Source organism: Patagioenas fasciata, unplaced genomic scaffold (genome assembly GCF_037038585.1).
Source record: "Patagioenas fasciata isolate bPatFas1 unplaced genomic scaffold, bPatFas1.hap1 Unplaced_44, whole genome shotgun sequence".
Lineage (NCBI taxonomy): Eukaryota > Metazoa > Chordata > Aves > Columbiformes > Columbidae > Patagioenas > Patagioenas fasciata.
In genome coordinates, this window is record NW_027288761.1 from 132,579 (window position 1) to 204,078 (window position 71,500).

At 50.8% G+C, this 71,500-nt stretch overlaps 1 protein-coding gene across 1 annotated transcript; it reads right to left on the reverse strand.

Moving 5' to 3' along the window:
* Window positions 1-29,993: 29,993 nt before the first annotated feature.
* LOC139826865 (olfactory receptor 14J1-like) lies at window positions 29,994-30,953 on the reverse strand. The gene has a single exon (XM_071803257.1). The coding sequence runs from the start codon at window positions 30,951-30,953 to the stop codon at window positions 29,994-29,996; it is 960 nt and encodes a 319-aa protein (XP_071659358.1).
* Between the last annotated feature and the right edge of the window lie 40,547 nt (window positions 30,954-71,500).

Here is a 71,500-nt window from a genome sequence, read left to right on the forward strand (position 1 = left end):
GCAGGTGCCAATTGCTACCACGACGGTGCATCGCCGGCAATATCGCACCAATCGAGACTCTTTGATTCCTATCCAGAAGCTGATCCGTCAATTGGAAAGCCAGGGTGTGATCAGTAAGACTCGCTCACCTTTTAACAGCCCAATCTGGCCAGTACGTAAGTCTAGTGACGAGTGGAGACTAACTGTAGACTATCGTGGCCTGAATGAAGTTACACCACCACTGAGTGCTGCTGTGCCTGACATGCTAGAACTGCAATTCGAACTGGAGCCAAAGGCAGCCAAGTGGTATGCTACAATTGACATTGCTAATGCATTTTTCTCTATTCCTGCAGCAGCAGAGTGCAGGCCGCAGTTTGCTTTCACCTGGAGGGGCATCCAGTTCACATGGAATCGCTTGCCCCAGGGGTGGAAACACAGTCCTACCATCTGCCATGGACTGATCCAGACCACGCTGGAGCAAGGTGAAGCTCCAGAACACTTGCAGTATATTGATGACATCATCGTATGGGGCGACACAGCAAAAGAAGTCTTCGAGAAAGGTGAGAGAATAATTCATATTCTTTTGGATGCTGGTTTTGCCATAAAACGAAGCAAGGTCAAGGGACCTGCACGAGAGATCCAGTTTTTAGGAATAAAATGGCAAGATGGCCGTCGTCAGATCCCAATGGATGTGATCAACAAAATTGCAGCAATGTCTCCACCTACTAATAAAAAGGAGACACAGACTTTCTTGGGCGTTGTAGGTTTTTGGAGAATGCATATTCCTGACTACAGCCACATTGTGAGCCCTCTCTATCGAGTGACTCGTAAAAAGAACCAATTTGAGTGGGGCCCTGAACAACGACAAGCCTTTGAACAAATTAAGCGTGAGATAACTCATGCGGTGGCCCTTGGACCAGTCCGAACTGGACTAGATGTTAAAAATGTGCTCTACACCGCAGCCGGAGATAATGGACTTACCTGGAGCCTCTGGCAGAAAGCACCAGGAGAAACCCGAGGTCGACCCTTAGGTTTTTGGAGTCGAGGATACAAAGGATCTGAGGCCAACTATACTCCAACTGAAAAGGAGATACTAGCAGCATATGAAGGAGTTCGAGCTGCTTCAGAAGTGATCGGCACTGAAGCACAGCTCCTCCTGGCACCTCGACTGCCGGTGCTGAACTGGATGTTCAAAGGGACGGTTCCCTCTCCACATCATGCAACCGAAGTTACATGGAGTAAATGGATTGCACTGATCACGCAACGAGCTCGAATTGGAAGTCCCAACCGTCCAGGGATATTAGAAGTTATTACAGACTGGCCAGAAAGCAAAGACTTTGGGATGTCTGCAGATGAGGAGGAAGTAAAACGTGCCGAAGAAGCACCACCATATAATACGCTTTCAGAGACTGATAAGCAGTATGCACTGTTCACAGATGGATCCTGTCGTCTTGTAGGAAAACATCGAAGGTGGAAAGCTGCTGTGTGGAGTCCCACACGACAAGTTACAGAAGCCACTGAAGGACAAGGTGAATCCAGTCAGTTTGCAGAAGTGAAAGCCATCCAGCTGGCTTTGGACATTGCTGAACGAGAGAAGTGGCCAATACTTTATCTCTATACTGACTCATGGATGGTAGCAAATGCCTTGTGGGGGCGGCTACAGCAATGGAAGAAAAGCAACTGGCAGCGCAGAGGTAAACCCATTTGGGCTGCCACACTGTGGCAAGACATTGCTGCTCGGCTAGAGAGCCTGCCTGTGAAAGTTCGTCATGTAGATGCTCATGTGCCTAAAAGTCGAGCCACCGAGGAACATCTAAACAACCAACAAGCGGATCAAGCTGCTAAGATCAAAGTAGCTGAGGTGGACTTGGACTGGCAACATAAAGGTGAACTTTTCCTAGCTCGGTGGGCCCATGATGCTTCAGGGCATCAAGGCAGAGATGCAACATACAAATGGGCTCGTGATCGAGGGGTGGATTTAACTATGGACACTATTTCACAGGTTATTCATGAATGTGAAACTTGCGCCGAAATCAAACAAGCAAAACGGTTAAAACCTGTATGGTATGGGGGGCGATGGTTAAAGTGTAAGTATGGAGAAGCTTGGCAGATTGATTATATTACACTTCCACAAACACGTCAAGGTAAACGTTATGTACTTACAATGGTGGAAGCAACCACTGGATGGTTGGAAACATATGCCGTACCTCATGCTACAGCCCGAAATACTATCTTGGGCCTTGAGAAGCAAGTCCTTTGGCGGCACGGTACGCCAGAAAGAATTGAATCAGACAATGGTACTCATTTCAAAAACAGTATTATAGACAATTGGGCCAAAGAACATGGTATTGAGTGGGTATATCATATTCCATATCATGCACCAGCCTCTGGGAAAATTGAAAGGTACAATGGTTTGTTAAAAACTACACTAAAGGCACTTGGTGGTGGAACCTTTAAAAACTGGGATTCACATTTAGTAAAAGCCACTTGGTTGGTCAACACTAGGGGATCAACCAATCGAGCCGGGCCTGCCCAATCAGAAATTGTACGTACTGTAGAAGGAGATAAAGTCCCTGTAGTACACATGAAAAATATCTTAGGAAAGGCAGTCTGGGTTACTCCTGCCTCAGGCAAAGGCAAACCTATTCGTGGGATTGTTTTTGCCCAGGGACCTGGCAGCACCTGGTGGGTGATGCTTAAGGATGGAGAAGTTCGGTGTGTACCTCAAGGGGATTTGATTTCAGGTGAAAATATGCAATGCTGAACTGTATGATGTGAATTGCCGTACTAACAGTGTTTAATAAGTGTCTTTCAGATCAAGACAATGGTGATGAAACCAGCGCTGGCTTCTTCGAGTGGCGCCCGACACCTTCTTCGAAGTTGGTGTTCTTAACCCACAAACAGTGGTCATGAGATGCACTTGTACCATTTTTCCTGCCCTGGGAGACTGTTGTGAGAAAATGAACTTAATGAACTTTTCAAAGGATGGTCCACTGATTAGTTACTCCTGTGTATATATGTACATATGTATATATATATATATATAGTAGTAGTGATTAATTAGATTGTATTGATAGATTGTATTGATAAGGTTTAAGTATTCAGTGAATGTCATATTATAAGGGGTGGAATGTCCTGGTTTTGTTAAAAACAAGTTTCTCTTTTAGTGAATTTGCCTGTCAGCTAAAGCCTTCATGTTAGCTGCATTTTCCTGGAGAACCCAACACATGTTTTGGTTAAACCTAGCAATGGAATGCAAACTTACTGATAAGCACGAATGGACATCTCATGAGAGGGGCAACGAGAAACTGGTGACCGAGAGACTGACCAACGGTGTATAACATTCCATTCACGTGAATACTTCATATAAAAGTGGGAGATCACGAGGATCTCGTCCCTTTTGCCTTTTTTTTTTCCCTTTTCTCCTCATGGCTGACATTAGGAGAGGACCTTGCTGGTCGTCCCTGTGAACTGAGGCCTAGTGAGAGACTGAATCCAGCTCCGGTTGGCTACAGAGTCTAAGCCAGGACTTCGGGTGCTGGCTCTGCAGTTGCTGAGACTTACAAGATTGGTTTTGTATATTTTGTATTATTTTCTCTGTTCTTATCAGTAGCGTTAGTAAAACATCTTTAACTTTTCCAACTCTCTTCTCTCTGTCCTTCTTTCCCTCCCGATCGCCTGTCCTGAGTGGGAAGGGGGGAGAGGGAGGGGCAAAAGGGGGAAGTGGGGGAGAGAGGAGGTTAACAATACATCTGCCAGGGTTTGATTGTCACCCCGCAATCTTAACCCTCGACAAGACACCAGGGTCATATCCCATAGGACCCAAGCAGGTCCCTCAGCAGGCCAAAGCTTGCTCTCCTGAAATCCTGCTCTTTGCCTTGTCATCATCTCCCAGGAGCCTCAGCTCCACTTTCCCATCCCTGACTGTTCCATCCTGATCAACTCTTTGTGGTTTGTAAGTGTGAAGTCCCACAGGGCACCTCACCCCACTGACTCCTCAGTCACCCGTGTCAGGAAGATGTTGTCAATGAGCTCCAGCCCCTCCTGGTTGGCTGGTACCGTGCAGATATTGGGATATCTCAGGTCTGCCAGGAGGACACTGCCGTGCAATCATGAGGCTCCTTTCATTTGTCTGAAGGAGGCCTCATCTAATTCCTCTTCCTCATCAGTGAGTCAGTAGCTGATGTCCAGTCACCACAACATTGCCCATGTTGTTCTGCCCTCTCATGCTGACTCCTCAACCTTCAGCTGACATTGTCTGTCCCCAGGCAGAGCTCCACACATTCCTGCTGCTCTCCAACATGAAGGGGATCTATCACTTTGACTCCAGACTTCTGGCATTATGAGTACTGGACCCTCCAGCCCCCACTGTTTCTCCATGAGATGATATTTGTAATGTTCTGTAACTCCTCATGCTGTTATCTTGAGAGAGAAAACCTCATTAGGATAAACCACCTGACTGCAAACACTAACAGATGAGCAAATGGAGCTTCAGTCAAGGGACAATCCAGACCTTGAGAAAATCTGGTGTTCACCCATTCAGAAAGCTCTGAATTTTGACAAGATGAAGTGACCTGTTCTGTATTGGGGCAGGAGAACTACACCATCTGTCAGGACAGACAAGGACGTGACATACTGAGCAGTGACCCTGAGGAGAAGGGCCTGGGCACTCCAAGGTCCCCACACATGCCCGTGGTGCACGCTCACCATGAACAAGGAAGCTGCACACGGGGCTGCATGAGGAGGAGCGTGGGGACCCAGACACCTGGAGTTCTCATCCCATTCGGTTCAGCACTGGTGTGACCCCACACACACGGGGGTGTGCCAGTGTGCGGCTTCCCAGTTTGGAGAAGCAGGGAGGAACTGGAGAGTGCAGGGCTCTGCCAAGGCAGGTTCAGCACCTTGTGCACATGGTGTGGGATGCTGAGGGACCTGGGCTACTTGGGCCCAGCAGCGCTGGGGAGGCTGCAGCAGTGCAGGAGTAGCCTGAGAGTGCTTGAAGGGTGGTTTCAGAGATGGTGGAGGTTTTCTGCATAGTGGGAAAGAGCATGAGAAAGAAATAATGCCCCAAAGTGCAGCTGGGGAGGTCCAGGCTGGACATGAGCAGAAAGGAATGTGACTGGAAGGGCAGTGCTGTGGTGGAGCAGGTCAGCAGAGGGAGTCTGCATCAGCCCAAGGCTTTGTGCTTCAAGGAACAGCTGGGGAGGATGCAGAGATCTCAGCAAAGAAAGGAAGATGCTCAGACAAGAGCAAGGTGGGGCAGCAGGGGGGATGTCTGCAGCCTGCAGGGAAAGAGGTGCAGGGGATGCCACAGCACAGGACAGGCTGTGGTGGAGATGATCAAGGGATGTAAAGAGTCTGAAAGCCCCCACCAGACATGAGCTCCTTCTCCCCTTGGCTATGGCTGTTGTCTGCACCTCTGATGCCTGTGAGGAGACACCTTGTCCTTCCAGCACAGGGGCCTCATGGCCTCCATGTCCCCAGCCAGGAGCCTGGGAGGTGTGGGACCATAGTCTTGCCCTTGGCCTTGCACAGCCCCACATCACACTGTCCAGGAAGGGCCCTGGGCAACGTGGGAGGGAGAGGATCTGACTTCCCATGGTACAAAGTCAGGGCTTGGCCCTTTGATTAATGAAACACATGCAGGTTTACTCAGCATCAGAGCCATCTTTACTTTGCTCTTCCTGATCTGTTATCACTGCCTCCAGCTTTCTTCTGTAACTGACCCTGGGGATGCTTTCTCAGTTGTGTCCCTCAGTGGGACCCATTAACATTAAAAGAAACTTTGAAGCTTAGATATGAGTTTGACTTCTTGAGAGGTTTAATCATCTTCCTCCAGGGCCTGAGGTCCATGGACTCAGCACCAAACCCACTAGAGGGGTCATTAAAGCGCCTTGGGCTGCTCCTGTGCTGCTGAGCTGGGCTGGGCTCCTGGGACAGAGGGAGCTCCTGGCAAGTGGCAGCACTGCAGAGAGACAGCTCTGCCCAGGAGCAGCTCCTCTGCAAGGCGCAGCAGGGCTGAGGGCTCTGCCTGGGGATCTCAGGGAGATGAGCAAGGCAGAGAGAGATTAAAGGTGGTCAGGACTGGGAGGATGACTGAGAGCTCACTGGAGGAGAAACCTTTGCAGCCCTTGCCATGGTAAGTCTCTGGGTGCAGGGCAATGCAGCTGTAGCTCCTCGAGGCATCTCCTAAAACTGACACAGGCACAGCTTGTGGAATCTGTAAGGTGGGGGATCTTGCCCCTCAATTTTGAACAGCTGTGAAGCCGGGTGAGCACCCAGGGGTGCCCAGGGCTGTCCTGCACAGCAGGGTCCCTGCACCCCAGGGCTGTGCCGGGGCAGGGACTCTGCCGCCTGCCAGGGTCAGCGCTCTGCCTGCCCAGGAAGATCCCATTGCAGAAACTGCTGGGGAAATGAGCGTTCGCCCAAAGGTGCTTCTGCTGTGGAGAGGGTGCTGTGTGGGTCAGGGCTGCTCAGAGCTCCAGATCACCCCACAGATATTGCAGAGAGTCCTTCTGAAACACAACATCAAGACAGGAACAGCTGCAAGGGAAGGAGTCTGTGCTTTCAGTTTTCCACTCTTGGTTGTCTGGGTGTGCAGTGGGAGATGGGGATTTATTTCGCTCTTTGGAGAAGACACTGAGACCCCAGTTCTCGTTAGGACTTGTCTGAGCTGCTCCTGAGACCCTGCACGCACAGAGCTGCCCCTGGGCAGTGCCAGGAGGTGTGAGCAGGACAGAGCTGAGCACACAGCGGGTGGGACGGGGTCTGTGACACTGACAGGGAGCAGACCCAGGGACAGAGACACAGCTGCAGGAGCACAGACATGGACAGGGAGAGGGTGATAGACCAGAAATGCCTGGGAGGGGATTCAGGACCCCCCTGCCATCCCCTGCAGTGCAGACACATTTCCCAGTGAAACCCCTGGTCTCCTCTCCTCCCCAGCAGAGCCTCTGCCCCAAAGCCATGGGGTCCAGGTCACGAGTCTCCACCTCAGCAGCTGGACCTCCAGGTGAAGGGTTCCTGGAATGTGGAACACAAAAAGGTGCTAAAAGTACTTGCTCTACAGTGTCATTATGTAAGTGGCAGCAGCACAGCCAGGTAAGGAGAAGGTTCCACAGCATGCCCGTCTGCCTTTCTGTCCTTGCTTTATTTTCTGGTAGCACTGCAGTGTCCTTCCCTGTTTCTCCACCTGTTCCTGGAGCTCTTGCTCTCTGGGTATGGGGTGGGAGTGTGGGTCAGTTTTTGTTCTGCCACCAATTCATTGAATTTTACCTTACAGCTGTGTCCATGGAAACTGCATGCCCAACTGCATTTTAAACTTGGATGAACTGTTTTTCTCAGCTGGTAGAAAGAGAGAATGAGCTGAAACGTCCCTCCATCAGGGAGGGGGTTTACCGTCAGAAATAGCATGTTGGTTTTCCACAGAGAAGTCTCCTCTAACTCATCACTGTCTTTTCCTCCTTGCACAGGTCATCATGCCCACAGGCAGCAAATGTCCAACAGCAGCTCCATCACCCAGTTCCTCCTCCTGCCATTCGCAGACACACGGGAGCTGCAGCTCTTGCACTTCTGGCTCTTCCTGGGCATCTACCTGGCTGCCCTCCTGGGCAACGGCCTCATCATCACCACCATAGCCTGGGACCAGCACCTCCACACCCCCATGTACTTCTTCCTGCTCAACCTCGCCCTCCTTGACCTGGGCTGCATCTCCACCACTCTCCCCAAGTCCATGTCCAGCTCCCCCTGGGACACCAGGGCAATTTCTTATATGGGATGTGCTTCCCAAGTCTTTCTGTTTTCCTTTTTCATTTCAGCAGAGTTGTATCTTCTCACTGTCATGTCCTACGACCGCTACGTTGCCATCTGCAAACCCCTGCACTACGGGACCCTCCTGGGCAGCAGAGCTTGTGTCCACATGGCAGCAGCTGCCTGGGCCACTGGGTTTCTCAATGCTCTGCTGCACACGGCCAATACATTTTCACTGCCACTGTGCAAGGGCAATGCCCTGGACCAGTTCTTCTGTGAAATCCCCCAGATCCTCAAGCTCTCATGTTCCAACACCTACATCAAGGAACTTGGGCTTATTGTGGTTAGTCTTTTAGTAGCATTTGGGTGTTTTGTGTTCATTGTGCTGTCCTATGTGCAGATCTTCAGGGCCGTGCTGAGGATCCCCTCTGAGCAGGGACGGCACAAAGCCTTTTCCACCTGCCTCCCTCACCTGGCCATGGTCTCCCTGTACGTCAGCACTGCCATGTTTGCCTACCTGAAGCCCCCCTCCATCTCCTCCCCATCCCTGGACCTGACGATGGCCGTTCTGTACTCGGTGGTGCCTCCAGCAGTGAACCCCGTCATTTACAGCATGAGGAACCAGGAGCTCAAGGATGCCCTGTGGAAACTGATGACTGGATTATTTTGTGAAACAACAAATTTCCCATCTCCTTCTGCATAGCAGTTTTAATGTAACTAATTTCAGGCCTGGCCTGTCATCTCTATTTTTTGTTGTTGGTGGTGTTTCTATCGTGATAATGTTGTCATCCCCTTTCAAATTCACTCTCTGCTGTTCTTATAACCACTGACTGTGCCCTTTGTGTATTTAAAGAAAATAAAGAGCCCTGTAGTGACTGTTTTTCATGAGATCCTTTCACCAAGGCCTTTTTGAAGCTGCAGGGACAGTTCCTGTGTATCATGGGAGGAGGGGAAATGAGTCCAGCCTGGCAGCCCTGCCAGGGAGCACCAGCGCTTGTTCTTCCAGAGCTGTTCTGGTTCCACTCCCACACTCTCCTTCTCATCCCTTGTGTTGGTGCAAGGCCTGAGTGCTCTGGCAGCTTGGTCCCCGTCCTGCTGTGTGTCAGTGCTGTGAGCGCAGGCAGGGACAGCCAATGGGCACTTGTGTCACAGAGGTGGCCTCAGAACAGCCTTTCCAGGTAGAATGGTGATCTCCTATGGGTAGAGCATGATGGTTTAGGTCTTCCTCCAAAGATTCTCTAAAGAATATGCATATGAAAGTGGCCATGGATGCAAACCCCAGTGTACAGCTGAAGAGTGTGTGTGTGCAGGGCTGGCACACAGCAGTGTCCTCTCACAGCCAGCCCTCCTGCCAGAGACCTGCAGGAGCAGCAGAGCAGGGGCTGCGCTGTGCCCCTGTGCACTGGACACCCCTCAGAAGGAGCCACAGGGCATCATCATGGACTGGCCCCTCACAACCACCATTTCCAGCCCTGCGCTCTCACCAAAAGAGGCTGTTCTTCCCTCCATGGATGGACACTCAATGACTGGTTCAGCAGTCCATGTTTGCTTTGGACAGATGAGATGAGAGCATGCACATCATGTACATGAGGTGACATGAACGTGAGTGAGCACAAACACCATCAACTACTCCTTTCCATTCTGTGAAGGTCTGTGGAACACACGAGGTCTTGAGCTCACTTCATATTGGGAGGAACAACCTATGGGAAATCACCTGAAAGCAGCACTGGGTTGTGCTTCCTTTGACTGAGGTCCCCATGTCCATTCCTCATGATGCAGGACATCTCAGATGAGTCCAGAGCAGGTGACACAGCACAGGGGTGAGGTGTCTCCCATCCTTTGGGAGTGGCAACAGGAAGGACACTCTGACTCCTGCCTCTGTGTGTAAAAGGGAAAGACTCTGTCTCTGAGCATCCCTGGGTGCATAAGGAGCCCAAGAAACCAGTGGACACCTGACAGAACCCTGATATTTATGTCAAAAGTGCCATAGAAACCAGATGGTTCTTGGGTCCTTAGAAAACACAGACCTCAAACCCATCTTCAAGAAGAGTAGGAGTAGGAACTGGGAGAATAACAGGCTGGCCAATCTATCTCCGTCCCTGGGAAGGGGATGGGACGTGTCCTCCTGCAGCCGTTTCCAGGAATGTGAAGGACAAGGAAGGGACTGCTGAACCCAAATGGACAGGGGAAAGAAAGGCATGTTGTGTACAGGGCGTTTGCAAGGCTCAGTCATGGTCTCCTTCCGGCCAGAGTGGTGCTGATGGGGCTCAGGAAGTGGATGCTGGGTGGGAAGTTGGCTGAACCGTCAAGCCCAAATATCATAAGTAGTACAAAGTGCTCCGTGCAGCCAGTTACTGGTGTCATCTCTCAGTGACCAGCACTTGGGGAACACTGTTGAACATCTTTATTCTCCCCTCCTATGATGTAACCGAGTGAACTTTCAGTGCCTTTGAGGATGATGGAGTCCTTGAGCAACCTCACCTGGTTCACCCTGCCCTGAGCAGGAGAGTGGGACAAGATGAGTGAGACAAGATGAGTGAGACAAGGGCTCTCTGCAAACCTGAGTTATTCTGTGATTTCACAGAATTTTTGCCTTGGAGAGGTTTCTGGAGAGGGAATAGGTAGAATAATAATAATAAAAATAAATAAATAAATGAAAAATAAGGCTGTAGAGGAGATCTAGAAGGTGTTAACATAAAAACAGCAGTTCCAGTGAGGAGTGCTTTTCACTCACAGTGTTAGTGGGAAATATATTTGACAAATTTGAACAAGGTGAGGAAGCGAGATGGGTGTCTGCAGCCTGTGGGAAAGAGGGGCAGGTATAGGACTGAGTAGAACACGCTTCAGTCTTGGGAGGTCCTGGGTGCTAAGGAGGAGGATGGATGAGTGTGATATTATGAGTTCAGTTGTGTTTCAGACACTCATAATCCAATCAGAATCCTGTGGCTGTGAAGGGGACAGTGAGGTCAGTTCTGTCTCTGGAGGTGACAGCCCAGCAGCAGGGACATGGCTGGAAAAGAACCTCTGCCTAGGTGCCCACAGGCCCTACCCGGGAGATGGGTAGGAGATGCCTTAGAGATGTGTTATCATGTCCATCCCATCTGAGAACATGACGGGACAGCAGCAGGAACATGGTCGTGTCTGTCAGAGAAGCTGAGCGGCCCGTAGCAGTCATGGGATTTAGAAAATCATGGTGAGGTCAGGTAAAAGACCACAAGAAGCCTAATGGGTTGGGTTCCCTGCATGAAGGGCAGTTTCTGAAGCGGCTGAGCTTTCCATGGTAGTTGGAAAAAGCAGAAGAGAGAAAAAAAAAAAATGCAAAGTGCAATTTGGAAGGTGAGGATTGGATATGAGGAGGAAGAAATGTCAGTGGAAGGGCAGTGCTGTGGTGCAAGAGGTCACCCAGAGGGAGTTGCGTCAGCCCATGGTTTGTGTTCCAAAGAGCAGCCAGAGAGGGTGCAGACACATCAGTGAAGGTGCAGAAATGCTGGGGTGAGAGCAGGTGGGGAAGCGAGATGGGTGTCTGCAGCCTGCAGAGAAAGAGGGGCAGGGGTAGTGTGAAGGGGTTTCGTTAGAAGGAGATATGTTGTTGAATTAGTCAGGCCCAAAGGAATCTCAAGGCCACTTCGCGAAGCTGAGAACAGAATCTGCTGTGAGAACGAGGGGCGTTTCTTCATTAACAGGGCCTCAGCATGGCGTGAGTCGTCGGACCTATCATCGGTGGGGCTCCAGCATGTGGACTGCCCATGATACTCATTTAGCGTATCCATGCTTGGAACGTGGATTTGTGATTAGAGAATAGTTGCGTATATAAGGAGATATGTTTCTGTAATAAATGGCTTTTGCGTGATTCACATTGAATCGGAGTGCTGAGTCCTTTATCGTTCCAACAGGGTAGGATCGTGTAGAACAGCCTGTGGTGGAGATGGAAAAGGGCGCTGGTGAGGCTGGAAGGGACCCACAGAACCCAGGTCTCTGTCCCCTTGGCCATGGCAGTTGTCTCTGCCACTGAGGCCCAGGAGAAGCCATGTTGTCCTCATGGCACTGGGGCCTCGGTGCCTCCTTACAGCCCCTTGGGGAAGCTGGAAGTTGTTGTCCCAGTGTTGTCCTTCCCTGGGCCTTGCACACCCACATCTCACGGTCCCAGGAAGAGCCCTGAGCCGTGTGTGAGGGACAGGATCCCCCTTCCCATTGCCTGCAGGTCATGGCTTCTCCTTTCTGCTTCAGAAAGCAAACCAAGGGGTTTCTCAGCATCAGAGCTGAAGAAAAGACTCAAAGGAGACCTCATGGTGGCTACAGCTTCCTCACAAGGGGAGAAGGAAGGGAAGGTACTGATCTCTTCTCTGTGATGACCAAAGATAGAACCCAAGGGAATGGCAGAAGATGTGCCATGGGAGGTTTAGGTTGGACATGAGGAAAAGGTTCTTCACCCAGAGGTGCTGGACACTGAACAGGCTCCCAGGGAGGTGTCACGGTCCCAACCTGACAGTGTTCAAGAAGAGACTGGACAACGTCCTCAGACACACGGTGTGACCTGTGGGGTGTCCTGTGCAGGGACAGGAGTTGGATTCAATGATCCTTGTGGGTCCCTTCCAACTCAGGACATTCTACAATTCTGTGAAATACTAGGTCAAAAGTCCATATTTTCATGGTACAGATGAGTTGTAACCATACACATCATGTGCATGTCCAATGTGTGCATGTGGTGAGATGAACCCAAGGGAGCACAAATGAACCTTGGGGTGCCATAAAGGTCAGCGGTACAGAGATGATGTTCAGGGGTCTCTTCCAACCTGCGGTATTGTAGGATTCCATGAATCTTTTCCTTGGAGAGCTCTTTCATGTCAGAATAGACAGAGGAAGAAGAAAATAAAAATCAGAGGCGGAAGCAGAGATATAAAATGCCCCAGAGTAAATACAGCAGGTCCTCTGAGGAACGTTTCTGCACTCAAACCCTTGATAGGAAATCTATTGGATACATTTGATGAAAGCAGCTCAGTTTGATCTGCTCACACACTGGAGCACAAGGAGGGTGATGGCTGGGCACGATGCCATGTGGTCACTTGTGTCTCAGGAACTCATAGTCCAGTAGGAAGCCAATGGCTGTGCAGGGCACTGTGAGGTCACTTCTGCCTCTGCAGGGGATAGGCCAACAGCAGGAACATGGCTGGGAAAGGACTGTGAGGTCACACATACGAGACGAGCAATCGGGCCCAATCAGCATGGCTTTGTGAAAGGCAGGTCCTGCTTGACCAACCTGATCTCCTTCTATGACAAGGTGACCGGCTGAGCAGATGAGGGAAAGTCTGTCGTGGGGAGTGAATCCGCCACACAGGCTGTGGGTGTTGTGTCCTTAGACTGCAGTAAAGCCTTTGACACCGTATCCCACAGCATCTCCTGGAGAAGCTGCAGCTCATGGCCTGAATGGTGTATCTGCGATGGGTAAAGAACTGGCTGGAAGGCCTTTTGTCCCCTGGAGCCATTTGTTCCCTTCCTGTTCTCATGGGCATCCCATGAATGCATCACTGCTCTCCTCCACTGTAGACAGGCACAAGGCCTTCTCCACCTGGACCTCAAACCAATGCCACTGGTTTCTCCAGCAACCTCATCCTTGACTGTGGGATGTCCAGAACTCCTGAGAGAGTTTGACAAAGCCTTTTTTCTGCACCATCCCCACATCCCTGCTCAATCTCCTCATGCACAGCTAAAGGACCAGAAAGTTTGGGTGTAAGTGGAGCATTGAGAGAAATGGTCAGGAAAGCTTTGAAGTGCACAGGGAGCCCATCAACATGTTGGCCTGCTGCTCTCTTCTGAACAGGCCCAGAGGACCTGGACAGCATTTGCTGTGTCCCAGAAATTCACCTGGAAGGTTGGGATATGGAGAAAAGGTTTGGTCTGTGAAGGGACAGACAGGTGCTGGTGGAACTGGCTGGTGTGACCGTGAGACATCTCTCCAACACCTCAGAAAAGTCCTGGCTCTCAGGGAGGTTGCATGGTCCTCTGAGAAAGAAAATATCCAAAATGACTTATCATAGAATCAGAGAATAATTGTGGTTGGAAGGGGCCCTTAAGATCATCAAGTCCAACCATAACCTAAATCTGGCACTAAAACATATCCCTAAGTGCATCATCTGTATGTCTTAAACACCTTCAGTGATGGTGACTCCACAACGTCGCTGGGCAGTCTGTTCTGTTGCTTCTAAACCCTTTCCCGAGAGAATTTTTTCCTAATATCCAATCTAAACCTCCCTGTGTACAGCTTGAGGCCATTTCCTCTTGTCCTATCACTTGCTACTTGGGAGAAGAGACCAACACCCACCATGATCAAACCTCCTTTCAGGCAGTGGTGGACAGTGACAAGGTCTCCCCTCAGCCTCCTTTTCTCAAGGCTGAACAGCCCCAGCTCCCTCAACCGCTCCTCATAAGACTGGTGCTCCAGACCCTTCACCAGCCTTGTCACCCTCCTCTGAACTCTCTCCAGCACCTCAATGTCTTCCTTGCCATGAGGGGCCTAAAACTGACCCCAGGATTCAAGGTGCAGCCTCACCAGTGCCCAGTACAAAAGGACGATCGCTTCTCTAGTCCTGCTAAAGCTCGGATTGGATCAAGGCTTGAACACCTTGCTGTGACCCAGTTGGTGACAGGTTGGACTGCAGACTCCTGAGGTCCCTTCAACCTCAGTTCTCTTATGATCCCATGGTGATGTTGGGCTCTGTTTCTAAGTGGAGCAGAGCAGACGATGATGGGGCAGGATCCACCTGTGCTGTAGGTGACCATCTAAACCAACATCTCAGCCACTGAACCAGCCAACACCTCAGTGTGACTCGCTCTGGGCAAAGTGTGAGAAGTCCTGGGCAGGGAAGGTTCAGAGAGCATGGGGTGCTATGCAAGACACAAAATGATCTTGGCTTCTTGCTTGTAAGCTCATTTTATGTTAGTTAATGTCAATGAAAATTAAAATAAGAAGAACTGAAGACAACGATCCAAAGCAAAGGAAGGTGTCAACATACTTCTTATTGGTTTGTTTATTTATCCACTCATTTATTTATTTATTTATTTATTCATTTATTTGCTATTTATTTGTTTGTTTGTTTGTCTTTCTAGGAGGGTTACTTTTCTTTGAAAGAGTTTTCCAGAACTGGGCATGGATTTAGGACACAAATGTCTTCACCTCCAGGGACACACCTGGTGCCATTGTAGGTGCCCAGGGAACCCCTGCCCAGGCTTCACCTGCATTGCAAGGTGCTCTGGTCTCCCCAGGTCCTTTTTTAGTTTTCGATGTTTTTTTGGGGGGTTTGTTTGTTTGCATGGGTTCAGTTTTTGTTTCTGTTTGGTGTTTTTTTTATGTTTTTTGTGGGGTTTTTTTGTGTGTGTGGTTTTTTTTGGTGTGATTTTTGGTTTTGGTTTTGGATTTTTTTACATATTAAAACAAACAAAGAAAAAAAAAGCCAAAAAGTGAATTAATGGGAAGTGTACTAAGAGCAGGAGAAGAAATATCGGTCTTCCCCTGTACTTCTATTACCAACACTCTATTATTTCACCTCCCTCGTCATTCTGGAGTTCCCACCTGTCCTGATTCAATGTCCCTGTCAAAGGACAACTTTCCAGCACTGTCTGGACATTTGCCCTTCCCAGTGCTCTCAGGTTTCTCCTCCACTTGCTCTTTGGTCATTCTGTTCCTCTCAACTGTCTGGTTCCTGCTTTGAGCTTCAGGGAGTTACAAACTTGCCCCAGTCTTCAGAGCTCTAATTAACATGGCAGATAAAATGTTCATTGTGTTTATTTCTATCCTCTCCTATCTCTCTGTCTAAACCAGTTCTTGTGTGGAGGTCCCTTGTGGATGGTGGATCTCATCAGATCCAGCTTACACACACAGCTGAGGAAAGTGTTTTACTGTTTATTAAACTGTGCAGTGTTTACACAGGAGAGCAGGTGGAGCTGGTGCACAGGAGCTGCAGGATCTCCTGCAGAGCTCAGTGGAGAAGTCTGATGTGAGGAAAAGTGATGAAAGTCTCTGGTGGCCAATGAGGGAACCGGCAGACTGGGGGTGGGAGGTGAGGAGCGAGGTTGTCCGTGCAGTGTCCAGCCTCAAGGGACTGTTCTCCTGCCTGTCCAGATGTCTTCAGGAGACCCTCTGGATCAATGTCCATTGTAGAATGCTGCTGTCACTTCTTCTAGACACTGAAAAATGACAGAAAACACTCTTGAAAGGAAACACCCTCCTTTATGAAATCTTATTTGCAATCTTCATCATTGAGTGTCCCACTGAAACCACTCCGATTAGTTCTACAAGTCTTTTGGATTTGAAGAATATTACAGAAAGAAACAGCACTCGTTAGGGCTTTCTGTGTTTTAATGAGCCCTATGGCGTATTTGGTGCTGAGTCCATGAACGTCAGATACCAAGCACAGACTGAAGAATCTGCTCAAGAAGTCCAAGTCAGAAGCAAACTCCAAAGTACCTTGAAGCATTAATGGGCCCCACTGAGGGCTGTTACTGACAAAGCCTCCCCAGGGACTCGTTAGAGCAGAGAATTGGAGGCTGTGATTGCATCAGACAAAGGCAAAGTGCAGCAGGTCTGATGCTGAGAAAACCCTTGGTTTGTTTCATGAAGGACAATGGCCAAGCCTTGAGCCCCTGTCCCTAGGAAGGGAGATCCTGTCCCTCACATGTGTCTCAGGGCTCTTCCTGGGGATGTGGGGAGTGTGATGCCCAGTGCAGGGCAATGGTGTGACACTCCATGGGGGTGCAAGGAGTCGATGATGTGCCATGGCCAAGAAGAGAGTGGACAATCTCCTCACACACACAATGTGAACTGTCATCGTTGTCCTGCGCAGGGACAGGAGTTGGACTATGATCCTGTGGGTCCCTTCCTACTGAAGACATTCTATGATTCTATGAAATACTAGGTCAAAAGTCCATGTTTTCATTGTACAGATGAGATGTAAGCACACACGGCTCAGGACTCTTCCTGGGACCCTGGGTGTGCAAGGCTGAGGAAAGGACAACACTGGTACAACAACTTCCAGCTTCCCCATGGGGCTGCAAGGAGGCAATGAGGTCCCAGTGCCATGAGGACAACATGGCTTCTCCTGGGCCTCCGTGACAGAGACAACTGCCATGGCCAAGTGGACAGAGACCTGGGTTCTTTGAATGCCTTCCAGCCTTGTCAGCCTAGACAACCCAGCTCCAAGCCCTCTGTGGGCATGTTGACAGAGGTTCTTTCCCAGCCATGCCCCTGCTGCTGGCCTGTCCCCTCCAGACACAGAACTGACCCTACTGTCCCCTTCACAGCCGTACCCTTCCAACTCATTTATGAGTTCCTGAGACACAAGTGACCTTCATCATACCATACCCACCCATCACCCTCCTGAACATCTTCATCCTGAACATCTCCATCCCTGAATATCTTCTTGTTTCACTCTTTTTCTCAAAGCATGTTGACCAAGTGAGGTTGTTCAAGATCTCCACTCAGTTTTGTGTCATCTCCATCACATCATAGAAAGGAGAATAAAGACTTCCAGCAGTTTCGGCCCAAATGCTGGTCACTGAGGGATGACACAAGTAACTGCGCAGAGGACACTGCATCACAGATTATATTTGGGCTTGATATTTCAGTGAACTTCCCACCAAGCATCCAGTTCTTCAGCCCAGACAGTATCAATCCAGCTCTAAGGACACCAGGGGGGACCATGTCCAAGGCCTGGCACAATTTCATACACATAACATGTCTTTCTTTCCCCTGCCCATTTTGGTACACAAGTCCCTTTCTTGTCCTTCAAGTGCCTGCAGATGGCTGCAGGAGGACTTGTCCCATCACCTTCCCAGGGACAGAGGCAGGCTGAGCAGCCTGTGATTCTTCCAATTCTCCTTCCTGCCTTTCTTGAAGATGGGTTTGACAGATGCCAGGTCCTCCTCAGTTGCACTGTCATTTTGAAAGCGCAATCCAGAATCACAGGCAAGGGTGGCGTAACAGACAGGAGCACTTGCAATGAGCCTGTCCAGGGCAGTTGAGATGAATCTCACAGGGTCAGTGGGGTTTGTTCCCAGAGTCACACACAGAAATGTCAGGGTTCTGTCAGTGTCCACAACTGAGTTGGCTTTGTGGACTCTCACGTGAGGTAGAATCATGGAATCATAGAATACTTTGATTGGAAGAGACCCTTGGGATCATTGAGTCCAACCATAACCCAGCTGTCACACTAAACCACGTCCCTAAGGACCTCGTTTAAATGTCTTTTACACCCCTCTAGGGTGGGTGACTCCTGCACTGCCCTGGGCAGTCTGTTCTACCACCAGACAACCCTGTCCAGGAAGAATTTTTTCCTAATATCCAATCTAAACCTCCCCTGGTGCAAATTGCAGCCATTTCCTCTTGTCCCATCACTTGCTACTTGGGAGAAGAGACCAACACCCTCCATGCTCCAACCTCCTTTCAGGCAGTTGCAGAGAGTGAGGAGGTCTCCCCTCAGCCTCCTGTTCTCCAGGCTGAACAGCCCCAGCTCCCTCAAATGCTCCTCATCACACTTGTGCTCCAGCCCCTCAGCAGCTTCGTCACCTCCTCTGCATTCTCTCTAGTGCCTCGATGTCCTTCTTATGATGAGGGGCCCAAGACTGAACACAGGATTCAAGCTGCAGCCTCACCAGCACTCAGAACACAAACACTGAGGCACAATCACTTCTCTAGTCCTGCTGGCCACCCTATTCCTTTTACAAGCCAGGATGCTGGTGGCCTTTTTGGCCACCTGGGAACATTCTGGCTTATGTTCAGCAACTGTCAGTCAACACCCACAGATCCCTTTCCTCCAGGCACTTCCCAGCCACTCATATCTTATCTGTACAATGGAAACATTGACTTCTGACCTACTCATTCAGTGTCCTTGTGTTGAGAGATGAACAACCTCTCTCAGCTGGGGAGAAGAGCCAGTGAAGGAAATGGTGGTTTTGAGGGGCTGGTCTGTGATGACTGTCCTGGGGACACTTCCCCAGTTTGTCCCATGAACATGGGCATACACCAGACCCTGCTCTGCTGGTCCTTCAGGGCTCTCCCAGGAGGCCTGGCTGGCAGAGGACACTGCTGTGTGCCAGCCCTGCACACTCACACACTTCAGCTGTTCACTGGTATTTTCTTCTCTGGGGCATTTGCAAGTTCAGCCCTCCCACCTCCTCCTCAATTGTGCCCCCCCCTGCCCTCTTGCCAGTTGAGCCCAGCAGAGCAGCCATGCTGGAACTGGTGCCACAGCAGTGGGGACCAGTGAGAATGAAGGACACCGAGAATGTTCATCCAGTCGGCATGCTGAGCAGATCTTCAGCCCAGGCAGCTTGCAGACCCAGGTCCAGACTTGCTCCCCAGGACAGCATGAGACATTTGGCCTAGGGGATCCTCAGGAAGGTCCTGGTGCCACAGTGCCAGGGCCACCTGCCCCAGGCTGCCACCTGCAGCAAAGGGTTTCTCTTTCCACCTCTTTTCTGCACACATTCCGTGCCACATGCTTCTCCTGGAACATCCCATCTCCCCACAGAGCCCTTTCCCAAGAGAGCTGAGCTATGCTGACTTTTCTGGTTGTTCCTGCACCCTCTTTCCATGCTCCATACAGCCCCAACCTGACAGTGCTGCACTGCAGAGCAAGTGGGCTGTTGTGTCCAGGGCCATGGGGTGAGTCCGCAGATTCATGTTGGTCAGGATGGGAGGAAGACCCAGCTCAGGGCGGCTCCTACTCACTCCCCCTCAGCACAGAGACATGGCTTCTGCAGCTCCAGAGATCTCAGAGAGAGGATTCTGGGCAAACAAGTCAGTGTGGGGTCCTTTATTTCATTTTATACACATAGAGAGTACGGGTCCTTATTTACATAAAGACAACGGGACACACCAGACAGGTAGACATGGACACAGCCATAAGAAGACAAATAATTTTTCTTGTGGATAGCATTAATACAACCAAGAAAAGCAAACACCAAAGACAACAAACAAACAAACAAGCAAACAAAAACAAAAACAAAACAAAACAAAACAAAACAAAACAAAACAAAACAAAACAAAAAACAAACAACGTACAGAACTCAGGCTGAACAAGTAATACATTATTGCAAGAGACATGCAGAAGAAGGAGGTCAGTTCGTTACTGCTTTTGAAAAGCAAACAATCAACAGTTTCCTTATAGACTCCTTGAGTTCCTTGTTCCTCATGCTGTAGATGAGGGGGTTCACTGCTGGAGGCACCACTGAGTACAAAACAGAAACCACCAGATCCAGGGATGGGGAGGAGATGGAGGGGGGCTTCAGGTAGGCAAACATGGCAGTGCTGACAAACAGGGAGAGCACAGCCAGGTGAGGGAGGCAGGTAGAAAAGGCTTTGTACTGTCCCTGTCCAGAGGGGATCCTCAGCACGACCCTGAAGATCTGCACATAGGACACGATGATGAACACAAAACACCCAAATCCTAAACAGACACTAACCACAAGAAGCCCAGCTTCCCTGAAGTAGGTGTCTGAGCAGGAGAGTTTGAGGATCAGGGGGATTTCACAGAAGAACTGGTCCACAGCATTGCCCTTGCACAGTGGCAGTGAAAATGTATTGGCCGTGTGTAGCAGAGCATTGAGAAACCCAGTGGCCCAGGCAGCTGCTGCCATGTGGACACAAGCTCTGCTGCCCAGGAGGGTCCCATAGTGCAGGGGTTTGCAGATGGCAATGTAGTGGTCGTAGGACATGACTGTGAGGAGACAATACTCTGCACCAAGCAAGAAAAATACGAAGAAGACCTGGGCAGCACATCCTGCAAAGGAGATGACCCTGGAATCCCACAGAGAGTTGGTCATGGATTTGGGGATAGTGGTGGAGATGCAGCCTAGGTCGAGGAGGGAGAGGTTGAGCAGGAAGAAGTACATGGGGGTGTGGAGGTGCTGGTCCCAGGCTATGGTGGTGATGATGAGGCCGTTGCCCAGGAGGGCAGCCAAGTAGATGCCCACGAAGAGCCAGACATGCAAGACCTGCAGCTCCCGTGTGTCTGCGAATGGCAGGAGGAGGAACTGGGTGATGGAGCTGCTATTGGACATTTGCTCTTTGTTGGCATGTGGGCTCTGTTCAAAAAAGAAAAAGCAACTTTAAATTAGGATAGACTCCTCTTAACAAAGCCACACCATTTTTGGTAAAATCACTGCAACTGAAATGCATTTCATTATTCTGTTCTGTGCTGGCTGAATGTGCTGTGAGCAGCAGGACCTCTGCCCGTATGTTCCCAAGCAGCCATCTTTGCTCTGCTGCAGTGGGGACACGGGAGCTGGTTTGTGACATCTCCAACGTTCATACGGAGTGGCAGATGTAATCCACCTTCAAATAAAAAGTTTAATAACTGTGCTCATGACTGTCAATTGGGCTGCAGAGGAGACAATTACCATGTCTTTATTTTATCTGTTTTTTTTTTTTTTTTATTTTCCACCACCACATTAGGTGAGTGGGTTTTTTAGGGGTAGAAATCCTCATTTCTGTGATTTAAAATGTGAAGAGTCTTGGGACAGGCAAAAAGGCTCAGCTTTCTTTGGCTCAGTGCAGAGTCAGACATCAGAACTTTCAATCAGGATTTTATTCATCCATCCCATACTTCAGCTTTTGCTGTCTTGAAAATGACTTCAGACACCAATTAATCTAATTAATCCAAACAACTGGACTTATACTGGATCAGGAGAGCCCTTTTAGAAAGGGCAGATCTGCAAACTCTTCTCTGTCCCAGCCCAGAGGTGGAGATGTGATGGAGAGAGCAGGACACGACCCCTCACTGAGAGAAGCAAAGCACTCCTGCAGGAGAGTGCAGACCCCAGGGAAAGGCTCAGCACTCCTGGGATCCTACAGCAGAGCTGGGCCTTTCTGGGAGCAGCCTGTGAGCCCAGCAGGACAGGCAGAGCAGAGCCAGGGCTCCTGGAGATGGGGTGTGCTCAAGGGACAGTCAGATCATTGCCCAGCAGACAACACCCAGCACCATCTGCAGAGAAGGACCAAAAGAGCTGCTGAGCACCCCCTGCTCTGCTGCTTGGAGCTGTCCCTGCCTGCAGCTGTGTCTGTGTCCCCAGGTCTCCTCCTGTCAGTGTCACAGACCCCATCCCACCCACTGTGTGCTCAGCTCTGCCCTGCAGACCCCTCCCAGCAGCCGGCACTGCCCAGGGGCAGCTCTGTGTGGGCGGCTCTGATGGGAACATCAGCCCTGAGGAGGCTGAAAAAGTGATCCTGGTGCTGTTTGTAAGCCATGGCATGTTGACTTCTGGTGTTCACACATTTATTCACCTCTAAGTGAAATGGATCTGGAATTTAATTGCCTCCCCTGAATTGAGACATTAATTTCTATGTCCCATTTCTTACCCAGACAACCAGGAGCAGAATATTTAAAGAACAGGATCCTTCCCTATCAGTTAGGCCCTGCCTTGCTATTCTTCTTTAAACATCACCTGGGAATCTCCTTTAGTGATGTGGAGTTGTGAGCAGCCCTGACCTACACAGCACCCTCCCAACAGCAGGACACAGCTCTCCCAGAGGTTGCTCCTTCCCGCAACAGCTTCTCCCCTCAGTGTTGTTGGGATCTCCCCGGGCAGGCTGAGCACTGGTCCTGGCAGGCGGCAAAGTCCCTGCCCTGGCACAGCCCTGGGGTGCAGGGACCCTGCTCTGCAGGACAGCCCTGAGCATCCCTGGGTGCTCACCTGGTTTCACAGCTGTTTAATATTGCCTGACACGATCCCCATCCTTACAGATCCCACCAGCTGTGGCTATGCAACTTTTAGGAGATGCCTCCAGGAGCTACAGTTGCATTGCCCTGCACCCAGAGACCTACCACGACAAGGGCTGCAAAGTTTTCTCCTCCAGTGAGCTCTCAGTCATCCTCCCAGTCCTGACCACCTTTAATCTCTCTCTGCCTTGCTCGTCTCCCTGAGATCCCCAGGCAGAGCCCTCAGCCCTGCTGCGCTGTGCAGAGGAGCTGCTCCTGGGCAGAGCTGTCTCTCTGCAGCGCTGCCGCTTGCCAGGAGCTCCCTCTGTCCCAGGAGCCCAGCCCAGCTCAGCAGCACAGGAGCAGCCCAAGGTGCTTTAATGACCCCTCTGGTGGGTTTGATGCTGAGTCCATGGGCCTCAGACCCTGGAGGAAGCTGATGTAATAAACTCTCAGGGAGTCAAAGTTAGATTCAGACTCCAAAGTTTCTTGTAATATTAATGGCTCCCACTGAAGGACATTACTGAGCAATTGTCCCCAGGGTCAGTTAGAGCAGACAACTGGAGGCAGTGAGGACAGGTCAGGAAAAACAAAGTAAAGGTCCCTTGAATACTGGGTAAATCTGGATGTGCTTCATTAACTAAAGAGAAAAGCTCTGAACCCCAGCCCCTACAACATCAGATCCTGTCCCTCCCACGTTGCCCAGGCCCCTTCCTGAGACAGTGTGGTTTGGGGCTGTGCAAGGCCAAGGGCAGGACTATGGTCCCACACCTCCGAGGCTCCTGGCTGGGGACAAGGAGACTCGGAGGCCCCTGCCCTGTAAGGACAAGGTGTCTTCTCACAGGCATCAGAGGTGGAGACAACAGCCATAGGTAAGGGGAGAAGGAGCTCATGGCTGGTGGGGGCTTTCAGCCTCTTTACATCGTTTGATCATCTCCAGGACAGCCTGTCCTGTGCTGTGGCATCCCCTGCACCTCTTTCCCTGCAGGCTGCAGACATCCCCCCTGCTGCCCCATCTTGCTCTTGTCTGAGCATCTTCCTTCCTTTGCTGAGATCTCTCCACCCTCCCCAGTTGTTCTTTGAAGCACAAAGCCTTGGGCTGATGCAGACTCCCTCTGCTGACCTGCTCCACCACAGCACTGCCCTTCCAGTCACATTCCTTGCTGCTCATGTCCAGCCTGGACCTCCCTGGCTGCACTTTGCGCATTTATTTCTTTCTCACGCTCTTTCCCACTATGAAGAAACCTCCACCACCTCTGAAACCAACCTTCAAGCACTCTCAGGCTACTCCTGCACTGCTGCAGCCTCCCCAGCGCTGCTGGGCCAAAGCAGCCCAGGTCCCTCAGCATCCCACACCATGTGCACAAGGTCCTGAACCTGCCTTGGCAGAGCCCTGCACTCTCCAGTTCCTCCCTGCTTCTCCAAACTGGGAAGCCGCACACTGGCACACCCCCGTGTGTGTGGGGTCACACCAGTGCTGAACCGAATGGGATGAGAGCTCCAGGTGTCTGGGTCCACACGCTCCTCCTCATGCAGCCCCGTGTGCAGCTGCCTTGTTCATGGTGAGCGTGCACCACGGGCTTGTGTGGGGACCTTGGAGTGCCCAGGCCCTTCTCCCCGGTGTTACTGCTCAGTGTGTCAGGTCCTGCTCTGTCCTGATGTATGGGGTTATTGTCCCACCCTGATACAGCACTGGTCACTTTATCTTGTTAATATTCAGAGTTATCTGATGGGTACATACCAGATGCGTGGAGGTCTGCCTGGGGACAGACAATGTCAGGTGAAGGTTGAGGAGTCAGCATGAGAGGGCAGAACAACATGGGCAGTGTTGTGGTGACTGGACATCAGCTGGAGGATCTCTGATGAGGAAGAGGAATTAGATGAGGCCTCCTTCAGACAAATGAAAGAAGCCTCATGTTTGCAGGCCGTTTCCTTGTGGCAGACCTGAGATATCCCAATAACTGCAAGGTACCAGCCATCCAGGAGGGGTTGGAGCTCATTGACAACATCTTCCTGACACGGGTGACTGAGGAGTCAGTGGGGTGAGGTGCCCTGTGGGACTTCACACTTACAAACCAGAAAGAGTTGGTCAGGATGGAACAGTCAGGGATGGGAAAGTGGAGCTGAGGCTCCTGGGAGATGATCACAAGGCAAAGAGCACAGCTGTTGTGCAGCATTTTTTACCCTTTCTCAAATACAATATCACAAAGATGCTGCCAGCACCACTGAGTGGCTCTAATTTGGCAAGGAGTGGGTCCAGCTGAAATCGACTCTGTCTGACATTGCTCAAACTCCTGTTGTCCTCTTAGAGAGGTGACAACTGTAGCACAGCCACACTCACCCCCTGTTCCAAGACTATGTAAATCCAGTACAGGGTGGCAACGTGTCAGATGTTACAAACTACTTGATCATGGAGAAGAAATGGAAAAGATCTTCTGTCAGCAACCTGACAAAGTCTTCTGTCAGTGAGCAGGTTCCTGTGGGGAACTGTAATTGTCCTGACTTTCACTGGCCAGGCAAAGCAGTGGGTGACAACAATCCAGGATGCTGAGTTATCTTATTGACATGGCTGCCTGGCCAACAAGGGTGATGCTCACCTGGTTCTGAAACTGGGAAACAAGAAAGAGCTGGTGAGGGATGTGAACATCAGTGTCCAGCTTGGTTGTTGTGACCAGGACACAGTGGGGTCCCAGGCACCAGAGAGGAGGGAAGAAGGCCAGTAGCAGAGCACAGGCTGGTGGAATCCAGAGAAGTCTTGTACATAACTGGAGAACACCCAGGAGTGGATGGGGCTCAAGTCAAGTGTTACTTGAGAAACTCAGACAAAATTATAGAACAGGAGATGGGTCATTTGACCAGGTCCCTGAACACAAGTATCACTGTGCACAGCACCTGCGATTCCCAGGAACACCCACCTCTCGGTCCAGAGGAGTGTGACTCCTCTTGAGGTGTCCTGGCCTGTCTCCTCACCCACGTGGTGATTTAGGTACCCGCTTTTCCGATATATTCAGTCTTTATCAGGAGACACTCCGGATCAATATGAACAGGAGACTGCTGATGCCACCCGTTCTGGGAAGGGAGGGAAGGGTGAGCAGGGAATGAAATAGAGGAAATACTGCTTTGTTGCTGTTTATTATGGAAATGCTCACTGTTTGGCTGTTTCTGAAATCCCCCTAATCATCCACACCAGACTTGAAGCCTTTAGGAAAGTGATCACAGAGCCTTGGCTTGTAAGAGCATTTTAGATGTTAGTGAGCCCTCTGCTGCCGTGATCCCGAACTGCAGGCGCTGAAAGAATGAAGAAACCTCTGATGAAGTGAAAGGCAGAAGCAAAACCCAAGTTCTGTGGGTGTGTGGGACCCCACGAAGGGCCATCACTGACACAGCTGTGAAGGAAACAACCAGTCCAGGTCCCTGTCCCTGGAGGCTGGTGAAGCAAAAGCCTTGAGACACTGGTTACGGGTGGGGAAGTTGATGTGGAAGTGGCTCTGATGCCATGTCAGCCCTTCATGTCTATTTACCATCAGGATGGCTGAGCCCTGACCCCAGAACCAGACCAAGGAGACCGTTTCTGTCTTATGTTTCTCAGACTCTGACAGTGCTCACTGTGAGGGTATTTGTGTTTTGGGGGTGTGTTTGGTGCCAAGTGCTGTTGCTTTAACCACAAGGCTCTGGTTTTCTGACGATTTGGCAATGACTGTGAGATACTCAAAACCCATTGAGCTTCTTTCAGAGACCTGGCAATGGTCACCAATCACCTAAGCTGTCCCAGTCCCAAACTTGCTCGAATCCTCAATTTGGGTCCATGCTCCAGCACTGAAATGCACACGTTCCTTCTGTTGCTGCCCTAAAATCAAAAAGAAAAATCAGTCTATTCCACATTAGTATGACCAGCCCATGCTCTTCAGGTCTTCTTCTTTAACACACTTACTGCTACGCATGGACCTCTCTCTTCGTGCACTCCCATGTGTCTCACAAACCTTTCACTCTTGTCGTTCAGTAATGGGCCAACACTCCAGGAGGTTCCATCCAAGTGTGGGCAGTGTAAGAGAGGAGCAGAGCAGGGTCAGCTCATGGGCCGTGGCTGAGCACAGCCACCCCAGCAGCAGCCATTTCCCATCTCCCAGGCACAACCATGCCCACAGTATGCAAATGGCACTGCCATATATGATTAGTCCGAGGGAAACCTACCTCCAAAAATATGCTTCCTATTCCCCTTCCACCCACAGACATCAGCCACATTCCACTTGTGTCTCAGACATGGTTGTAAGGATTTGCTGAAGTCATCAGCCATCACCCTTTTCTACCCCATGTTCCCTGATGTCCCCTCTCTCCCACACCACACATGGCCAGTCACTGCTGCTCAGGTCCTCTCGCTCTTCAGAAGAGGTCTTGAACTTCTTGGCTCTTCCTGATGCTTGTTATAGTCTTTCTCCCTCCAGATCTCACAGTGAGATTACTTGTTCATGACAGGGCCTTTGTAACCATCTCTTATGAAATTGTTGTCTTTTTGTGATCATCTGTGCAGGTGTTATCACCGAAAAGCACCAAATATATCAACTCTGATACAGAGTGAAATGCAATAAAACCTTGTTGAGTCACCCCAATAGCTGTGCCTTCCAGCAAGGAGTTTCTCCTGAGAAAGGGATCCAACCTCTGCTACTCTCTGCAGAGGCACATGAGCAGTGTCCATGCACCTGGGGACACAAAGGGTGACTTTTGCAAGATCACCCTTTATCTGGATCATTTAGATATGTACCTGTGGATGGGGTATCAAGCCTTATAGTGCAGGAGAGACTGGAGTTCTGAGCTTCCTTCATCTGCCCTGTGTGACAGTCTGTAAAATACACTACCCCAGTCAAAAAGTTTGTTTTGATTCTCTTCACAGCTCTAAGCACCACATGGGTCAGGAGACAAGCCAGGATTCCCAATGAGGACTCACATGCTCTGCTCATCAAGTTTAGGTGTTCCCAGGTGTGGGAACGGTAGGATGTGCAGTTCCAGCCAAAGGATCTTGAACAGATTATACAAAAGTATGTGTTGTTTTTTTTTTTTTTTTATGAGTGTAAGAAGTGATAGCCCAGGACAGTGAGAATAACATCTCGGGTTGGAAAACCACCCCATATGTACGATGTGTGAATGTTGGCCCTGGGCACGTGGATGAGTGGGTCGGAATGTCGCCCACAAGATATGTATGGGAACGTGACTGAAAAGACTCACAGCATGAGTGTGGTGTGTTTAGAATAACATTTATTGAAAAAACTGTTCAGCCTCTTGGCCGAGCCCTGTATCTGTAAACACATAAGTTGAGAACTGTTAATAAAAGAGAGTTCACCTCTGCCTGGCTCTGCTCTCACTGCTAACAAGAACCCTGTGCCTGTGTGTCTCTGTCTGTGTCTGTAAGAATCGTTCTCATTGCAGCACCCTGGAATCTCAGCAGACATGTCACACTGATCCGTGGGTTCAAGGAGCTGGTCAAATGCTTTGTCACCATTTCTGTAACGGTGGCTTTGCTGCCTGGCTGATGTGCAGACTCTGAACATGGAGACTGACACCTCTTGAACAACCTGCTCTGAAAGGATGAAGAAGGGGGCTGTTCTTTCTGGAAGGGTATTAAGACAGCAAAAAAGAACCTGGGTTGGGGCAAATGAAAAGGGGTGCAAAAGATGTGGTCTGGACTGATTGGGGTCACTTGTAAAGCAGCCCTGCACCTCATGTGAATTATTCCTATGGTCAGGGAGAACCTGAGAGCTTTGTCTAAATTGAAAACATGAAGGGGATGAAAGGACAGTGTCATTCAGGCTGGTTGGGATCTTGAGAGGTGTCTTGACCAACCTCCTGCTCAAAGCAGGGTCAGACCAGATTACTCAGGGCTTTATCCAAACACATCTTGGTCACTTTCAGTAACCAATGTCTACTGCCACCATGTCTCACTCATCTTGTCTCACTGTCCTGCTCAAGGCCAGGTGAACCAGGGGAGGTTGTTCAAGGCCTCAACCCACCTTCGCATCCAATCCCCTTCCCAGGGACAGAGGCAGGCTGACCCACTTGCAATTCTCCCAATGCCTGTTCTTACCATTCTTGAACATGGCTTTGATTTCTGCCTTTTCCAAGGACCCCAGAACCTCTCTATTTACCCTGGTTCTTATGAGAGCACAATCCAGAAACAGAGGCAAGGGTGACAGAGCAGACTGGAGCACTTGCAATGATCTTGTCCAAGGCAGCTGAGATCAGTCTCATTGGGTCTGTCTTGTTTGTTCCTGGAGTCACACACAGAAATGTCAGGTTCTGTCAGGTGTCCACATCTGAGCTGTCCTCATGGAGTCCTTATGCACCCAGGGATGCTCAGAGACAGAGTCTGTCCCTTTTACACAGAGGCAGGAGTCACAGTGTCCCTCTGGCCTCCTGTTGCCTCTCCCAAAGGACAGGAGGCACCTCAGCCCTGTGATGTGTCACCCTACTCTGGACTCAGCTGAGATGTCCCATGTTGTGAGGAATGGATACGGGAATCACAGATTCAGGAAGAAGATCCCAGTGGGTGGTTTCCCATTGGCTGTTACTTCCAAGTGACCTCGAGACACTGTCTGTCCCACAGGCCTTCATGAAACCCCCAGGAACAGCTGATGGTGTTTGTGCTCACTTGGGTTCATCTCACCTCACATACATGATGTGCATGCTCACATCTCATCTGAACAATGCAAACACGGACTTCTGACCTGCTCATTCAGTGTTCCTCCATGGAGGGAAGAACAATCTCTGTGAGCTGGGGAGAGAGGCCAGTGGTGGAAATGGTGGTTGTGAGGGGCCAGTCCATGACAATTGCCCTGGGGCAGCTTCCGCGGGGTGTCCAGCGCAAACGGGCACAGCCCAGACCCTGCTCTGCTGGTCCTGCAGGTCTCTTTCAGGAGGCCTGGCTGTGAGAGGATGCTGCTGAATGCCCCAAACCTACAGGCCTATATTTTTTAGCTTTTTCAATCTCTCAGTCACTGTAATGGGCATGTTCTTGAGAGAATCTTTGGAAGAAGACCTAAACCTTCAGGCCCTTCCCTGAGGAGATCACCTTTCTATCTGGAACGGCTGTTCTGAGGCCAGTTCTGTCACACAAGTGCCCATTACTGTCCCTGCGTGTGGTCACAGCACTGACACACAGCAGGACGGGGACCAAGCTGCCAGAGCACTCAGGCCTTGCACCAACACAAGGGATGAGACGGAGAGTGTGGAAGTGGAACAAGAAGACCTCTGGAAGGCCAAGCGCTGGTGCTCCCTGGCAGTGCTGCCAGGCTGGACACCTTTCCCTACACCCATAGACACAGAGACAGTCCCTCTAGCTCAAAATAAGCCTTGGAGGAGGAATCTCACAGAAAAAAAAAGCCACTGCAGAGCCATTTATTTTCTTTAAATACACAGAGAGCATGGCTCCATATTTACACAGCCAGTGGGTTTGAAAAGAAAAGCAGACAAGGAGTTAGAAAGAGGATGACAAAAATATCATGACTGATTAAAAAAAAACCGCCACCAACAGACACACACACAAAAGTCTGGGCCTCTAATGAGTTACATTAAAGCTGTTATCTGTTAAAGAGAAGATGATGAACACTTTATTATTTTTGAAATGCATCCCACCATTAGTTTCCTCAGGGCATCCTTGACCTCCTTGTTCCTCAGGCTGTAAATTAAGGGGTTCAACGTTGGAGGTATCAGTGAGTATACAACAGACACCACCAGGTCCAAGGATGGGGAAGAGATGGAGGGGGGCTTCAGGTGGGCAAAAAAGGAGGTGCTGGCAAACAGACAGATGACAGCCAGGTGAGGGGGGCAGGTGGAAAAGGCTTTGTGCCGTCCCTGCTCAGAGGGGATCCTCAGCACGGCCCTGAAGATCTGCACATAGGACAGCAGGATGAAAACGCAGCAGATAAAAGCTAAAGATCCACTAAACACAATAAGCCCAAGTTCCCTGAGGTAGGAGTGTGAGCAGGAGAGCTTGAGAATCTCGGGGATTTCACAGAAGAACTGGCCCAGGACATTGTCCTTGCAGAGTGGTAGCGAAAATGTATTGGCTGTGTGCAGCAGGGCATTGAGAAACCCAGTAACCCAGACAGCTGCTGCCATGTGGACACAAGCTCTGCTGCCCAGGAGGGTCCCGTAGTGCAGAGGTTTGCAGATGGCAACGTAGCGGTCGTAGGACATGATGGTGAGAAGAAAATATTCTGCTGTAGCACAGAAAACAAACAAAAAAAAGAGCTGTGCAGCACATCCTGTGTAGGAAATGTTCCTGCTGTCCCAGAGGGAATTGGCCATGGTCTTGGGGACAGTGGTGGAGATGGAGCCCAGGTCGAGGAGAGAGAGGTTGAGCAGGAAGAAGTACATGGGGGTGTGGAGGTGCTGGTCCCAGGCTATGGTGGTGATGATGAGGCCGTTGCCCAGGAGGGCAGCCAGGTAGATGCCCAGGAAGAGCCAGAAGTGCAAGACCTGCAGCTCCCGTGTGTCTGTGAACAGCAGGAGGAGGAACTGGGTGATGGAGCTGCTGTTGGACATTTGCTGCCTCTGCTGAGGATCAGTCCAAAGAAGAAAAGACAGTGACAGTTTAGGTGAGACGTCTCTGAAGAAAAAAGGTCATTTCTCATAGAAAATCCCCTCCCTGAATGAGCAAAAATTCCGCCTATTCTACTTGACTGCCAACTGAATGACATGGTTCTTCACAGTATAAAAAAGTAGCTTCAGCATCTAGTTTCCCTGAGGATACTTCTGGGACAGGACTCCCAGTGTTGGTGTCTGAGAAAAAACTGACCCACATCCCCACCCAAACCCTGGACAGTGAGAGCACCAGGGACAAGTGAAGAAACAGGGAAGAAAATGATAGTACTACAGAACAAATAAAGCAAGGACAGAAAGGCAGATGGGCATGCTGGGAAACCTTCTCCCTGCCCAGCTGTGCTCGCTATCACTCACATGATGTCACTATAGGACAAGTGCTTTTACAACCTGTTTTGTGTACCCCATCCTAGGAACCCTTCACCTGAAGGTCCAGCTGCCGAGGTGGAGACTCATGCCCTGGACCCCATGGCTTTGGGGCAGAGGCTCTACTGGGGAGGAGACCAGGGGGTTGAACTGGAAAATGTGTCTGCACTGCAGGGGATGGCATTTCTGGTTGCAGCTCCCTCTCCCTGCCTGTGTTTCTGCTGCCTGGAGCTGTCCCTGCTGGGAGCTGTTTTTCTGTCCCTGGGTCTGCTCCTTGTCAGTGTCACAGACCCTGTCCCACCCACTGTGTGCTCAGTTCTGTCCTGCTCACACCTCCTGGCACTGCCCAGGGGCAGCTCTGTGTGTGCAGGGGCTCAGGAGCAGCTCAGAGAACTCCTAAAAAGAACTAGGGTGTCAGGAGCTTCTCCAGGACAGAGAAATAAATTCCCATCTCCCACTGCCCACTCACCCAACGAAGAATCAAAAAACCTCCAACCTTAAAATCTTCCCTATCAGATAAATGCTGCCTCAGTGTCTCCTGAAGGAACCTCTGCAAATGTCCTGGGGGTGAGCTGGAGCTGTGAGCAGCCCTGTCACACGGAGAACCCAGCAGCAGAAGGACCCTGACCTGATGGGAGTCACTCCTTCCCCCAACAGCTTCTCCTCTCAGTGTTGTTGGGATCTCCCCGGGCAGGCTGAGCGCTGATCCTGGCAGGCGGCAGAGTCCCTGCCCCGGCACAGCCCTGGGGTGCAGGGACCCTGCTCTGCAGGACAGCCCTGGGCACCCCTGCCTGCACATTTACATTTACACCCCACAGCCATCCTGGGGACAACACAGCATTCACGTCTTATCACTCTGACAGTGCAGAAGGCAATCCCTGCTCTGCAGCACATCCTCTCCTCTGATCAGAGAATCTCTGACAGTTGTACTTACATCTCTCATAGGCTCTGCAATGTGACAGCTCTCTGAGATCCTGCCAAGATTTGCAGATGCAATGCCCTGCAGCCACAGCTTTAATATCTGAGAAGATTTCTCATTCAGTGATCTCTCAGCATCCTCCCACCCCAGTTTGCATTTCCCTCTCTCTGCCTGGCTCCTGTGCCCTCGGTGCTGCAGGCAGAGCCCTCAGCCCTGCTGCGCTGTGCAGAGGAGCTGCTCCTGGGCAGAGCTGTCTCTCTGCAGCGCTGCCGCTTGCCATGAGCTCCCTCTGTCCCAGGAGCCCAGCCCAGCTCAGCAGCACAGGAGCAGCCCATGATGTCACTTTCTCTGTCCCCTCTGGGCTCCCTCCAGGGGTCCCTGGGGCTCCAGGGGCACGTCCTTTGAAACAACCTGAAGTAATCAGTGATGTTGATTCTTTCTCCTCTTCAGAGACACTTCTTGCCAGCATTGTATTTTTCATTTTAAAAATAAATCGGTATGAGAATCATCTTTTCTTGTCCCATCATTAGACAGGACAACAGGAATATTACAGCAAAGTATCTAATTTCTCCAGGCTGGGGGAGGAATATCTTCAGTTGAATGAGTTCAGGCATTTTATTCTGGTTTTATATCCTCAGTCTAGAGAGACATTCATCAATCTTTGGCCTCACATAGTTAGAAGAAATGGGAAATGAAAACACCTTCTTGGCAGCACCAGCTCTGGGAAGGCTGCTCTGTGCCTGGAGCAGTAAGAGCTCTTGAGGACCTCAGGGGCCAGGGCTTTTGTGCTGGCCTGGGGAGAGGGGATGGCATGGAGGGGCTGCAGACCTCTCAGGATCTGCTGGAGAGGAGAGAAAAGGACACACAGGTGCCTCCTTTTCCTTTTGCCATGCATGTTCATGCACCACTGGGCTGACTCCTCCCTGAGCCCCAGGAGCTGCTGTGCCCTTCAGAGGGGCAGAGGCTGTGGGGTGAGTGCCCAGAGCACCTGCAATGGGCACTGGTGTGGGACCAGCCCTGACTGGGCTTTGCTGGGGAAAGGGCATTGGGGGTAGAGAGAGGGCAGGGGAGGTGGGAGAGTCTCGAGGAGCTGGGCTGGGCTGGAAAGGACCTGGGAGAGGAAAACATCAGCCTGTATCTCGTGCTGCATGGCCATGCAGGGTGAAGACTCACACCAGGGGTTGTGGTGCAGAGCCAGGGCTTGTGTGAGGGATCAAAGACATGCAGGTGCAGGAGAGGGAAGGCTGCTCTGTGCCCTTGGTGTCATAGACAGACCAGGAAGGTGGCCCAGGGCCTTTGTCACCACCCAACCACTCATCATTTCTTGTGGGCCATGTCCAGCACTGGCCGCTCAGCTCAGGTTTATGGGTGAGGTTCCCTGTGAGGCCATGTCCATCAACCTGCTGGGCTCAGGGCCTGTCTCAGGGAATGGCCACCCCTGCCCAGCCTCTCTCCTGGCCCAGACCCTGGCAGAGCCTGGCACAGGACCGTCTTTGACCCCATGGGTGACACGACCTCTCCAGGAGCTTGGAGAGGCTGCCTAACAGAAAGGCCATGGGGTGACAAGGCACCATGGACTGATGTGGGCATCACATCAGGAGACCGTTCCCTATCCCGAATGCACCCTGTCCTGTGCTGAGCCTGCACCATGGTCCATCTGTGGGGCAGCAGGGCTGGACTGTCACAGCACAAGGTGGAGGCAGGGGCCACAAAGCAGCTGCCGGGGTGACAGCAAGGACAGGTACAGACAAGGAGTTCATGTGCATTAGCTTTGCTGAGCAGGGATGACTTTGGGAAAGGCAAAGCTCACCTGGAGTTGGTGGCTGCAAGAAAAGTCCAGAGCAAAACCAAGATCTTCAACAACTGTGTCAGAGACCACGGCTGAAGAAGGGAAACACAGAGCTGCTGCGGGGTGGGGAGGGGAATTCAATAACAGCAGACACTGATACTAGTGCTGAGGGACTCAATGACTCCTGTGCCTGGGTCTTTACTGAAACATCTCCCAGGCCTCTATTCAAAGGGTTCAAGGAGGAGAATATTTCTTAGCAGGACCCTCAGGAAACCTCAGCAGGACCAGCATCAGTGTCTGCCCCTGTAAGGAACTCACCCGGCAATGGCACAGGCTGGGGCTGCCTGGCTGGGAGCAGCTGTGGGAAAGGTCTGTGTGGGCAGGGAGCTGGACAGGAGGCAGCGTGTGTCCTGGTGCAAGGGAGGCCAGGAGCACTCTGGACTGTGTCACCAGGCGCTCGGCCGGAGGTGGAGGGAAGGGATTCTCTGGAATAGTCCATCCAGATCTCAGATCCCAATTCAGGAAAGATATTGGCAAGCTGGAGTGGGTTGAGCAAATGGCCTCAGGACAGCCAGAAACTGGAGCACTTGGCCTGTGGGGAGAGGCTGAGGGAGCTGGGCTCGTCCAGCCCAGAGAAGGGAAGGCTGACAGGGACCTCATCACAGCCTGTCAATACCAACAAGGAGATCATAGAGAACACACAGCCAGGCTCTTCACCATGGTGTGTGGCAGAAGGACAAAAGAGAATGGGTGGCAGGTGAAAGAGGAGAGGTTCAGCCAGGACTTAAGGAAAAGCTTTTTCCCTAGGAAGTGAGTGTCAACTTCATTTTCACCAGGGATCACATCAGCCTCATGGTTACCCTCAAAGGGCAGAACATAATTTTAAAGGACTGTATAAATTTAACTACTCCTACATTTATACATTCGGCCCTTTAAGGCAATTGTGAAGCTGATGTGACCCCCGTGAAAATGAATTTGAGACCCCTGCCCTGGGAGCTCAGCCAAGTGCTGTTGCAGGTCACCCAGAGAGGCTGAGCAGCCTCTGTCCTTGCGGGTTTTCAATCTCTGATTGAATGAAGGCTTGAACACCTTGTTCTGACCCAGTTTCTGACAGGTTTGACTGCAGATTGCTGAGGTCCCTTCAACCTCAGTTCTGTTATGATCCCATTGTGATGTTGGGCTCTGTTTCTAATGGGAGCAGAGGAGATGATTAAGGGACATGAACACACCTGTGCGGTAGGTGACCATCTAAACCAACATCTAAACCCAGCCAACACCTCAGTGTGACTCGCTCTGGGCAAAGTGTGAGGAGTCCTGGGCAGGGAAGGTTTAGAGGGCATGGGGCTCTATGCAAGACACAAAATGATCTTGGCTTCATGCCTGCAGGTCCATCCGATGTCAGTTAATGTCAATGAAAGTTAAAATATGAACTGAAGACAAAGTTTCAAAGCCAAGGAAGGTTTCAATGTACTTTTCCATTTTTTAAAATCTTTGGGGGGTTATTTTCTTCAAAAAGGAAAGTGTTTTCCACAACTAGAAATGGATATAAAACACAAATGTCCTCAGCTACATGGATAGCTTTTTACATATTAATTTTTCATATGGCACATGTTACATTTTTACATATTAAACATTTTTTATTTTCTTTTTAATTATTTTGGGGGATTTATTTCTTTGAAAAACTGCTAAAGGTAGGAGAAGAAATATCGGTCTTCCCCTGTACTTCTATTACCAACACACTATTATTTAATCTCCCTCGTCATTCAGCAGTTTCCACCTCTCCTGATTAAATGTCCATGTCAAAGGACAACTTTCCAACAGTCTGTCTGGATGTTCGCCCTTTCCAGTGCTCTCAGGTTTCCTCCTCCACTTGCTCTTTGGTCATTCAGTTGCCTCTCCACTGTGTGGTTTCTGCTTTGAGCCTCAGGCAGTTACAAATTACCCCAGGCTTCAGAGGTCTAATTAACATGGCACACAGCAAGTTAATTGTGTTTGTATCTATCCTTCCCTATGTCTCTGTCTAAAACCAGTTCTTGTGTGGATGTGCCTTGTGGATGGTGGACCTCATCAGATCCAGCTTACACACAAAACTGAGGAAAGTGTTTTACTGTTTATTAAATTGTGCAGTGTTTACACAGGAGAGCAGGTGGAGCTGGTGCACAGGAGCTGCAGCATCTCCTGCAGAGCTCAGTGGAGAAGTCTGATGTGAGGAAAAGTGATGCAGTCTCTGGTGGCCAATGAGGGAACCTTCAGACTGGGGGTGGGGGGTGAGGAGCGAGGTTGTCCATACAGTGTCCAGCCTCAAGGGACTGTTCTCCTGCCTGTGCAGATGTCTTCAGGAGACCCTCGGGATCAATGTCCAGTGTAGAATGCTGCTGTCACTTCTTCTATACACTGAAAAATGACAGAAAATACCCTTGAAAGAAAACACCCTCCTTTATGAAATCTTATTTGCAATCTTCATCATTGAGTGTCCCACTGAAACCATTCCAATTAGTTCTACAAGTCTTTTGGATATGAAGAATATTACAGAAAGAAACATCGCTCGTTAGGGCTTTCTGTGTTTTAATGAGCCCCATGGCGTATTTGGTGCTGAGTCCATAAACCACAGATACCAAGCACAGACTGAAGAATCTGCTCAAGAAGTCCAAGTCAGAAGCAAACTCCAAAGTACCTTGAAGCATTAATGGGCCCCACTGAGGGCTGTTACTGACAAAGCCTCCCCAGGGACTTGTTAGAGCAGATAATTGGAGGCAGTGATTGCATCAGGCAAAGGCAAAGTGAAGCAGCTCTGATGCTGAGAAACACCTTGGTTTGTTTGATGAAGGACAATGGCCAAGCCTTGAGCCCCTGCCCCTAGGAAGGGAGATCCTGTCCCTCACATGTGTCTCAGGGCTCTTCCTGGGGATGTAAGGAGTGTGATGCCCAGTGCAGGGCAATGGTGTGACACTCCATGGGGGTGCAAGGAGTCGATGGTGTGCCATGGCCACAAAGAGAGTGGACAATCTCCTCACATGCACGGTGTGAACTGTCGTCGTTGTCCTGCGCAGGGATGGGAGTTGGACTTTATGATCCTGTGGGTCCCTTCCTACTGAAGACATTCTATGATTCTATTAAATACTAGGTCAAAAGTCCATGTTTTCATTGTACAGATGAGATGTAAGAACACACGGCTCAGGGCTCTTCCTGGGACCCTGGGAGTGCAAGGCTGAGGGAAGGACAACACTGGTGCAACAACTTCCAGCTTCCCCATGGGGCTGCAAGGAGGCAATGAGGTCCCAGTGCCATGAGGACAACATGGCTTCTCCTGGGCCTCCGTGACAGAGACAACTGCCATGGCCAAGTGGACAGAGACCTGGGTTCTTTGAGTGCCTTCCAGCCTTGTCAGCCTAGACAACCCAGCTCCAAGCCCTCTGTGGGCATGTTGACAGAGGTTCTTTCTCAGCCATGTCCCTGCTGCTGGCCTGTCCCCTCCAGACACAGAACTGACCCTACTGTCCCCTTCACAGCCGTACCCTTCCAACTCAGTTATGAATTCCTGAGACACAAGTGACCTCATCATACCATACCCACCCATCACCCTCCTGAACATCTTCATCCTGAACATCTCCATCCCTGAATATCTTCTTGTTTCACTCTTTTTCTCAAAGCATGTTGACCAAGTGAGGTTGTTCAAGATCTCCACTCAGTTTTGTGTCATCTCCATCACATCATAGAAAGGAGAATAAAGACTTCCAGCAGTTTCGGCCCAAATGCTGGTCACTGAGGGATGGCACAAGTAACTGAGCAGAGGACACTGCATCACAGATTATATTTGGGCTTGATATTTCAGTGAACTTCCCACCAAGCATCCAGTTCTTCAGTCCAGACAGCACCAGTCCAGCTCTAAGGACACCAGGGGGGACCATGTCCAAGGCCTGGCACAATTTCATACACATAACATGTCTTTCTTTCCCCTGCCCATTTTGGTACACAAGTCCCTTTCTTGTCCTTCAAGTGCCTGCAGATGGCTGCAGGAGGACTTGTCCCATCACCTTCCCAGGGACAGAGGCAGGCTGACCAGCCTGTGATTCTTCCAATTCTCCTTCCTGCCTTTCTTGAAGATGGGTTTGACAGATGCCAGGTCCTCCTCAGTTGCACTGTCATTTTGAAAGCGCAATCCAGAATCACAGGCAAGGGTGGCGTAACAGACAGGAGCACTTGCAATGAGCCTGTCCAGGGCAGTTGAGATGAATCTCACAGGGTCAGTGGGGTTTGTTCCCAGAGTCACACACAGAAATGTCAGGGTTCTGTCAGTGTCCACAACTGAGTTGGCTTTGTGGACTCTCACGTGAGGTAGAATCATGGAATCATAGAATACTTTGATTGGAAGAGACCCTTGGGATCATTGAGTCCAACCATAACCCAGCTGTCACACTAAACCACGTCCCTAAGGACCTCGTTTAAATGTCTTTTACACCCCTCTAGGGTGGGTGACTCCTGCACTGCCCTGGGCAGTCTGTTCTACCACCAGACAACCCTGTCCAGGAAGAATTTTTTCCTAATATCCAATCTAAACCTCCCCTGGTGCAAATTGCAGCCATTTCCTCTTGTCCCATCACTTGCTACTTGGGAGAAGAGACCAACACCCTCCATGTTCCAACCTCCTTTCAGGCAGTTGCAGAGAGTGAGGAGGTCTCCCCTCAGCCTCCTGTTCTCCAGGCTGAACAGCCCCAGCTCCCTCAAATGCTCCTCATCACACTTGTGCTCCAGCCCCTCAGCAGCTTCGTCACCTCCTCTGCACTCTCTCTAGTGCCTCGATGTCCTTCTTACAATGAGGGGCCCAAAACTGAACACAGGATTCAAGCTGCAGCCTCACCAGCACTCAGAACACAAACACTGAGGCACAATCACTTCTCTAGTCCTGCTGGCCACCCTATTCCTTTTACACACCAGGATGCTGGTGGCCTTTTTGGCCACCTGGGAACATTCTGGCTTATGTTCAGCAACTGTCAGTCAACACCCGCAGATCCCTTTCCTCCAGCCACTTCCCAGCCACTCATATCTCATTTGTACAATGGAAACATTGACTTCTGACCTACTCATTCAGTGTCCTTGTGTTGAGAGATGAACAACCTCTCTCAGCTGGGGAGAAGAGCCAGTGAAGGAAATGGTGGTTTTGAGGGGCTGGTCTGTGATGACTGTCCTGGGGACACTTCCCCAGTTTGTCCCATGAACATGGGCACACACCAGACCCTGCTCTGCTGGTCCTTCAGGGCTCTCCCAGGAGGCCTGGCTGGCAGAGGACACTGCTGTGTGCCAGCTCTGCACACTCACACACTTCAGCTGTTCACTGGTGTTTTCTTCTCTGGGGCATTTGCAAGTTCAGCCCTCCCACCTCCTCCTCAATTGTGCCACCCCCTGCCCTCTTGCTAGTTGAGCCCAGCAGAGCAGCCATGCTGGAACTGGTGCCACAGCAGTGGGGACCAGTGAGAATGAAGGACACCGAGAATGTTCATCCAGTCGGCATGCTGAGCAGATCTCCAGCCCAGGCAGCTTGCAGACCCAGGTCCAGACTTGCTCCCCAGGACAGCATGAGACATTTGGCCTCGGAGATCTTCAGGAAGGTCCTGTTGCCACAGTGCCAGGGCCACCTGCCCCAAGCTGCCACCTGCAGCAAAGGGTTTCTCTTTCCATTTCTTTTCTGCACACATTCTGTGCCACACGCTTCTCCTGGAACATCCCATCTCCCCACAGAGCCCTTTCCCAAGGGAACAGAGCTATGTTGAGCTGTCTGGTTGTTCCTGCACCCTCCACATAGCCCCAACCTGACAGTGCTGCACTGCAGAGCAAGTGGGCTGTGGTGTCCAGGGCCGTGGGGTGAGTCCGCAAATTCATGTTGGTCAGGATGGGAGGAAGACCCAGCTCAGGGCGGCTCCTACTCACTCCCCCTCAGCACACAGACATGGCTTCTGCAGCTCCAGAGATCTCAGAGAGAGGATTCTGGGCAAACAAGTCAGTGTGGGGTCCTTTATTTCATTTCATACACATAAAGAGTACGGGTGCTTATTTACACAAAGACGACGGGACACACTAGACAGGTAGACATGGACACAGCCATAAGAAGACAAATGATTTTTCTTGTGGATAGCATTAATACAACCAAGAAAAGCAAACACAAAAGACAAAAAACAAACAGAAAACAAATACAAAACAAAAACAAAACTAAACTAAACAAAAAAACAAAACAAAACAAAACAAAAACAACAACATACAGAACTCAGGCTGAACAAGTAATACGTTATTGCAAGTGACATGCAGAAGATTGAGGTCAGTTTGTTACTGTTTTTGAAAAGCAAACAATCAACAGTTTCCTTATAGACTCCTTGAGCTCCTGGTTCCTCATGCTGTAGATGAGGGGGTTCACTGCTGGAGGCATCAGTGAGTACAAAACAGAAACCACCAGATCCAGGGATGGGGAGGAGATGGAGGGGGGCTTCAGGTGGGCAAACATGCCAGTGCTCACAAACAGGGTGACCACGGCCAGGTGAGGGAGGCAGGTGGAAAAGGCTTTGTGCCGTCCCTGCTCAGAGGGGATCCTCAGCACGGCCCTGAAGATCTGCACATAGGACACCACAATGAACACAAAACACCCAAATGCTACTAAAATACTAACCACAATAAGCCCAAGTTCCTTGATGTAGGTGTTGGAGCATGAGAGCTTGAGGATGTGGGGGATTTCACAGAAGAACTGGCCCAGGGCATTGCCCTTGCACAGTGGCAGTGAAAATGTATTGGCCGTGTGCAGCAGAGCATTGAGAAACCCAGTGGCCCAGGCAGCTGCTGTCATGTGGACACAAGCTCTGCTGCCCAGGAGGGTCCCGTAGTGCAGGGGTTTGCAGATGGCAACGTAGCGGTCGTAGGACATGACAGTGAGAAGATACAACTCTGCTGAAATGAAAAAGACAAAGCAAAACAGTTGGGCAGCACATCCCATATAAGAAATGGCCATGGTGTCCCAGAGGGAATTGGCCATGGACTTGGGGAGACTGGTGGAGATGGAGCCCAGGTCAAGGAGGGCGAGGTTGAGCAGGAAGAAGTACATGGGGGTGTGGAGGTGCTGTTCCCAGGCTATGGTGGTGATGATGAGGCCGTTGCCCAGCAGGGCAGCCAGGTAGATGCCCAGGAAGAGCCAGAAGTGCAAGAGCTGCAGCTCCCGTGTGTCTGTGAACGGCAGGAGGAGGAACTGGGTGATGGAGCTGCTGTTGGACATTTGCTGCCTGTGGGCATGAGGACCTGTGCAAGGAGCAAAATATAGTGATGGTTTAGATGAAACTACTCTGGGACAAACCAAAGGCATTTCCCACAGACCCTCCCACAAAGAGACACTTTTCTTTTTTCAGGAAAACGTGCTGGCTGGAGCCCCCGTCGGTGCTTGATGAGTGTGCAATGAAGAGCAGGGTCTCTGGCCAGGGGCTCTTGAGCAGTCAGCCTGACCCTGTGTGATTGGGTGGGCAGGGGCCAGTCCTGGGGTTCAGCTTTGTCAGCTGGAACCGCTCCTGGTGCAGAAGGGACTGTCAGCATCTGTATCCCCAGGCCTCAGAAACTGAGTTGGAGAGGTTTGGGGTTTCTACAGCTCCTTCTGCCCTCCCACCCTGGGCAGTGTTCTTGGGTGTCAGAAACCCTCAGCATTTCTGCTGCACTCAGCGAGAACAGAGCGAGTCCTGTGAGACCAGAGGATGCCTGTGGGTCAGTGCAGAGTGAGGGCAGCTGCTCTGTCCCTCTGTCTTGCTCCAGCTGCCCTGGGCTGGCACCTTTCTGAGATGGAGCCTGATCACACTCCCATGTTACCCTGAAAAGCCACCAGGCACTGCTGAGAGCAGAGGGAGCCAACTCAGACCATGACATGGCTCACCCTTTCCCAAGGTCTCGGCACTCCACATTTAGCCCTGGACACACGGCTCATTTCACAAACTCAACAACATTTTTGCTGTTGTAGCATCTCTGTGCATTTCCATGGGGCTTTCAGATAACACAAGGATGCTGTAGGACAGGTTTGCATTCTAGGAGGAAACCTCACAGCTAGGAAGGAAATCTCAACGAGACAGTCAAGAATTCTAAGGATGGCATTTGATTCAGGGAGACTCACCTCATTCCCCAGCCCCACAGACTGCATTGCCCACAGCTCCACAGGTCAGAGCAAAGCTGGGACACGTGTTCCCATGGACACACCTGCAGGAAAGGACCCACAAGATCAGGCTGTGACTCTGCAGCTGAAACTGCCATCCCCAGAGAGCCTGGCAGCAAGAACAAGATCCCAACAGCAGTGACCCAGAGCAGGGGAGCAAGAAGGACAATGCGGTGAGGGTGGGTGTGAGAGAGGCCAGGGCAGAGGCAGCCGGGCACTCAGACAGCGTCACCCTTCCCCAGCTGTGCAGCCACCTCCCAGACACCAACATTGCCGGGCAGCTGCTCTCAGCCCATGTGCTCTGCAGAGGAACTGGAGCTCTGCCTGCACAGGAGCTGCTTCATGCCTTGGAGCCCCCGGCCCTGAGGGCAGAGGCTTTGCTGGGTGGGACAGGAGGCCAGGGGGCTGCTTACAGGAGGGATCTGCACTGCAGGGGATCACAGGGACTTTTCTCTGTTCTCCCTCCCATAGAATTCCAGGCCTGATTTCCTCTCATTTCTGATCATTCTCCCCCTGGGAGTTGTTTCCCTCTCCATGTCTCTTCCCTGTCAGTGCTCACAGACCCCATCCCACCCTCTGTGCTCTCCCCCGGCCCTACAGATCCTGCCTGTTCACAGGGCACTGCCTGGGGGCATCTTCCTGTTTGCAGGCTGGAAAACAGGACAGGTCAGACTAGGCTGAGGGGTCCAGCAAAGGTGATGCAGGTGCTGTGCACAGGCAGAGGGGTGGTGAAGGGATGTTATGAGCCTTCTGGCAGATGTGCTGATACTCACAGTTGCAGTTCAGGAGTCTCAGTGACCTGTCTAAGCATGAGAGCTCATTTTTACTTTATCCTTTCCTGCACCCCCACCCCTTGGGATAGGAAACTGAAAAGACAGGCTCAGTAAAAATCCTTTTCTGTCTGGTAATCCTTGCACTGATCTTGTCCTTGAGGCATCCCCTTGGAAAAATCTTGGGGTGATCTGGAGCTGTGAGCAGCCCTGACCCACACAGCACCCTCTCCGCAGCAGAAACACATTTCCTGCCCTATAGTGTTTGCTCTTTCATGTGACATCTTCTCCCCTCAGTATTGTTGGGATCTCCCCAGGCAGGCTGAGCGCTGACCCTGGCAGGTGGCAGAGTCCCTGCCCCGGCACAGCCCTGGGGTGCAGGGACCCTGCTCTGCTGGACAGCCCTGGGCACCCCTGGAAGCTCCCCCTGCAGTCACCCTCCGCAGAAGGTGCCATGATGCCCTTTCCCATTGATGATGCCACAGGGAAGCCCTGCTCTGGAGTGTGTTCTTCTCTACAGCAGAGATACTGTGAGAGAGACCTGACAGATCCTGTAAATTGTGGGATGTATCATCTTTAGGGTCTCTCTCTAGGAAATGCAGCAGTATTGTCCAACAGCCAGAGACTTACCATGTAAGGACTGTGAAGATTTGTCTCTCAATGAGCCCTCAGCAACCAGCCACCTACATTGCCTTTCCCCTCTCTGTGCCTGACTCCTGTGCCCTCAGTGCTGCAGGCAGAGCCCTCAGCCCTGCTGCGCTGTGCAGAGGAGCTGCTCCTGGGCAGAGCTGTCTCTCTGCAGCGCTGCTGCTTGCCAGGAGCTCCCTCTGTCCCAGGAGCCCAGCCCAGCTCAGCAGCAGAGGAACAGCCCCTCATGTCCCTTTCTCTGTCCCCTCTGGGCTCCCTCCACATGCCTCTGGGGCTCCAGGGGCACAACTTCAAAGTTGAAGTAATCAGTGATGTTGATTCTCTCTCCTCTTCAGAGACACTTCTTTCCAGTACTGTATATTTAGTTTTAAAAAAATAAATCACTATGAGAATCATATTTTCTTGTCCCATCCTTACATAGGACATGAGGAATGCTACAGCAAATTATCTAATTTCTGCAAACTGGGGGAGAAATATCTTCAGTTGAATGAACTTAGGCATTTTGTTCTGCTTTTATACTCTTAGGTGCAAAGGGACATTCATCAGTCTTTGGCCATGTCATGTCTGTGCTCTGAGGCAAAGCCTTTGCACACATGGGCTCTTGGACACTTGGTACCAGGTTTCTTGTGGCAGGTCAGAGCTGGGCTGGTGCCACAGCTGGCGTGGTTCAGCCCAGATGTGAGGCAATGGCCTCAGCCAGGGACCTGCCTGGGGGAGCTGGAGCTGCCAGTGCTGCAGACAGAGCTGACACGGATGGAATGAACTGCCAGGCAGGGTGGTAGAAGTGAGTTCATCTGGTCTGCTAGGACAGCAGCCTCCAAGCACAGAACAGCCCAGATCAGAACTCAGTCTGGACCTGTGAGGCAATTCAAGTTCCCATAATGAGCTGTTACTACTGCAGGGACAGTTAAAGGAGAAACAAAGACACTGCGTGGCTATTGATGAATTTAATAAGGGAAAGAGGTGAGAATCCCTGTGTCTTCTTGTCCTCCATCTTCACCCGCATGTGTCCCAGGACTGTGTGACTGGAGACAGGAATCTGGAGAACAATCAGCTGAGGATGGGGATCAAGTCAGGGATCACTGGAACTAACACAACCCTTTCCAGTCTATGGGACAGCAGGGGCAGCATCCCATGAGCTGAGACAGCAGGACGATGTCACAGGGAGGCCACTCTCCACCATCTTGTGAAGCTCATGGAGACTGGGGGGACTTCCTGACCACTGGCAGCTCTCACACAGTGTGTGCACTTTTCAAAATGGCCAATGGGTGAGCAGGGGAACTAAGGGCTGTGCCCCAGAACATGTCCACTGGGACCCCATTTCTGGGTGTCTGGAAGAGAAGGTGATGGGGTTTACCCAGGGCAGGTTGTGCCTGTCCATCCTCTGTTTTCTGTGAGGAAAGGACAGGGTTGTGGATGTGGGGAGAACATTGATGGTCTGTTACCTGGAAGTCAGCAAGGCATTCAGCGTCATCCCCCACAATGTGCTTGTGCCCAAGTTAGGATATTATGGTCTGTGTCAGTGTGCAAGTAGATGGGTAAAAGGCAATCTGGATGGTTTGGCTTAGAAGGATAGCAGATAAAGGGAGAAACTTTCCATTCCTGATGACAGTCAAGCACTGGAAGCTGTTTCCCAGCAGTGCGCATCCACTCTACCTCAGAAAGTTAACACGATGTGTTTGTATAGACCCCTCACTGATCTGGTCTGACCCTGCTTTTAGGAGGAGGCTGGTCAAGACACCTCTTGAGGTGCCTTAGAGACTGAATGACACTGTCCTTCCTTCCTTCCTTCCTTCCCCTTCATGTTTCTGATTTGGAGAAAGCTCTCAGGTTCCCTCTGATCACAGAAATAATTCGCATGAGGCGCAAGGCTGTTTTACAAGTAACCATAAACAGCCCTAATCACAACCTTTGTATCCTTTTTCATTTCCTCCAACCCAGCTTCCTCTTGTTTGCTGTCCTAATACCCTTCCAGAAAGAAAACACCACCTTGTTCATCCTTTCAGAGCAGGTTGCTCAAGAGGTGTCAGCATCCATGTACAGAGTCTGCACATCAGCCAGGCAGCAAAGCCATCATTACAGAAATGCAGACGAGGCTCTTGACCAGCTCCTTGAACCCAGATATCAGCGTGACGTGTCTGCCGAGATTCCTGGGAACACCTGAACTTTAAGTGCAGAGCATGTGAGTGCTGGTTGGGTATCCTGGATTGTCTCCTGAGCCATGTGGTGCTTCAGGCTGTGAAGAGAATCAAAAGCAACTTTTTCACTGGGTTAATTAATTTTACAGACTGTCACACAGGGAGTTGAAGAGAGCTCAGAACTCCAGTCTCTGCTGTACTATAAGGCTTGATACCCCATCCACAGGTACAGATCTAAATGGTTCAGATAAAGGGTGATCTTGCAAAAGTCACCCTTTGTGTCCCCAGGTGCATGGACACTGCTCATGTGCCTCTGCAGAGAGTGGCAGGGGTTGGATCCCTTTCTCAGGAGAAACTCCTTGCTGGAAAGACACAGCTACGGGGTTGGCTCAAAAAGGTTTTATTGCGTTTCACTCGGCATCAGATTTGACATATTTGGTGCTTTTCTGTGATCATTTCTTCTGCACAGACGATCACAGAAGGACAACCATTTTGTAAGAGTTGGTTACAAAGGCCCTGTCATGAACAAGAAATCTCACCCTGAGATCTGGAGGGAGTGAGGAAGATTATAACAAGCACCAGGAAGAGCCAAGAAGCTCAAGGCCTCTTCTGTAGAGCGTGAGGCCCTGAGCAGCAGTGACCGGCCATGTGTGGTGTGGCAGAGGGTCAGGGGATGTGGGGTAGTAAAGGGTGACGGCTGATGACTTCAGCAAATCCTTACAACCATGTCTGAGCCACAAGTCAAATGCGGCTGATATCTGGGGGTCGAAGGGGAATGGTAGAAAGATTGTTGTTGATTTTGGAAAGAAGGCAGGCTTTTTTGGACTAATGATATATGGCAGTGTCATTTGCATACTGCGGGCATGGCTGTGCCTGGGAGATGGGGAATGGCTGCTGCTGGGGTGTTTGTGCTCAGCCACGGCCCATGAGCTGACCCTGCTCTGCTCCTCTCTTACACTGCCCACACTTGGATGGAGCCTCCTGGAGCGTCGGCCCATTACTGAACGACAAGAGTGAAAGCTTTGTGAGACACATGGGAGTGCAGGAAGAGAGTGGTCCATATGTAGCTGTAAGTGTGTTAAAGAAGAAGACCTGAAGAGCATGGGCTGGTCATACTAATGTGGAATAGACTGATTTTTCTTTTTGATTTTAGGGCAGCAGCAGAAGGAACGTGTGCATTTCAGTGCTGGAGCATGGACCCAAATTGAGGATTCGAGCAAGTTTGGGACTGGGACAGCTTAGGTGATTGGTGACCATTGCCAGGTGTATGAAAGAAGCTGAATGGGTTTTCAGTATCTCACAGTCATTGCCAAATCGTCAGAAAACCAGAGCCTTGTGGTTAAAGCAACAGCACTTGGCACCAAACACACCCCCAAAACACAAATACCCTCACAGTGAGCACTGGCAGAGCCTGAGAAATATAAGAGAGAAAGGGTCTCCTTGGTCTGGTTCTGGGGTCAGGGCCCAGCCATCCTGATGGTAAATAGACATGAAGGGCTGACATGGCATCAGAGCCACTTCCACATCAACTTCCCCACCCGTAACCAGTGTCTCAAGGCTTTTGCTTCACCAGCCTCCAGGGACAGGGACCTGGACTGGTTGTTTCCTTCACAGCTGTGTCAGTGATGGCCCTTCGTGGGGTCCCACACACCCACAGAACTTGGGTTTTGCTTCTGCCTTTCACTTCATCAGAGGTTTCTTCATTCTTTCAGCGCCAGCAGTTCGGGATCACGGCAGCAGAGGGCTCACTAACATCTAAAGTGCTCTTACAAGCCAAGGCTCTGTGATCACTTTCCTAAAGGCTTCAAGTCTGGTGCGGATGATTAGGGGGATTTCAGAAACAGCCAAACAGTGAGCATTTCCATAATAAACAGCAACAAAGCAGTATTTCCTCTATTTCATTTCCTGCTCACCCTTCCCTCCCTTCCCAGAACGGGTGGTTTCAGCAGTCTGATGTTCATATTGATCTGGAGTGTCTCCTGATAAAGACTGAATATATCGGAAAAGCGGGTACCTAAATCACCACGTGGGTGAGGAGACAGACCAGGACACCTCAAGAGGAGTCACACTCCTCTGGACCGAGAGGTGGGTGTTCCTGGGAATCGCAGGTGCTGTGCACAGTGATACTTGTGTTCAGGGACCTGGTCAAATGACCCATCTCCTGTTCTATAATTTTGTCTGAGTTTCTCAAGTAACACTTGACTTGAGCCTCATCCACTCCTGGGTGTTCTTCAGTTATGTACAAGACTTCTCTGGATTCCACCAGCCTGTGCTCTGCTACTGGCCTTCTTCCCTCCTCTCTGGTGCCTGGGACCCCACTGTGTCCTGGTCACAACAGCCAAGCTGGACACTGATGTTCACATCCCTCACCAGCTCTTTCTTGTTTCCCAGTTTCAGAACCAGGTGAGCATCATCCTTGTTGGCCAGGCAGCCATGTCAAGAAGATGACTCAACATCCTGGACTGTTGTCACCCACTGCTTTGCCTGGCCAGTGAAAGTCAGGGCAATTACAGTTCCCCACAGGAACCTGCTCACTGACAGAAGACTTTGTCAGGTTGCTGACAGAAGATCTTTTCCATTTCTTCTCCATGATCAAGTAGTTTGTAACATCTGACACGTTGCCACCCTGTACTGGATTTACATAGTCTTGGAACAGGGGGTGAGTGTGGCTGTGCTACAGTTGTCGCCTCTCTAAGAGGACAACAGGAGTTTGAGCAATGTCAGAAAGAGTCGATTTCAGCTGGACCCACTCCTTGCCAAATCTGAGCCACTCAGTGCTGCTGGCAGCATCTTTGTGATATTGTATTTGAGAAAGGGTAAAAAATGCTGCACAACAGCAGGTGGGAGAGAGGAGGGAGGAAAGGTGAGAGAAAAGCACTGCAGACACCAAGGTCATATCCCATAGGACCCAAGCAGGTCCCTCAGCAGGCCAAAGCTTGCTCTCCTGAAATCCTGCTCTTTGCCTTGTGATCATCTCCCAGGAGCCTCAGCTCCACTTTCCCATCCCTGACTGTTCCATCCTGACCAACTCTTCCTGGTTTGTAAGTGTGAAGTCTCACAGGGCACCTCACCCCACTGACTCCTCAGTCACCCGTGTCAGGAAGATGTTGTCAATGAGCTCCAGCCCCTCCTGGATGGCTGGTTCCTTGCAGATACTGGGATATCTCAGGCCTGCCACAAGTACAGGGCCCTGAAAACATGAGGCTTCTTTCATTTGTCTCCCTCATCAGTGAGTCTGTAGCTGATGTCCAGTCACCACAACATCGCCCATGTTGTTCTGCCCTCTCATGCTGACTCAACCTTAAGCTGATATTCTCTGTCCCCAGGCAGAGCTCCACCCATTCCTACTGCACAAAGGGAAACTTCAGAAACTCCAGACCTCAGGCATTATGAGTATCAGACCGCCAAGACCAAACAGTTTCTTTAGGGGATGGTATTTATACTGTCCCTAAACTCCTCATGGTGTTATGTTGGGAGAAACAGCCTCATCAGGATAAGCCATCTACAGGCAAACATTAAGAGCTGATCAAATGCAGCTTCATTCAAGGGAGAGTCCAGACCTGGAAAAACGTTTGCAGTCACCCCTCAGAAAGCTCTGAGAGTCCTGGAGGTTGGGGCCCCTTATATTTTGTGGCACAAGGGACTCCAAAGGCGAGTGGTCTCTGCCCTGGTAACAAGTAGAGGAGCTACAGCTGCAGCAAATGGAGAGTCCAGACCTTGAGAAAATTTGGGGTTCCACCATCACAGATGCACAGGGCAGGAAAAAAACGTCATGCATCAGGACAGAGCAGGACCTGACACGCTGAGCAGTGACCCCGAGGAGAAGGGCCTGGACACGCCAAGGTCCCCACACCAGCCCGTGGTGCACGCTCACCACGAACAAGGCAGCTGCACACGGGGCTGCATGAGGAGGAGCGTGGGGACCCAGACACCTGGAGTTCTCATCCCATTCGGTTCAGCACTGGTGTGACCCCACACACACGGGGGTGTGCCAGTGTGCGGCTTCCCAGTTTGGAGAAGCAGGGAGGAACTGGAGAGTGCAGGGCTCTGCCAAGGCAGGTTCAGCACCTTGTGCACATGGTGTGGGATGCTGAGGGACCTGGGCTGCTTTGGCCCAGCAGCGCTGGGGAGGCTGCAGCACTGCAGGAGTAGCCTGAGAGTGCTTGAAGGGTGGTGTCAGAGGTGGTGGAGGTTTTCTGCATAGTGGGAAAGAGCGTGAGAAAGAAATAATGGCCCAAAGTGCAGCAGAAAGGAATGTGACTGGAAGGGCAGTGCTGTGGTGGAGCAGGTCAGCAGAGGGAGTCTGCATCAGCCCAGGGCTTTGTGCTTCAAGGAACAGCTGGGGAGGATGCAGAGATCTCAGCAAAGGAAGGAAGATGCTCAGACAAGAGCAAGGTGGGGTAGCAGGGGGGATGTCTGCAGCCTGCAGGGAAAGAGGTGCAGGGGATGCCACAGCACAGGACAGGCTGTGGTGGAGATGATCAAGGGATGTAAAGAGGCTGAAAGCCCCCACCAGACATGAGCTCCTTCTCCCCTTGGCTATGGCTGTTGTCTGCACCTCTGATGCCTGTGAGGAGACACCGTGTCCTTCCAGCCCAGGGGCCTCATGGCCTCCTTGTCCCCAGCCAGGAACCTGGGAGCTGTGGGACCATAATCTTGCCCTTGGCCTTGCACAGCCCCACATCACACTGTCCAGGAAGGGCCCAGGACAACACGGGAGGGACAGGATCTGACTTCCCAGGGCGGGGGTTAGGGCTTGGCCCTTTGGTTAATGAAACGCATTCAGGTTTACTCAGCATCAGAGCCACCTTTCACTTGCTTACCCTTTGTTCTACTTCAAGTTTTCTGTCCCAGCTGCCCTGGGGATGGTTTCTCAGTTGTGTCCCTCAGTGGGATTCATTAACATTACAAGAAACTTTGAAGTTTAGATCTGAGTTTGACTTCTTCAACTTGCCCTCAGGGTCTGAGATTCATGGACTCTGCACCAAAGCCACCAGAGGGGTCATTAAAGTGCCTTGGGCTGCTCCTGTGCTGCTGAGCTGGGCTGGCCTCCTGGGACAGAGGGAGCTCCTGGCAAGCGGCAGCGCTGCAGAGAGACAGCTCTGCCCAGGAGCAGCTCCTCTGCACAGCGCAGCAGGGCTGAGGGCTCTGCCTGGGGATCTCAGGGAGACGAGCAAGGCAGAGAGAGATTAAAGGTGGTCAGGACTGGGAGGATGACTGAGAGCTCACTGCAGGAGAAACCTTTGCAGCCCTTGCCATGGTAAGTCTCTGGGTGCAGGGCAATGTATCTGTGGCTTCTCCTAAAAGTGGCACAGGCACAGCTGATGGAATCTGTAAGGACGGGGATTTTTTCAGCAACTTAAAAAATCTGAGAAGCAAGTTGTGCACCCAGGGGTGCCCAGGGCTGTCCTGCAGAGCAGGGTCCCTGCACCCCAGGGCTGTGCCGGGGCAGGGACTCTGCCGCCTGCCAGGGTCAGTGCTCAGCCTGCCTGGAGAGATCCCATGGCAGCAGCTGTGGGTGGAAGGAGCGACCCCCGGCAGGGCAGGCAGGGAGCTTGTGGGGTTGAAGGGTGCTGTGTGGGTCAGGGCTGCTCAGAGCTCCAGATCAACCCCACAGACATGGCAGAGGGTCCTTCTGAACAAGGACATCAAGACAGGAACAGCTGCAAGGGAAGGAGTCTGTGCTTTCAGTTTTCCACTCTTGGTTGTCTGGTGTGCAGTGGGAGATGGGGATTTATTTCTCTCTTTGGAGAAGACACTGAGACCCCAGTTCTCGTTAGGACTTATCTGAGCTGCTCCTGAGCCCCTGCACACACAGAGCTGCCCCTGGGCAGTGCCAGGAGGTGTGAGCAGGACAGAGCTGAGCACACAGCGGGTGGGACGGGGTCTGTGACACTGACAGGGAGCAGATCCAGGGACAGAGGCACAGCTGCAGGCAGCACAGACATGGGCAGGGAGAGTTAACTGTTACCAGAAATGCTGGGAACAGAATTTAGAAACCTCTCTCACATCCCCTGCAGTGCAGACACATTTCCCAGTGCAAACCCCTGGTCTCCTCTCCTCCCCAGCAGAGCCTCTGCCCCGAAGCAATGGGGTCCAGGTCACCAGTCTCCACCTCAGCAGCTGGACCTCCAGGGGAAGGGTTCCTGGAACGTGGTGCACAAATAAGGTGCTAAAAGTACTTGCTCTACAGTGTCACTATGTGAGTGGCAGCAGCACAGCCGGGTAAGGAGAAGGTTCCACAGCGTGCCCTTCTGCCTTTCTGTCCTTGCTTTATTTTCTGGTAGCACTGCAGTGTCCTTCCCTGTTTCTCCACCTGTCCCTGGTGCTCTTGCTCTCTGGGGTTGGGGTGGGAGTGTGGGTCAGTTTTTGTTCTGACACCACCTCAGGGGGTCTTGCCCCAGAGCTGTGTTCATGGAAACTGCATGCCCAACTGCATTTTAAACTGTGATGAACTGTTTCTCTCACTTGGTAGAAAGAGAGAATGAGCAGAAACATCCCTCCATTGTGGACGGGGTTTTCCATGAGAAACAGCCCATTTATTTTCTTCAGAGATGTCTCCCCTAACTTGTCACAGTCTTTTGCTCCTTGCACAGGTCCTCACGCCCACAGGCAGCAAATGTCCAACAGCAGCTCCATCACCCAGTTCCTCCTCCTGCCGTTCACAGACACACGGGAGCTGCAGCTCTTGCACTTCTGGCTCTTCCTGGGCATCTACCTGGCTGCCCTCCTGGGCAACGGCCTCATCATCACCACCATAGCCTGGGACCAGCACCTCCACACCCCCATGTACTTCTTCCTGCTCAACCTCGCCCTCCTCGACCTGGGCTGCATCTCTACTATTCTCCCCAAGTCCTTGGCCAGCTCCCTCTGGAGTACCAAAGCCATCTCAGTTTTGGGATGTGCTGCACAAGTATTTATGTTTCTCCTTTGTATTGCAGCAGAGTATTTTCTTCTCACCATTATGTCCTACGACCGCTACGTTGCCATCTGCAAACCCATGCACTACAGGACCCTCCTGGGCAGCAGAGCTTGTGTCCACATGGCAGCAGCTGCCTGGGCCACTGGGTTTCTCAATGCTCTGCTGCACACGGCCAATACATTTTCACTGCCACTGTGCAAGGGCAATGCCCTGGGCCAGTTCTTCTGTGAAATCCCCCAGATCCTCAAGCTCTCCTGCTCCAACACCTACATCAAGGAACTTGGGCTTATTGTGGTTAGTCTTTTAGTAGCATTTGGGTGTTTTGTGTTCATCATGGTATCCTATGTGCAGATCTTCAGGGCCGTGCTGAGGATCCCCTCTGAGCAGGGACGGCACAAAGCCTTTTCCACCTGCCTCCCTCACCTGGCCGTGGTCTCCCTGTTTGTCACCACTGCCATGTTTGCCTACCTGAAGCCCCCCTCCATCTCCTCCCCATCCCTGGATCTGGTGGTGTCTGTTCTGTACTCGGTGGTGCCTCCAGCAGTGAACCCCCTCATCTACAGCATGAGGAACCAGGAGCTCAAGGATGCCGTGTGGAAACTGATGACTGGATTAATTCCTGAAGCAGCAAACTGCCCATCTCCTTCTGCATAGCAGTTTTAATGTAACTGATTTCAGGCCTGGCCTGTCATCTCTATTTGTTGTTGGTGGTGGTGTTTCTATTGTGATCATGTTGTCATCCCCTTTCAAATTCACTGTCTGCTGTGCTTTTATAACCACTGACTGTGCCCTTTGTGTATTTAAACAAATTAAAGAGCCCTGTAGTGACTCTTTTTCATGGGATCGTTTCTCCAAGACCTGTTTGGAGCTGCAGGGACAGTTCCTGTGCATCGGAGGAGGAGAAATGAGTCCAGCCTGGCAGCCCTGCCAGGGAGCACCAGCGCTTGTTCTTCCAGAGCTGTTCTGGTTCCAGTCCACACTCTCCTTCTCATCCCTTGTGTTGGTGCAAGGCCTGAGTGCTCTGGCAGCTTGGTCCCCGTGCTGCTGTGTGTCAGTGCTGTGAGCGCAGGCAGGGACAGGCAATGAGCACTGCTGTGACAGAGCTGGGCTCACAACAGCCTTTCCAGATAGAAAGGTGCTCTCCTCAGGGCAGTGCACAATGTTTTATATCTTCTTGCAAATTTTTTTCTCAAGCATATTCCTACAAAAGTGGCCACAGATGAAAACACCGTTGTACAGCTGAACAGTGTATGTATGCAGGGCTGGCACTCAGCAGTGTCCTCTCACAGCCAGGCCTCCTGCCAGAGACCTGCAGGACCAGCAGAGCAGGGGCTGGGCTGTGCCTCTATGCACTGGACACCCCACAGAAGCTGCCCCAGGGCATTGTCATGGACTGACCCCTCACAACCACCATATTCAGCACTGGCCTCAAACAACAGTTCATAGAAGTTCTTTGTCCCTCCATGGAGAGACACTAAATGAGTAGGTCAGAAATCCATGTTGCATTGTACAGATGAGACGTGAGCACGCACATCATGTACGAGAGGTGACATGAACCTAAGTGAGCACAAACAGCATCAGCTCTTCCTGGGGGTTCCATCAAGGCCTGTGGGACAGTGTCTCAAGGTCACTTGACGTTGGGAGTAACATCCCACGGGAAACCACCCACTGGGCTCTTCTTCCTTGAACTGAGGTCCCCGTGTCCATTCCTCATGACGTGGGACATCTCAGCTCAGTGCAGAGCAGGGTGACACACCACAGGGCTGAAGTGTCTCCAGTCCCTTTGGAGTGGCAACAGGAGGCCAGAGGGACACTGCGACACCTGCCTGTGTGTGTAAAAGGGACAGACTCTGTCTCTGAGCATCCCTGGGTGCATAAGAATTCCTGAGACTGGCTCTGATGTAACCCTGGCATTTCTGTGTGTGACTCCAGGAACAATCCCCAGTGGCCCAGTGAGATTCATCTCAGCTGCTGGGACAGGCTCATTGCAAGTGCTCCTGTCTGCTACATCACCCTTGTCCATGATTCTGGATTGTGCTTTCAAAAGTGACTGCAGAATCAGAGAAGTTCTGATGACCTTGGGAAAGGACGATGTCAAACTCACCTTCAAGAAGGGCAGGAAGGAGAATCTGAAGAATTACGGGCTGGTCAGCCTACCTCCATCCCTGGGAAGGGGATAGTCTGCACCTTCCTTTACCGATCTCCAGGCACCTGAAGGACAAGGAAGGGATTGCTGAACCAAAATGAGTGGAAACCCCAGGGAGTCACAAGAAATGCTCTGAGCCCATTCTAGAGCTTTAGACCCCGGGGAATGAGCTCAGTGACATTGCAGCCCATCCAGTTGCATCTGTGTCCCTCACTGAGCAGCACAACCAGTCTGAAGTCACCCCATTGTTCTGCAGCCAACCTGTTCTGCAGAGCATCAGTGCCAGTTTGAGACCCTGTGGGGAGCACAGGGATGGGGCCAGGAGCACCAGAGCAGATCAGAGGAGGAATGGGGGAGGTCAGACAGGAGCTGACCTGGGCTGGAAATGGCCTTGGAGAGAAAAATGCTGGTGTTCAGGTGCCCCAAGATTATACCCAGAGCTTAGGGTGCAGGGCCAGAAGTCCTTGCTGTCCTGCTGCTTCACCAGGCCTGGGAAGTAGTTGGAGAAGGATTGGTGTCCCCCACTTGCCATCTCTTAGTGCATCATCCCTCATGAAGGGTGGCATGGAAAGCAAGTCTGAGACCCTGTGTCAGGTCTTGCACTGAAGAAAGTATTCACCCAGAAGCCACATCATTTTGCTCTGGTACTTCGGTCCTGGTGCTCATCACATGTCCTGAAGACAAACTTATGCACCCCTCTTGTCAACCTTACCCCGAAAGTCACCCCTAGACAAGGCTCCTGAGCTGGGTCTGAGCAGGAGAACTGGGGTCCAGCTGTGACGAGAGGAAGGACAAGGCCTGTCCTGGGTCCTCTAAAGGGCTGGCAGCCTCTGTGATCTCCACCAGAAAAGGCACCATGCAAGAAACCGTAGACCATCCCCATGCCCTTTGGAGGCCCCTAGAAAGTGTTCCTCTCTCCAAATATCCAGCCCAGCTTGTCACTGCGTGAACAACCATGAGAAACTGCCCCAGGACCCTCATTCCAGACCCCATCTCCTCCACCCCATACAGGCAGTGCTCTCCCCCTTGTCACTGAGGTGGTTCCAGGGAGCCAAGTGACACCTGTAGGAGGAGAGTTTGGGTAGGGATATGGTGTCCTTTAGTGCTCCTCGTGGTACCTCCTGCTGCGCTTTGTGCCACTGCTCACAGCCCTCTGAGCCTGGATGTTCAGCCAGTTCTCAGTGCTGCTAAACAGGAATATGCCCATGAGCACATTGGGCTGCACTGGGAGGAGCGTGGGCACCCAGACAAGGGCAGTTATTGTCCATCGTGACTCAGCACTGGTGTGGTCACATCTGGAGCGGTGTGTCCCAGTGTGAGGTTCCCCATTTTGGAGGAACAGGGAGGAGCTGTCGTGTGGCCAGAGAAAGTCTGGGTCGTGTGTGGAGATGTTGAGAGACCCAAACTTCTTTAGCCTGGTGAAGAGGAGGCTGAGGAAATGTGCTGTTTTTACTGAAACTGAGTTAATATTATTCATGCATTTTCCTTCGCATCCAGTACAGTCTTTTGGTTAGATTTGCTATGAGAATAGTGAGATAGCGCTGTTTCTTCCCTGGGATAGAGTTCATTTTTCATTTTAGCAGCTTTACAGTGTTTTCCATTTGCTATGAAAGGAATGTCAGAACTCACTGATATCTTGGCTGTTGTCAGGGAAACCAAGGACTTCTTTGGCCATCCAGCTGCAGATGCAGATTGGCAGGAGGGGACACAGACAGGACAGCACCTGGATTGACATGCAGGCTGATCAATGAAATATTCCCTATGATTAGCGTCATGCTCAGTCTAAAGCTGGAGCCAGCTTTTAGGGCTTGTTACATCCGTTACTCTGGGTTTTCCAGCTGGTTTGGTTGTTCCATTCACAAGTTTCATTCTGTCAGGAGTTTGATGTCAGTTCGGCCTTTTGCCATTCTGCCATTCTACAGTTGGCCTTTGGGCCTTTCTGCCTGTTGCCCTTTTGCTCTCTCTTGCTGGGATGGGCTGTTCAGGACCAAGGTGCTCCCTTCTGCAGGACTGGCTGTTCTGTGTGACCGAAGTTACACGGGGGATAGCACTGAGTATATTTTCTTAATTTAATTTATCTATTTCTATTTAATTTACCTGGACTATTGCCAGTGAAACCAAGGACTTCTCTGGAGTCCAGCTGCAGGTGCAAATTGGCAGGAAGGGGCACAGACAGGACAGCACCTGGACTGACATCCAGGTCAATAATGAGCTATTCTTTACCATTGGTGTCATGCTCACTATAAAGCTGGAGATGCCTTTTCCAGCCAGTTAGTTTTGGTTTGCCGGCTTCTTTGGTTGGCTCTGTTTGGAAGTTCCATTCTATTGGGAGTTCAGTGTTAGTTCCGCTTTATGATGTTTTTCTGCTTTTCAGTTGGCCCTTGGGCCTCTCTGCCTTTTGCACTTGTACTTTCTCTTGCTGGGATCAGCTATTCAGGACCAGGGTGCTCTCTTCTTTTGGGCTGTCTGTTCAGCACAACTGGAGTTACATGGGGGATTGCACTGAGAATCATATATTTTACTTTATGTATATTTTAGTATATTATTATTTGTAGTGTATAATTTTCACTGTTTTCTTTCTTTTTTTCTTTTTTATTTTTTTTTCCTAAACCCACAAGTTTCTCCCTTCCCTTTCATTTCTCTCCCTTATCCCACCTGGGGACTGGGAGCAGGATGTGAGCAGCTCTCATGGTCTTGGTTGGTGGTTGTGGTAAAACCATGACAAGAAAGGGTAGTAGTAGCTTCAGGAATCTTGAAAATCTCTTTACAAGACGGTAGAGGAAAACAGCATGAGAAAGGAAAACCATCAGAAACTGCAGCTCTGGAGGTCCAGAGTGGAGCTCAGGATAAAGAAATGTCATTCTGAGCACAGTGCTGTGGTCATTCAGAAGAACTCTGGATTAGCCATGACTTTGTGTTTCCAGGAACAGCTGGTGAGGATGGACAGACAGCAGCACAGGTGAGGACACAGTGGGGTGAGAACAAGGTGGGGAAGCACATGGGGTGCCTGCAGCCTGTGGGGAAACAGCCACAGGCCTGGGACAGTGTAGGATGGACTGTGGTGGAGATGGCCAAGGGCATTGAGAAGGCTGGATGTCCCTGAAAGAGCCAAGGTGTTTGTCCCCTTGGCTGTGGCTGATGTCCCTGCAAGAACCAAGGTCTTTGTCCCCTTGGCTGTGACTGATGTCCCTGACAGCGAGGCCTAAGAGGAGACACATGGTTGTCATGGCCATGGCACACCATTGCCTCCTTGCACCCCCATGGAGTGTCACACCATTGTCCTGCACTGGGCATCACACTCACCACATCCCCACCAAGAGTCCTGAGCCACACGTGAGGGACAGGATCTCCCTTCCTAGGGGCAGGGGCTCAAGGCTTGGCCATTGTCCTTCATCAAACAAACCAAGGGTTTTCTCAGCATCAGAACTGCTTCACTTTGCCTTTGCCTGATGCAATCACAGCCTCCAATTATCTGCTCTAACGAGTCCCTGGGGAGGCTTTGTCAGTAACAGCCCTCAGTGGGGCCCATTAATGCTTCAAGGTACTTTGGAGTTTGCTTCTGACTTGGACTTCTTGAGCAGATTCTTCAGTCTCTGCTTGGTATCTGAGGTTCATGGACTCAGCACCAAATACTCCATGGGGCTCATTAAAACACAGAAAGCCCTAACGAATGATGTTTCATTCTGTAATTTCATTCAAATCTTCAAGACTTGTAGAAGTAACTGGAGAGGTTTCAATGGGACACTTAGTGATGAAGATTTCAAAGAAGATTTCATAAAGGAGGGTTTTTTCTTTCCAGGGAATTTTCTGTCATTTTTCAGTGTGTAGAAGAATTGACAGCAGCATTCTACACTGGACATTGATCCAGAGGGTCTCCTGAAGACATCTGCACAGGCAGGAGAACAGTCCCTTGAGGCTGGACACTGTATGAACAACCTCACTCCTCACCCCCCACCCCCAGTCTGCAGGTTCCCTCATTGGCCACCAGAGACTTGCACCACTTCTCCTCACATCAGACTTCTCCACTGAGCTCTGCAGGAGATGCTGCAGCTCCTGCTGTGTAAACACTGCACAGTTTAATAAACAGTAAAACACTTTCCTCAGCTCTGTGTGTAAGCTGGATCTGATGAGGTCCACCATCCACAAGGGACATCCACACAAGAACTGGTTTAGTCAGAGAGATAGGAAAGGATAGAAATAAACACAATGAACGTGTTCACCGCCATGTTAATTAGAGCTCTGAAGAATGGGTGAAGTTTGTAACTCCCTGAAGCTCGAAGCAGAAACCAGACAGTTGAGAGAAACTGAATGACCAAAGAGCAAGTGGAGGAGAATCTTGAGAGCACTGGGAAGGGAAATGTCCAGAGAGTCTGCTGGAAAGTTGTCCTTTGACATGGACATTTTATTAGGAGAGGTGGAAACTCCCGAATGATGAGGGAGATGAAATAATAGAGTACTGGTAATAGAAGTACAGGGGAAGACCAGTATATCTTCTCCTATCCTTAGTACACTTCCCGGTAATTCACTTTTGTGGCTTTTCTTTTTTCCTTTGTTTGTTTTAAGAAGTAAAAAAAAACAAAAACAAGCAAAATAAAACAAGACCAGAAATCACACCAAAAAAACACACACCAAAAAAACCAAAAAACCACAGCAAACACAAAAAACACACACAGAAAAACAAACAAAGAAAGCCACACAAAAAACCCACAAAACCAAAAAAACAACAACAAAGAAGTGCACCTTTCCAGGCAGACATCAGTCATCAGTTGTGTCACCATGAACAGCCGGTGCCATTTTAGGGCCCCACTGTACCTGAGGTGCTGGCCTGGGATTGCAATCTAGCACACAGGACCTGGGGAGACCAGAGCACCTTGCAATGCAGGTGGAGTCTGGGCAGGGGTTTCCAGGGCATCTACACTGGCACCAGGTGTTTGTGTCCCTGGAGCTGAAGACATTTGTGTCCTAAATCCATGCCCAGTTCTGGAAAACTCTTTCAAAGAAAAGTAACCCTCCTAGAAAGACTACTAAATAAATAAATAAATAAAAAAGTAAGTAAATAAATAAATAAATAGATGAATGATTGCATAAAAACAAACAAACAAATAAATAAATAAATAAATGAGGAGTATGTTGCACCTTCCTTTGCTTTAGATCTTTGTCTTCAGTTCTTATTTTAATTTTCATTGACATTAGCTGACATACAATGAGCTTCCAAGCAAGAAGCCAAGATCATTTTGTGTCTTGCATAGCGCCCCGTGCTCTCCGAACCTTCCCTGCCCAGGACTCCTCACACTTTGCCCAGAGCGAGTCACACTGAGGTGTTGGCTGGTTCCCTGGCTGAGATGTTGGTTTAGATGGTCACCTACAGCACAGGTGGATCCTGCCTCATCATCGTCTGCTCTGCTCCAGTTAGAAACAAAGCCCAACATCATAATAACAACATAAGAGAACTGAGGTTGAAGGGACCTCAGGAGTCTGCAGTCCAACCTGTCACAAACTGGATCACACCAAGGTGTTCAAGCCTTGATTCAATCAGAGCTTTAGCAGGACTAGAGAAGTGATCATCCCTTTGCACTGGGCACTGGTGAGGCTGCACCTTGAATCCTGGGGTCAGTTTTAGGCCTCTCATGGCAAGGAAGACATTGAGGTGCTGGAGAGAGTTCAGAGAAGGGCGACAAGGCTGGTGAAGGGTCTGGAGCATCAGTCTTATGAGGAGCAGTTGAGGGAGCTGGGGCTGTTCAGCCTTGAGAATAGGAGGCTGAGGGGAGACCTTGTCGCTGTCTACAACTGCCTGAAAGAAGGTTTGATCATGGTGGGTGTTGGTCTTCTCTCTCAAATAACAAGTGATAGGACAAGAGGAAATGGCCTCAAGTTGCACATGGGGAGGTTTAGATTGGATATTAGGAAAAAATTCTTTGGGGAAAGGGTTTTGAAGCTGCAGAACAGACTGCCCAGTGAGGCTGTGGAGTCAGCATCGCTGGAGGTGTTTAAAAGACAGATCGATGAGGCTCTTAGGGACATGGTTTAGTGCCAGATTTAGGTTATGGTTGAACTCGATGATCTTAAGGGTCTCTTCCAACCACAATTATTCTATGATTCCATGATAAGTCATTTTTGATATTTTCTTCCTCAGAGGACCATGCAACCTCCCTGAGAGCCAGGACTTTTCTGAGAGGTTTGAGAGATGTCTCACGGTCACACCAGCCAGTTCCACAAACACCTGTCTGTCCCTTCCCAGACCAAACCTTTTCTCCATATCCCAACCTTCCAGGCGAGTTTCTGGGACACAGCAAATCCTGTCCAGGTCTTCTGGGCCTGTTCAGAAGAGAGCAGCAGGTCAACATGTTGATGGGCTCTCTGTGAACCTCAAAGCCTTCCTGACCATTTTTGTCAATGCTCCACTTACACCCAACCTTTCTGGTCCTTAAGCTGTACATGAGGGGATTGAGCAGGGATGTGGGGATGGTGCAGAAAAAAGGCTTTGTCAAACTGTCTTGGGAGGGCTGTTCTGGGCATCCCACAGTCAAGGATGAAGGTGCTGTAGAAAACAGTGGCATTGGTGAGAGGTTCAGGTGGAGAAGACCTTGTGCTTGTCCACACTGGGGTAGAGAGCAGTGATGCATTCGTGGGATGCCCATATGAACAGGAAGTGAACAAATGGCTCCAGGGGGACAAAATGCCTTCCAGCCAGTTCTTTACCCATCGCAGATACACCATTCAGGCCATGAGCTGCAGCTTCTCCAGGAGATGCTGTGGGATACGGTGTCAAAGGCTTTACTGCAGTCTAAGGACACAACACCCACAGCCTGTGTGGCGGATTCACTCCCCACGACAGACTTTCCCTCATCTGCTCAGCCGGTCACCTTGTCATAGAAGGAGATCAGGCTGGTCAAGCTGGCCCTGCCTTTCACAAAGCCGTGCTGATTGGGCCCGATTGCTCGTCTCGTATGTGTGACCTCACAGTCCTTTCCCAACCATGTTCCTGCTGTTGGCCTATCCCCTGCAGAGGCCGAAGTGACCTCACAGTCCCCTCCACAGCCATTGGCTTCCTACTCACCTCAAAATACCACACCCATCCATCCCCCTCCTTAGCACCCAGGACCTGACCAAGACTGAAGTGTGTTCTACACAGTCCTGCACCTGCCCCTCTTTCACTGCAGGCTGCAGACACCCATCTCCCTTCCTCTCTGTGTTCAAATTTGTCAAATATATTTTCTACTAACAATGTGAGTGAAAAGCACTCCTCACTGGAACTGCTGTATTGATGTTAATGCCTTCTAGTAATCCCCTTTTACTTTTCTCCTTTTTTTTTTTTTTTTTTTTTTTTTTTTTTTTTTACTATTCTTCCACCTATTCTCTCTCCAGAAACCTCTCCAAGGCAAAAATTCTGTCAAATCAGAGAAAACCTCAGGTTTGCAGAGAGCTCTCGTCTCACTCGTCTCACTGTCCAGCTCACGGCAGGGTGAACCAGGTGAGGTTGCTCAAGGCCTCCACACAGGTTTGCATCATCCTCAAAGGCACTGAAAGTGCACTGTGTTACATCTCAGAAGGGGAGAATAAAGATGTTCAACAGTGTTGTCCCAAGTGCTGGTCACTGAGAGATGACACCGGTAACTGGCTGCACAGAGGACTTTGTACCACTGATGATGTTTGGGCTTGACGGTTCAGCCAACTTCCCACGTAGCATCCACTTCTTGAGCCCCATCAGCACCACTCTGGCCAGAAGGAGACCATGGCTGAGCCTTGCAAACACTCTGTACACAACATGCCTTTCTTTCCCCCATCCATTTGGGTTCAGCAATCCCTTCCTTGTCCTTCACATTCCTGGAAATGGCTGCAGGAGGACGTGTCCCATTCCCTTCCCAAGATGGGAGGAAGGGTGGCCAGCCTGTCATTCTCCCAGTTCCTATTCCTGCTCATCTTGAAGATGGGTTTGAGGTCTGAGATTTCTAAGGACCCAAAAACCATTCTGGTTTCTATGGCCCTTTTGACATCACAACCTGGAATCACAAGAAAGGGTGACAGAGCAGACTGGAGCATTTGAAAAGATCCTGTCCAAGGCAGCTGAGATGAATCTCACTGATCCAGTGGGGTTTGTTCCTGGAGTCACACACAGAAATGTCAGGGTTCTGTCAGGTGTCCACATCTGAGCTGGCCTCTTGGACTCCTTCTGCACCCAGGGATGCTCAGAGACAGAGTCTCTCCCTTTTACACATAGAGGCCATAGTCTCAGTTTCTCTCTGGCGTCCTGTTGCTACTCCAAAGGGATGGGAGACACCTCAGCCCTGTGGTTGTCACCCTGCTCTGCACTCATCTGAGATGTCCCACATCATGTGGAATGGACATGGGGACCTCAGTTTAAGGAAGAAGATCCCATTGGGTGGTTTCCCATGGGCTGTTCCTCCCAATGTGAAGTGATCTTGAGACACTGTCTGTCCCACAGGCCTTCATGGAACCCCCAGGGTTCAAGAAGTCCAAAGTCTTCTGACACTACCCTAGGAAGATCACTGTTCTTTATAGAAGTACTGTTACAAAGGCCAGCTCTGTGACACAAGTGCCCATTGCCTGTCCCTGCCTGCGCTCACAGCACTGACACACAGCAGGACGGGGACCAAGCTGCCAGAGCACTCAGGCCTTGCACCAACACAAGGGATGAGAAGGAGAGTGGGGGAGTGGAACCAGAACAGCTCTGGAAGACCAAGTGCTGGTGCTCCCTTCCAGCTCTTTTTCCCTCCTCCCATGCACACAGGAACTGCCTCTGCACCTCCAAAAAGGCCTTCGTGAAAGGATCCCATGATAAAGAGTCAGTACAGGGCTCTTTATTTTGTTTAAAGACACAAAGAGCATGGTCAGTGATTATAAAAGAAAAGCAGAAAAGCAATTTGAAAGGGGATGGCAGCATTATCACAATTTAAAAAACACCACCAAGAAAATATAGAGATGACAGGCTGCACCTATAATTAGTTTCATTAAAACTTCTATATAGAAGCAGATGGGCAGTTTGTTGCTTCATAACAGACTAAGATAAGACTTTCCACAGGACATCCTTGAGCTGCTGGTTGTTGTTGTTGTTTGTTGTTGTTTTTCTGCAGATATTCCATCTTCAAAAACATGTCCAGGGGAAAGATTCATTGAATCAGAGAGTCAGTCAGGTTTGAAGAGAGCCCTGAGCATCATCTTGTTTCACTCTCTTTCCCAAAGCAGGGTGACCAGGTGAGGTTGTTCAAGGTCTCCGCTCAGCTTTGTGTCATCTGGATCACAGCACAGAAGGAAGAATAAAGACCTTCAGCAGTTTTGGCCCAAATGCTGGTCACTGAGGGATGACACAAGTAACTGCACAGAGGACACTGCATCACAGATTATATTTGGGCTTGATATTTCAGTCAACTTCCCACCAAGCATCCAGTTCTTCAGCCCAGACAGCACCAATCCGGCTATAAGGACACCACAAGAGACCATGTCCAAGGCCTGGCACAATTTCACACACACAACATGCGTTTCTTTCCCCTGCCCATTTTGTTTCACAAGTCCCTTTCTTTCCTTTCACGTGCCTGCAGATGGCTGCAGGAGGACTTGTCCCATCCCCTTCCCAGGGACAGAGGCAGGCTGACCATCCTGTGACTCTCCCAACTCTCCTTCCTGCCTTTCTTGAAGATGGGTTTGATGGATGCCAGGACCTCCTCGGTTGCACTGTCATTTTGAAAACACACTCCAGAATCACAGGCAAGGCTGACATAACAGACAGGAAACCTCCCCTGGTGCAAATTGCAGCCATTTCCTCTTGTCCCATCACTTGCTACTTGGGAGAAGAGACCAACACCCTCCATGCTCCAACCTCCTTTCAGGCAGTTGCAGAGAGTGAGAAGGTCTCCCCTCAGCCTCCTGTTCTCGAGGCTGAGCAGCCCCAGCTCCCTCAACTGCTCCTCATCACATTTGTGCTCCAGCCCCTCAGCAGCTTCATCACCTCCTCTGCACTCTCTGTAGTGCCTCACTGTCCTTCTTATGATGAGGGACCCAAAAGTGAACATAGGATTCAAGGTGGGGCCTCACTATTGCCAAGAACAGTGGCACAATCACTACTCTAGTCCCACTGGCCACACTATCCTTGATACAAGCCAGGATGCTGGTGGCCTTTTCGGCCAGCTGGGCACACACTGGCTCATGTTCAGTTGGTGTCAGTCAACACCCCAGATCCCTTTCCACCAGGCAGCTTTTCAGCCACTCTTCCCCAAGGCTGCAGCATTCATGGGGTTGTGGAGACCCAAGTGCAGGACCCAGAATTTACGTACATGATATGCATGCTCATATCTCATCCGTACAATGGAAACACTGGATTCTGACTTAGTGTCCTTGTGTTGAGGGATGAACAACCTCTCTCAGCTGGGGTGAAGGGCCAGTGCAGGAAATGGTGGTTTGGAGGGGCTAGTCTGTGATGACTGGGGAAGCTGCCCCAGGACAGTCACATGAACATGGGCACACACCAGACCCTGCTCTGCTGGTCCTTCAGGGCTCTCCCAGGAGACCTGGCTGGGATGGGACACTGCTGTGTGCCAGCCCTGCACACTCACACACTTCAGCTCTTCACTGGTGTTTTCTTCTCTGGGGCATTTGCCAGTTCAGCCCTCCCACCCCCTCCTGAATTGTGCCAGCCCCCTGCCCTCTCCCCAGCCCAGTCCAGCAGAGCAGCCACACTGGAACTGGTCCCACAGCAGTGGGGACCAGTGAGAATGAAGGACAGTGAGAATGTTCATCCAGCCAGCACGCTGAGAGGATCTCCAGCCCAGGCAGCTTGCAGACCCAGGTCCAGACTTGCCCCCCAGGACAGCATGAGACGTTTGGCCTAGGGGATCCTCAGGAAGGCCCTGCTGCCACAGTGCCAGGGCCACCTGCCCCAAGCTGCCACCTGCAGCAAAGGGTTTCTCTTTCCGTGTCTTTTCTGCACACATACAGTGCCCCAGTCTTCTCCTGGAACATCCCATATCCCCACAGAGCCCTTTCTCAATAGAGCTGATCTGTGCTGACCTGGCCAGCTGTTCCTGCACCCCTTTCCCATGCTCCATACAGCCCCGAGCTGGTGGTGCTGCTCAGCAGAGCAAGTGGGCTGTGGTGCCCAGGGCCATGGGGTGAGTCCGCAGACTCATACTGGTCAGGATGGGAGGAAGACCCAGCTCAGGGTGGCTCCTGCTCACTCAGCACACAGACATGGCTCTTGCAGCTCCACAGATCTCAGAGAGACCAAACAAGTCAGTGCAGGGTCCTTTATTTCATTTAAACACACAGAGAGTATGGCTCTTTATTCACACAAACACTACGGGACACACCAGACAGGTAGATATGGACACAGCCATAAGAAGACAAATAATGTTTGAACTAGTAGTGCGTAATATTACAAGTGACATGCAGAAGAAGAAGGTCAATTCATTACTGCTTTAGAAAAGCGAACAGTCATCAGTTTCCCTATAGACTCCTTCAGTTCCCTGTTCCTCATGCTGTAGATGAGGGGGTTCACTGCTGGAGGCACCACTGAGTACAGAACAGACACCACCAGATCCAGTGAAGGGGAGGAAATGGATGGGGGCTTCAGGTGGGCAAACATGGCAGAGCTGATGAACAGAGAGACCACAGCCAGGTGAGGGAGGCAGGTGGAAAAGGCTTTGTGCTGTCCCTGCTCAGAGGGGATCCTCAGCACGGCCCTGAAGATCTGAACATAGGACAGCACAATGAACACAAAACACACAAATGCTAAACAGGCACTGACCACAAGAAGCCCAAGTTCCCTGAGGTAGGTGTCTGAGCAGGAGAGCTTGAGGATCTGGGGGATTTCACAGAAGAACTGGCCCAGGGCATTGCCCTTGCACAGTGGCAGTGAAAATGTATTGGCCGTGTGCAGCAGAGCATAGAGAAACCCAGTGGCTCAGGCAGCTGCTGCCATGTGGACACAAGCTCTGCTGCCCAGGAGGGTCCCGTAGTGCAGGGGTTTGCAGATGGCAACGTAGCGGTCGTAGGACATGATGGTGAGGAGAGAATACTCTGCTGTAGCAAAGAACATGAAAAAAAAGAGCTGGGCAGCACATCCTGCGTAGGAAATGACCCTGGAATCCCACAGAGAGTTGGCCATGGATTTGGGGACAGTGATGGAGATGGAGCCCAGGTCGAGGAGGGAGAGGTTGAGCAGGAAGAAGTACATGGGGGTGTGGAGGTGCTGTTCCCAGGCTATGGTGGTGATGATGAGGCCGTTGCCCAGGAGGGCAGCCAGGTAGATGCCCAGGAAGAGCCAGAAGTGCAAGAGCTGCAGCTCCCGTATATCTCTGAATGGCAGGAGGAAGAACTGGGTGATGGAGCTGCTGTTGGACATTTGCTTTTCCTGGACATGGGGCGCTGTCATGAGAAAAATAAAAAAAGAGTGAGAATCCAGGGAAGAGTTCTCTGACAAAAATAAAACCAACTCCTATAGACACTCCCCTGTCACATACAGACACCCTTTTGTTTTTCTAGGACAACATCCTTCAGCACTGTGGCTGGAGCCCTGCTTGGTGCTGGAAAATGTGCAACCAAGAGCAGGGCCTCTGCCCATGGGCCCTCAATAAGTCAGCCCAGCTCTGCAGAAATGGGGCCATGGGAACGGTGGGGACTGTCCTGGTTCTGCTAACACAGAAGAGCTGTCAGCACTTGCTTTCCCATTCATAAGGAACAGAGATGGTGAAGGCAGTTTGGGAGTTCCAGGATTTTTACATCTCCCACCATATTCACTGCAGAGTGTTGTTGGGTGTCAGAAACCCTCAGCATTTCTGCTGCACTCAGGGACAACAGAACGAGTCCTGTGAGACCAGAGGATGCCTGTGGGTCAGTGCAGAGTGAGGGCAGCTGCTCTGTCCCTCTGTCTTGGTCCAGTTGCCCTGGGCAGACACCTTTCTGAGATGGAGCCTGATCACACTCCCATGTTACCCTGAAAAGCCACTGGGAGCTATGGAGAAGAGGGATCCACCTCAGACCACAACATGTCTCACCCTTTCTTAAGGCCTCAGCTCCCCACATTTAGCCCAGGACACACACGGCAGATTTCACAAACCCAAAAGCATTTCATCCATAGTAGAATTTCTGCACTTCTCTGTGGTGAATTCAGATAATGCTGAAGTGCTATAGGACAGGTTTGCATCCTGGAGGAAATCTCAGAGCTTGGAAGGAAACAGCCAAGAATCCTAATGATGGCATTTGATTGAAGGAGACTCAGCTCATTCCCCAGCCCCACAGACTGCATTGCCCACAGCCCAGAGAGCAGAGCAAAGCTGGGACACGTGTTCACATGGACACACCTGCAGGAAAGGACCCACAAGGTCAGACTGTGACTCTGCAGCTGAAACTGCCATCCCCAGAGAGCCTGAGAGCAAGAACAAGATCCCAACAGCAGTGACCCAGAGCAGGGGAGCAAGAAGGACAATGCGGTGAGGGTGGGTGTGAGAAAGGCCAGGGCAGAGGCAGCCGGGCACTCAGACAGCGTCACCCTTCCCCAGCTGTGCAGCCACCTCCCAGACACCAACATTGCCGGGCAGCTGCTCTCAGCCCCTGTGCTCTGCAGAGGAACTGGAGCTCTGGCTGCACAGGAGCTGCTTCATGCCTTGGAGCCCCCGGCCCTGAGGGCAGAGGCTTTGCTGGGTGGGACAGGAGGCCAGGAGGCTGCTCACAGGAGGGTGACTTGTCTCCTGATCCAGGTGGTGCTTTAGGCTGTGAAGATAATCAAAACCAGCCATTTGACTGGGGTAGTTCCATTTTACAGGTGTCACACAGGGCAGATGAAGGGAGCTCAGAACCCCAGACTCTGCTGCACAGCTGGGACTGCAGAGACTGGGAATGCAGGTGACAGTGTGTGTCAGTGCACACCACATAAAGATTCTGGTGTCCTTTGTGCCTTTGTACCAAAGCTCAGCCTGCTCAGATTTTGAAAGGATTGCTCCAAACCCCTGTGACCCAAACCTCTACAACTGTCTCTCCTCAACAGCCTTTTACCCCAGGAAGGGGAAAACTCCCAATGCAGGCACCAAACCAATGCCCAACCTGCCTGGAGAGCCAGGACAGCTGTGCCACACAACAGCAGCCTCTGAGGGAAGCTGGAGGTGACGGAATTGAAATGGTTTCAAACCAAATCATAGAATCATAGAATCACTGAGGCTGGAAAAGACCCTTAAGAACACGGAGTCCAACTGTAAATCAAACAGTGCCAAGACCACCACTAAACAGTATCCGTAAGTGCCACATCTCCAATTCTTTAAAATACCTCCAGCAATGGAAGCTCCAATCCTGAGCTGTCAGGACACCATTGGCTGCAGTTGGACATAAGATACTGGTCATGACTGTGAGTTCAGCCCTCGCTGGCAGAATGTCTCACACCCTCACTGAGGAGGGCAGGGGGTTGGGAGATGGGAGCACGTTTCAGTTTCCAGATCCCAGCACAGAGCCCAAACCATCCTGCCCTTGAACTCTGGCATCCCATTTCCTGAAGATGCAAAACCGGTGGCTTTCAGTGGATAAGCATGCTAAAAGGCAAGAATTATCCTTCAAATGTCTAGGAACGTCAGTTTTTCAAGAATGAGTTTAACATGCTTATATTTAAATATCTGTAAAATAGCATTCTGCAACTGTTGTAGCCCCTCTGGCAATGACAATTAAATAGGTATTGGCACTATAAGGCTTCATACCCCATACACAAGCACGTATCTAAGTGGTTCAGATGAAGGGTGGTCTTGCAAAAGTCACCCTGTTCCTCCTCAGGTGCATGGACACTGCTCATGTGCCTGTGCAGAGAGTGACAGGAGCTGGGTCCCCTTCTCGGGACAGACTCCTTCCAGGAGAGACACAGACACAGGGGGAACTCATCAGGGCTTTACGGCATTTCCCTCGGCATCAGTTTTGACATATTGGGTGCTGTCCTGTGACTGCCCTTTCTGCACAGATGATCATACAAAGACAACCATTTAGTAAGACAGGGCCATAAAGGGGCTGTTATGGACAAGAAAGCTCACCATGAACTCTGCAGAGAGCAAAGAAGTTTATTATTATCACCATGAAGAACCAAGAAGCTCAAGGCCTCTTCTAAAGAGTGGGAGACCCTGAGCAGCCGTGCTTGGCCATGTGTAGGTGTGGGAGAGGGTTAGGACATGTCAGGGAGAAGCAATGAGATGGCTGATGGCTTCAGTGAACCCTTCCAGCCATGTCTGAGCCCAGAAATGGAAAGCAGTTGATGTCTGCAGGTGGAGGAGGAATAGGAGGAAGATTTTCCTGGCAATATGGAAGGAAGAAAGTCCTCTCTTGGGCTACTCATGTATGGCAGTGACATTTGCATCCTGTGGGCATGGCTGTGACTGGGAGGTGGGGAATGGCTGCTGCTGGGGTGTTTGTGCTCAGTCATGGCCCATGAGCTGACCCTGCTCTGCTCCTCTCTTACACTGCCCACACTTCGATGGACCTCAGGAATCATCCATGAGCCTGGTAGATCCATGAACCTCCTGGAGTGATGGGTATGGATCCAAATAGAGGATTCAAGCAAGTTTGGGACTGGGACAGCTCAGGTGATTGGTGACCATTGCCAGGTGTATGAAAGAAGCTGGATGAGTTATGAGGAACTCACAGGCATTTGCAGCTCCACAGAAAACCACAGCCTTGCAGTTAAAGCAACAGCAGTTCACATAAAACCAGCTCCCAAAATACAAAACACACTGTCCGCAGGAAAAACCTTGATAAATATTTGAGAAAGATCTACCAGGTCCCAGGGGTCAGGTCTCAGCCATTCTGGAGATGAACAAGCATCAAGGGCTGACATGGCATCAGAGCCACCTCCACATGGCCCTCACCGCCTGTAACCAGTGTCTCCAAGTCTTTCCTTCACCAGCCTCCAGGGACAGGGACCTGCACTGGTTGTTTCCTTCACAGCTGTGTCAGTGATGGCCCTTCATGGGGTCCCACACACCCTCAGAAACTTGGGGTTTGCTTCTGCCTTTCACTTCATGAGAGGTTTGTTCATTGTTTCAGTAGCTGCAGTTCAGGATCATGGCAGCAGAGGGCTCATTAACATCGAAAATGCTCTTACAAGCCAAGGCACTGTGCAACATTTTCCTAAAGGCTTCAAGTCTGGTGTGCACGATTAGAGAGCTTTCAGTCCAGGACACCTCAAGAGGAATCACACAACTCTGGACCAAGAGGTGGGTGTTCCTGGGAATCTCAGGTGCCACAGCACAGCGATACTTGTGTTCAGGGAGCTGGTCAAGTGACGAATCTCCTGTTCTGTAATGGCATCTGAGTTTGCTCAGGTCACCCCTGACTTGAGCCCCATCCACTGCTGGGTGTTCTCCAGACTCCTGCCTTCAGGAACAAAGTCCCAGGACACCTTGCTGGTGAAGAGGGAGGCAAAGAAGCCATGAAGTACCCCAGTCCTGTCTGATTCTACTCTTATGAAGTTCAGCAGCAGTTCCACATTCACCCTGTCTGTTCTTTTGCTGGAAATGAAGCAGTGTCAGCTCATCTTGCTGCCCTCAGCCTCCCCTTCTGGGATCAAGTCCGGGGCAGCTTTGTCATCATCCCCACATCCGTGGCCAAGGTTTCTAAATTCCTCCTTTGCAGCTTCCCCTGCTTCC

Bases quoted from the DNA above. Each gene is read 5' to 3' on its own strand.
- LOC139826865 (XM_071803257.1), bottom strand. From the start codon at position 30,953: ATGTCCAACAGCAGCTCCATCACCCAGTTCCTCCTCCTGCTGTTCACA.